We start from the raw sequence: 72,089 nt of genomic DNA on the forward strand, positions 1-72,089 counted from the left end.
CACTGCTGCCTCACAGCACCCCACATCTGCTGCTGGATCTTCCAGCTATACCAGCTCACAGCCGTGTGGCAGAACATGGTGGAGTCACCATCCCTGGAGGTGTTCAAAAACCACGTGGATGTGGCACTTGGGGACAAGGTTTAGTGCTGAACCTGGTGATGGGCTGGTGGTTGGACTTGATGATCTGTTAGGTCTTTCCCAACCTTAATGATTCCATGATCCTAAGATTCCAAAATAAAATAAAAGGAAGTGAGCAATAAAGACACAGAGGATCTCAGATGTCAGATTATTCTCTCGTTTATTTTCTGGCAGCCCTTGAAAAAAGAGACAGTAAGGACACAGAAGCAACACCAGAAAGAGGCCTGTGGTCTGGTGGGGTATTGAAATCTGCTCTGTATCACCTTGGAATAAGTTTCTTTACCTAAAAATGGGTTTAAAAGAGGCTTGAAGCTGAGGGAGGAACAGCAAATGAGCATTACTAACTTCTGGACTTCTGCAAGGTGAAAAAGTTCAGAACAGCTTCCTCCCAGCCTTACAAAGGGACATCCTAAACAAACTCGGGGACCGCCCACGGCACACGTTTGGAGTCAAACCTCCCTCGTTTCAGCCTCTGTTCCCGTCCCTCATCCCACCCCACAATCAACAACCAGCAGCGAGAGCCCCACGGAGGAGCAGAGGGACCTTCCCCTGCCAGACCCGATCCCAGCCCTCCAGGCTGCCTCTCTCTGTGCTGGCAGCATCCAGGGATTAATTAGTGCCAGAAGCAGGGGCTGACCGTCACACAAAAATGTCCTCAGGCAAATCCCTGGGGTTTGGTAAAACCGGACCAGAAGGATTTGCATTGAATCCACAGCTGCAAAGCATCAGTGTCTCTGCTTCCCAAACACGCTGGCGAAACACTTCCCTCAATCTCTTTTAAAGCCATGGCGTTAATTCCGGTTTGTGTTTTCCAAGCACACGCCCTAAACGAGCTGTGAGAAAACGTCTGGAAGGTGTTAAGCACCAGCGGGATGTGGAGGGTGCTTCCTAGTTCTCCTCCTCATCCCAGAACTTAGAGACCTGCCTGGCACGTGTCCCGTGTCCCGTGCTGTCAGTGCTGGCCCAGCCATCCATCCCCCTCAGGCCATCCAAAAAGTTGGGTGAGGAGCAGAAATGCAGCTGTGTTACAAAATGGTACCAAACAAGTGATATGACTTTAGAATCATAAAATCGTGGAATGGTTTGGGTTGGGAGAGACCTTAAAGCCCGTGCAGTGCAACCCCCTGCCATTGGCAGGAACACCTTCCACTAGCCCAGGTCGCTCCAAGCCCTGTCCTACCTGGCCTTGGACACTGCCAGGGATAGGAGGTGTAGCTTTACCGGTGTCGTTTATTCTTCAGTGGCAGCAGTTACAGCTTCACACCCAAATAAGCCCAGAGCTGCCTGTTTTTCCCTGCTCACTTTTGACTTGCCTAAAACAGTATACCTGGGTGAGAATTTGAGAGAGACACAAAGGCCAAAACCACCTCAATGTTCCCAGGTCTCTGTGGCCAGTTTGGCCACAGCCTTCGAGGAGGCCTCACTGGAAGAGCATTGTACTGATTAAAGAGAAAATGTTTAAGTATAAAGTTGGTTTGATGTTAGATTCCTCGAGGTTTTTCTGACAGGTCTCAGAAAGGCTTCACAAATGGGCTGCTGGCTCCAGGTGAAGATGGAGTAGCAGGGAAATCCCAGGTGCTGCAGAACATTCTCCTCTGCAGACATCAGACCCGGCTCCCAGCCCAGCACCAGTGACCCTGTCACAGCTGGGATTCCCCTTTCAGTGCCCCATTTGTCCCCACCTATTTCTCAGACCTGGCTGTGTTTTTGGAACCCTCGAGATCCAGGTCCATCCTCCCACACGGGTCTCTCCAAGCTCATGGCTGCCTTCCTTGGGAGTTCTGTTCCCAAACATCTCCTGACCAAACCTAACGAAACCAGGAGCCTTTTGGCTTGGCCTTTGATCCCTAATTTCAAGTTGGTGGGGCTTGGCAGTCATGGGTTAAACAGCCACATAAGGAATTCCTGTTCCTGTTGGACCCAGTCCTGTGGGGTTTGGTTAGTCTAAAGTTTAAGGAGTCGCGTGTCTTTGCCTTGCCCCAGAGCCTGCTCCTCGCATGCACAGCAGTGCCGTGTTTGTGTTGCCATGGGGAATTCCTGGGAACCCGCACAGCCCCTGCCTTCCACCCTTCGTGAGAAGGGCCCTGTGTAACCTCCCGGGTGAGTCACATCCCTACACAAACCTGTCCATCCCAGGTGCCAGCAGCCAGCGAGGGGTGAAGTTACAGCTCCAGGAAACGTCTGCTCGGCTTTGCTTCCAGTGAGCACCAGAGCAAACCCTGTTATGTCAACACAAGCGGTTGCACAACTGGCTCTGGCATTCGAGCGCACATCCACTCCCGTGCACGAGCGGCTCTCCTGGAAAAGCAGCTCTGTGTGCTCTGTCGGAACAGCTCTGCAGGTGACCGATCACGCTGAGTGCTCAGGTTTCATCCCACAGACAAAACATGCCCAGGGGGATGGGTAAGGGCATTGGCTGCAGCCCCATTCCCTGCCAAAGGGATTTTCTTCTCACCAACACAAACACACCGAGGGTGTGTGTGCTCCAGAGCTCCAGTGCTTCCCGGGTCCCTGGGATTTAGTCTGAGCATTCACTTCTGCTGGTAAAGGAAAAGGCGGGCTGAGACTTCCAGTGCCCATCCGGGCACTGGAGCCTGTCCCAAGGTCCCAAGGAAGAGAAGCTCAGGGCCAGGCTTGGTGCTGGGTGTCCCAGAGCCCACCAGAGCTGGTTTCCAGGAATTGAGCTCACCCCTAAAGCCTCACCACCAGACCTGCAGGGTGGCACTTCCATGTCCTTCAGGCATGAAGGATCTCCCGTGTGCTGCCCCTACAGTAATGTTTGAAGTCCGAAACAATTCATTCTCTAAATCCACCTTTTTCTGCCTCCTAGGGATCACACGCTGGGTTGGAAAAAAGTACTGTGCACACAAAGCAGAATAACCAGGATTAAAGGGAGGGGAAAATGAGAAACAAAGGATTACATTTCAAGGTATGGGAAAACTCTCTGTGGCTGGTGTCACACTGTGTGTCAGAAGAGCGTTCTCCCGGCATTATTATTCTCCTTCCACATTACTTTTAGTAATGTCTAAGGAACTTCCCTGCTTTATAAGGAATCCAAGATTAAAGGCAGCAAAGACCCATCCTGTGCACTGTCAGTCTTGTGAGCTGCCTCACACCATCCAGCTGCGCCACATCCCTTCACAAAAAACCTGAAAATGGCCCATAAATTATCAAAATAAAACTGTCTGAAAACAGCAGCTGCCAAATATAGTTTTATTTTTTATCATCTGGTAACACTATGATAATATAAACTGTATAAAGCATGATAAAACTCTTCCATGAAACAGAGTAGGTACATATTATAAAATAAAAAATACAAATATTACATTACTGAAAGGAAATACAACATTTAAAAGAAAATATTACAATAATATAATGGTACCAGTTCCTTTCTGTATTCCAGAATTTATGGAAAATGTTTAAATTATCCAGCACTAAGATAAGTTACTTTTATTTTCTCTCTTGATTTTAAACATGCACTAACTCAAATAGAAATAAAACCTATTGATCAATAAAGGAAATGTTATTTAACCAGAGAACTTTGCATGTAGACTTGGACCAACCTAGGCTAGTGGGAGGGAATGAGATCAACTTTAAGGTCCCTTCCACCCCCAAGCATTCCATCATTCTTTGGTGCAGTGGCTGTTAAAAGAAATGCATTGTAATTATTTCCCTTCCCAGGGATTTACTGATTTTAGCAAAGTTTTCAGAGGTGCAGCTGCATTTTCTGTGTGTTTGCAGAGTTACAGCAATACTGGTTGAGATGGCACTAAAATAATCTCTGTCTATGTACAGTCTTTCATTATTCAAAGTACTAAGAATATATTTTTAAAATAGCCCTTAAGGCTTCACATTCTCACCTGGGCACGTTCTACCAGTCCCCAGTAAACGTTGCCACTGTCCCTTTGCAGAAATGTGTTGTTTTAATCATGCTCAAATGCAAAATCACTGCCAATTTATGAAGAAACATTCTGATCAGAAGTACACAAACTGACAAATAATTTAATATATGGTTGCCAGTAGGCCAAGAGTTCAAGCAATGTAATTTTGAGGATTAAATAAGAAAAAGAAGATATCAGAGGTTTAGTTTTTTGCTGAGTGGTACAGACATTCTCAAACAGCAGTAAAGTGGATTTCAATTTCTTTTTTCTAATTCCATCATACCCTTCAAGCCATGCCCAATTTACATCAATTAAAAATCAATTACCCCCCAAAGGAAACCAGTGTTTACAATTTTATAAGAAAACAAAAAGACACTGAACCCAATGATCTCCAACTAATTCCAGAGTTTTAAAAATGAGGACCTCAGCCTACTGAAATGTTTTTAGTTCTTAAAAAAGCAGTACAAAATGCTATTGGAACGTGAACGCTCACAAGAAGACGTGTTCAGGAGTGTTGCACAGCCCTGTGAGGAGCAGGGATGCTCCACTGAGGTCCTTTTGACTCCAGTTCCAAAGGCAGGAGCAGTTTCTGGGAGGGCACAGCCTCTACGTGTGGTTGTTGTTGAGGTTGCTCTTGTTGAAGAACCTCCTGGCCTCCACACTGCTGAGGGACACGGAGCAGCGCGAGGGGTTCTGCTTCCTGTACTCGATGCTCTCCATCATCGCCTCCCTGATCACCTGCAGGGAACAACACAGCCAGCAGGAAAACTCGCATCTGAACCACTTTGAAACAGACACAAACAGCCCCTTCTGTTGTTAAAAGCTGCTGTTCCCACTTTTAGCCCTGCTCCATCACTGAACAAAGGGATCGATGAGTTTTATTACAAATAGTATTTCTTGAGTGTTTAAAACACTGATTTTAATGTGGTTAGTAAAAATATGAGGGAGGCCACCAACACCAAAGAAGTCACGCAAAAATATACAGTATTTAAACAGCCTCAGTGAAACTGAGAAGGGTAAATCCAAACATGGAGAAAATACGTATTTCAAGGATGTAGAAAGTAATTATTATACTGAGAAAGATTAAATCTTCACTTTTATTTCCTTTGTGCTGATGTAACAAGTTTTCTTCATTATATTGATTAAAACCCCCATATCTTTATCTGGGATGATCATTACACTTGTCAGATGTTGGGATCATGATGTCATGCTACGCCAACTATCAATTACAAATAATTATTACTGAGTTAGCTGATAAAGAAATTTCCTTCAGAGAAAATTTCCAGTGTCCTTTTTGTCCAATTACACAAAAAAACCCGAGTATAAAATCCTGCACATCATGTTTATATCCTCCACAGCCCCTTTTGCTCAGTTACCCTGAATGGCTTGTGATGGTAAAATGGCAAAACCAAGGCAAGAACCGAACGAGAAAATCAAACACTGAGGCAAAGCCCTGCACCTTCTGTAGGGCAGATTTAGGACTTTACTCACATCACCCACTTCCCCCTTTAACAGTCCAGCCCCTTTAACCCCCATACTTACATCCATGTTATTGAGGGTGTTGAACTCCATGAGGTCGTGGAGCCTCTTGAAAGCCTCGTTGGGATACTGGAAGTTGAAGGTAGAGAAAGGTGTATCTGGATCATCAAAAATATCAAAGTCTGCAAAATCCTTCTCTTCCTGTGTTTCTCTGGGAACGCCTGCACAGGACAAATACAAAAATTCCATCTAAACATTAGGCCTGAGGATTTATTACCTTATTTTTAACGGCTCCTTCGAATTCCCTAAGGATTGCAGATAGAGTTCAAGAGTTGTTTCAGAGACAAAACATTCTTAGTACATAACCACAAAGTGATTCCAAAGGAACAGGTGGATTCAGCATCAGGAATTGTGAGCTCACCTGGAGCTTTGTACTTCCTGAAGTCGATGTTGGCCAGCACAAAGTGGATGATGGTTGGACAGTCCTTCTCCGAGGAGGTGTCCTTTGGTTTGAACACATAGCACTCCTTCATGCCCTCCCGGTCGAACACGTTGGGGTCTATCTTGGGGAAAGGAAGCTTGTTCATTTTGGCCCATTTTTCAGCCAGCAGGATTTCCTGGAAAGAGGAGAAAGACTCAGGTGCATAAAAGCCTCCACTGCAAAGTGAGGTTTGCAGAGACAGGGATCATGTGGGGTGGTTAAAGCAACCCATAAATTTTTAAATCTCCAACATGGGAAGGACATGGAAGGAGTCCAGAGGAGGCACCAAGATGATCAGAGGGGTGGAGCAGCTCTGCTGTGAGGAAAGACTGGGAGAGTTGGGATTGTTCAGCCTGGAGAAGAGAAGCTTTGGGGTGACCTCATTGTGGCCTTGCAGTGCCTGAAGGAGCTGACAGGGAAAGATGGAGAGAGAGACAATTTACAAGGGATGGAGTGACACTGCCAGTTCCCACTGCCAGAGGGCAGGGTTAGATGGGCTGTTGGGAAGAAATCCTTCTCTGTGAGGGTGGGGAGGCCCTGGCACAGGGTGCCCAGAGCAGCTGTGGCTGCCCCTGGATCCCTGGAAGTGTCCAAGGTCAGGATGGATGGGACTTGGAGCCACCTTGGCTAGTGGAAGGTGTCCCTGCCCATGGCAGGGGTGGGATGAGGTTAATGTCCCTTCCAGCCCAAACCACCCTGTGGTTCCCAGGACTAATCAAGCCCATCTCAGCACAGATGACCCAGCAGGACAAACTGAGCACCTCACTCACCCTGCCCATGCTCCACCACCTGCCATGAGTCACAGGAAGGAATCTGATCTGCCCCAGAAACCTGGGGGTGAATTTACAGAGCTGACAGTGAGGGAAAAGCCATCCATAATTTTACTTTGCAAAGGAGTACCAGTGCTGTGGAAACCATGAGAGTTCCTGAACACTGGGCCATGCATTGTTGTACTCAGAGCCGATCCCTGCACACAGCAGCCTCTCAAAGCACACCGAGTGAAGAAATCTGGAAAACAGGCTTCTTTTCCCTCATGACAACTCAGTAAACAAGATAATTTGTAAATAATGACTCAAAAGCATGTAATGAGGGTGTGTGAGAGGGAGGAGAGGGAAGGTCAACATCTTTAATCTTGGTTTTCGATGAAATAGGACCCTTCCTTGGGCGGCTGTTTTGGATACGCAAGAGATTAAGAGATAGTGGGTGTAAAGTGATAAACCAAGGCTCGAGTCATTGAGTTCAGCTGGCTGATTTCCCCACGGGAGTAAAATATTAGAGTGCTACCATAGATACAGGCCCACTCCTGAAGTGCCATTTGCTCTTTGCAATGCACCAGTGGGACAGAACTGGTTCCTGTTCCTGTCCTCTACCTCAGGAACACACCAGTGTCTGCCTCAGCACACACCTATTTGTGCCTCAGAAACAATGGACCATTCCCTTCAACAGAGCCTTCTGGAAAACCTGAGGCACCATCTAATTTTCCCACCATTTTTTATTGTGTCAAGGGATTTTTTGCCTTTTGAAAATGACAGTTTAGAGGAAAACCTTCAGCATGCCACTTGAGTGGTAATTAACCTCTCCATGTTCCCTGAAACAACCCAGAAAATTGCAGCTGACAAAGACAGAATGCTAAGAGTAGCAGGGGTGACCATACACAGCCTTTTGCACGGACTCCACATGTGGAATGTTAAGAAAGGGAGGAAAAGGATGTTTCAGAGGCAATGGCAGTGCTTTGTCAGCAAATTTAGCTGCTGGGGCAAACATTCACGACAAAAAAAGGAGATATATTCTTATGCAAATACAATACTAAGGAAGAAACAGACTCTGGGATTCAGTAATTTAAGGAAAAACAAAAGATCTCAAGCACTAGGAAGCCTCCTCAGTGCTCTATTCTCCCCAGTAGCCCCAAAAGACCTACAGATTACAGGAATGTCTCCTTTATATTCTCCTGAAATTTGTCTTTGCAGTTGGCAGCACTGGTCTCAAGCTCATTTTGCTACTGCTGTTATATTCTAATGTTGTTTGGGGGTTTTGTCACTCCGTAACAGCTGAAGGAGAAGTATTCTCTGTTCCAACTGAAACTTGTCTGTAAAGCAACAAGGAATGACAGCTGTTTCTCAAACAGGAATGCTTTCTGAATTCTCTTAAAAATTATTTTAAAAATTCATTTGGGTTTGAAATAAATAATGCCTCTTTCTTGAGGATGGTAGAGTCATTAATGTTGGAAAAGACCTCCAAAATCACACAGATTGACCAAATCCCACCATGCCCATTAAACCACAGCACAAAGAACCTCACAATAGTCTCTGAAGCACTACTTTTTGGTAGCAGTTACCAAAATGATCCATGTAAAGGCTTTGGGATCAGCTGGAGCTGTATGGATATGCAGGATGTACAGACTGACAGCTGTGCTTTCCACACCTGCTGTGGAAAACACTTAATCCCTGTTTTCCTGTTGCTGTTTTGCTCTGGCCTGGATGGATTTGAGTCCCATTTAAACCAGTGCTGGGATTATCCTGGTGAGATGTAAATGAAAAGTTAGCCCTGCTTCCAAAAGGTTATTTATTTAGCAATCCTGAGATGATGCATTTCTGCAAGATGATGACATGAAACCATCCATTTACATCACAGCACACAAAGAAGAGCAGCTGGGCAGAGGGAGAGTACGGCAGGGAAAATGACTTAATTGTTTAATTCTGACAGAAAATAAAACTCTGCAATCAGTGCGAAAGCAAAACTTCCATAAAAACAACTGACCTCCTGCTTCAAAGGAATTTCATTATCCCTCTCTGTGCCAGTTGCCTCATAGAAGGCATGTAAACAGGAACTGAGGCACAGGGGAATATTCTGCCTTGACGTGGAAAGAAATATTCCAAAGCTGTAGATACAACAGCACCAAGGCCTTCTGGGACCATGTGGAATAGAACTGAGTCACCTTAAACTCCTGAACCCAGGAAGAGAAGGGCCTGTGTCACTTACTTTGAAAGGAGGGCTGGAATCACTTGGCCTGGCTGAGAAATCAAAGGAGATGATGAGATCCACGCCTCTCTGGGGCCTTAGGATGAGTGGGTAGGGCAGGTTAAAGGTCAGCCCACTGTCCACAATGTGGATCTTCTTGCTCTTCACATCCAGGGGCTCATAGATCCTCTCAAACTCATCAGGATCTGCAAGGAACACGGGAAAACTGAGCCAAGCAGGGACAGCTGAGTTAAGAACTGAGGTTCTGAAGGGCTTTTCAGTGTCTCCCTAGGTTCTGGAGAGAGCATGCAATTTGAACTGCACAGTGTATCCCAGTTAAACACACCATGAACTCAAGTGTAACTAAAACTCTTAAAAACTGGAGAATGAGGTGAAAAGCCAGATCTGGAAGAGCCCTCAGGAGGCCAAGTGCACAAGGCAGACCCAGAGGTCTTCAGGCAAAACCAAAGGGGACGAAAGCCCAGGTTTGATCCCAGCCCTCCCACTTTCACTCCATCATCCCAAACAATCCATGCACAAAGGAAAAAGTTTATGGGATGTTAAGAGACATCTGGGGGTGTCAGAGGATGGTCCCAGACTCTGCTCAGTGGTGCCAGTGACAGGATGAGGAGCAATGGCCATAAACTAAAACACAACAAGTTCCACCTCAACACGAGGAAGAACTTGGAGGGTACAGAGCCCTGGAACAGCTGCCCGGGGAGGGCCTGGAGCCTCCCTCTCTGGAGCCATCCCAAACCCCCTGGATGTGTCACCTGCTCTGGGCAGAGGGCTGAACTTGGTGATCCCCAGAGATCTTCCAACCCTAATATTCTGTAATCCCTTCAGTGTCCTACAACCCCTGCCCAAACCTATTCCCCCAGGTTCCCTCCCAACCCCACTCTCCCAGTCCTTCCCAGCTCTCCCAAACTTGCCCAAAAAGCCTTGATGTGGATCTGCCTTCCTGTGACGCTTGTCTGTGTCTACTTCTGCTCATTAACTTGGGACCATCAGGTCTTGTTTTCCAATCTGCACCAGACCTGACGACCTCACACTCACCACTCCACTAGGAACAAAGAGAAATAGTGACCCATATCCACAATTTAGGCACTGGACAGAATTCCCTGTCAGCCACTCACTGCTGGTGCTGTCCCAGTGTGGTCCCACCAGTTTTCTCTCTAAGCCCAACCTGATGATGTTTCTCTCTAACCCCAACATTCCCTCAGGTGCAGCTCAGGAAATACCAATCCAGTTCTCCTGGGTGTCTTCGCACTTATCCAGGTCTCTAGACACTAGAAAATGAAAGTCTCTGGACACTACTAAACTATCCTTGCTGTACTTAAAACTTTTCCCCTGACAATCTTTTCTTGTTCTAGACCTTACAAATATTTCCAGTGCGTGGTTTTGCTTTTCAACAATAATCTAATGCTCATATCTGTAGAGGGCAGTGTAATGTAAGGAATGCTGGATAGAGAAATAATTATTCCTGCTATCATTGAATTTCCTGGCATCTACTTATTGACAATGGTAGTAATCTGAAAAAAAAGAATATTTTTGAAGCAAAGAAAATCCATCAAAAATAATTCTAACTCTTGTCCCTGTCATTTCAGAAGCAGCACGTTGTGAGCACCAAACAAAATCTTAAAACAGATGATTTCACTTTTTATTTCTGTTGTTATTTATTAGAGGACCCTTTTCTAAGTAATGAGGCACTATTTTCCCACTATTTGCTTTGATTTCCAAAGGAGAGAACACTTTTAAATCATTGCCTATTGCTAAAGGGCTAAGTGTGTTTATAAACCTATTTTAGAACCAGATATATTTCATAATCATGAATTAGCATAAATCAGTGAAAATATATTGGTATTTATGAAATTCATCACAATTTAAAAAAAACTGGTCAAAAACCCACACTGACTACAGTTCCCTTTAGCACAAGTAGACCAATTTGGTTTTCCCCTTCTTGTTTAAAGATAACATGTCAAATATAATTTAACCCTTGTTCTCACTAGAACCTCTAAAGAACTGCAAAAATATTTTTGTTCAAGTTTCATCTTTTCTTATATTACAAAAATAGAATTTGAAAGATCCTTTAACCAAGGACAGCATCAGCTATAACAGTGTTTGTGATGGGAGTGTATTTCTGCCACACAAACTCCCTCCCAACACTGAGGAACGAGACTGATCCTATTGTTTACAGCCCTCATGACTCTAAAACCAAATTCATCAAAATAATCTTATTTTATTTTAAAGGAGAAAACATCTTAATGTGGTCACTAAATTTATAACAACCATATAAATGGGTTCACATGAATTTTCAGCCTTTTTGGAAAGATGCATCCCTATTACCAGCACCTTCCAGTCCATCAAACAGCAAATTGGGACAAAATGTGAGGATGTGGCCCTTGAGGACAGGGTTTAGTGGTGGTGCTGGGTTGATGGTTAGACTTGATGATCTTAAAGGTCTTTTCCAGCCTTAACAACTCTGTGGGTCTCTGTTTACCAGGCCAGCTCCATGTTCAGCCAGCCCAGCCCTCTCAGCTCCCCAGCAATGGGATACACAGACTGATATTTGTTTGGAAATCATAAAGAGGGCATGTCCTAGAGACCAAATCTGCCACAGATGGCAGCTCCAGTGGAAGGAGGGGAGATGAGAAGGGCATTTGCTACTGACGTCCATCTACTGCAACAGTTTCCATAAATACTGAAGTAAGGAAGCAGAGATTAGGGGTTATTTTCCCCCATTGTTATGCAGTTGGCATTTTCTCAAGTCATTCTGGTGTTGTAACATCAGAAAAGAAACAGAACAACTCTGAGTTCAAAATGAAATCATTCCTGATGAAATAAGAAAATGCTCGGCATTATTTCCACAAATAAGAGTCTGTGGAAAAGCAAAGCCAAGGGTTTTATTTCCAGACCAAGCAGCTGGGATCTCTGCTGCAGGCACTGCAGACCCTAAATTCAATCCTCAGTAATGACTGTAAGACTGCCTTAGGTCAGCCACAGTTCATCCTCTGCAGAGGGCTTGGGACAACTGGAGATGGAAGTATTATTGATATCCTTTTTTATTCACTTATTTCTCCTTTGGAGTGTCTGGCAATAAAGGAGAGTAAGTCTTAAAGCAATACAGACTTCTCTGTGCACTCAAGCTGACAGGTAAACTGCCAGTGCTAGGAATAAATATGCACAGCTTAAATGCATCCAGTGCCATGATAATCTAAGGATTTAAATTTTACACCAAAGTCTCCTTTCTGTCTGCACCTCTGGGATCCTCCATATATTAGGAAAATTCACAGCATTAAAATGTGTTTACACTCATCACACTACTGAATGATCACATTTTATACTAACTGCTGACATTTCAAGGGGTTTTTAACTATTCTTGACTATAATATTGCAACCACTTGCAGATGTCAGATCTGAGTTGTTACTGCAAGTTTATGAGTGTGGGCTTCAGGTAACAGCAAAAAACTGCAGTCATGTCAAACTTTTCCCATTTTAACCCAAAGAAGTTTCAGGCACTCCAAAGTAATTGTGTCAGAGGTGTAGAGTTCCGTCAAACCAGCATTTTATTTCCACTGAAATCAAATCCCAGGAAGCTGATAGTTGATTCTGAAGACTATCCACGTGCCTTAATTATGCAAAATTCTCATCAACTGTCATTTTTTCCAACCATAAATTTCCTACCCACTTTCCTGCCTCTTTTCCAAGTACTATAAATATTAAGACTACCCAGTTGTAAACACCTCTGAGATGACAGAAATATTTAGAAAGTGGAGTCCAGATGGAAATTACTCTTCAAGCCCTGCATGGGATTTGTTGCATTCACAAATACACATTAGAGCACGGCTGCTTCTTAAGCTTTTAAATGACTGTTGCTTAATGAGCAGTTGGGACAATCTCCTTCCTCTGAATAGGAAATGAGGGCTGAGGGGAATGTTGCTGTCACCAAGGGATGGTTGGTAGGGCTGTGCTGGGAGGAAGAGCATGGAAGAACACCCCCTTCAGAGTGGTGGAGTTGTTCTTGTCTTGATGGATCATAGAATCATGGAAGGGGTTGGGTTGGAAGATCACCCAGTGCCACCCCCTGCCATGGGCAGGGACACCTTCCACTAGCCCAAGTTGCTCTAAGCCCTGTCCAGCCTGGCTTTGGACACTTCCAGTGCCAGAACACCACCAAGAAATTAATTGCCTTTCACTGGGCAGATTGCAGTGAACACTGTCCATGGCAAAGGCTTCAAAACCCTAATCAAACACAATTATTCTTCACAGCTCCTGTCCCACACACCACATCCCTCATGGAATGGGGGAAGACTTTGAACTTCTTTTGCAAATTCGTATTTTTTTGAAATTCTTACCATCCTGGAATGGGAGTGGTTTGTCAGGTCCATCCACATGGGAAGAACATGGTGTCAGCAAAGTAAGAATCTATGAGCTGTGTCAGGGGAGGGTCAGGCTGGAGATCAGGGAAAGGTTCTTCCCCCAGAGGGTGCTGGGCACTGCCCAGGCTCCCCAGGGAATGGGCACGGCCCCAAGGCTGCCAGAGCTCCAGGAGTGTTTGGACAGCGCTGCCAGGGATGCACAGGGTGGGATTGTTGGGGTGTCTGTGCAGGGACAGGGGTTGGACTGGATGATCCCTGTGGGTCTCTTCCAACGTTCATGGATTCTGTGATCCTACAAATGAAGAAGTGAGTTGCCTCCAGGGGTTTTTCAAAAGACAAAGACAGCAGATGAGCTACAAAGGTTTTGCAACAGGGAAGCCTTGCAGGAGAACAAGGAAAGGTTTCATTTCCACCTTAGCATCAGTAAGAGCCAAGGAACAACCTGGACACCCTTTAGAGAAGGCCAAGAGAGTGAGAAAGTGGATGTAACAAAGGGTACCACACACAAAAGAAGTTTGATCACCTCTGCCAAACCAAGGACCACTGTCCATCCAGTGGCTGTGCCACAGCCTGTACCAGGGGACAGGGGAGGGAGCAGACAGAAGTCACCGTGTGGTGCCCTTTGATCCTCCCAGTTCCCTCACAAGCTCTGTTGCTGGACACTCCCCAGCGGTGCTGCTGTGACCCTGCTGGTGTGATGTTACCACGCTGGGAAGTCGCTGCCTCTGGCTTCATTAATAAACACACACCATGCCAGCGTTCTGGGAACTGACCTGCCACTGCTGCCGGCTCCTCCTCCTCCAGGGACTCCTGGGTGAGCAGCTCTGCCAGCGGGGACAGGGGGTAGCAGCTGTTGAGGTTCAGCCCCAGCATGAAGTTGTGCACCTTGCCAGCGCGGCCCTCGCGCGTGTTGAACAGGGCGCTGTCCCCCACCAGGGCCATCAGCATGCGCTGCACCCAGCTCTCCTGGCTGCTCTCCTGCAGCCTCTCCTGGCTCTCCTGCTTTGCCTCAGCGCTCTCAGTGCCTGCACACAAAAATGAAAGCACCCAGCAGTGATATTGAAACATAGCAAGTGTAATGCCAGAATTTCAGGGGCTACAAAATAAAGGACCTAGGAAAATAAAACACTTCTTTCAACAAGCCAGGGGCGGGATGATGGAGCTTTGTTGCCATGATTTCAGAGGAGCGCAGAGAATCCATCAGCCAGTGAAACCTTCAATCTGCACCACAATAGTGTGGATATCAGGAAAACAGACTGGGAATGTCTTAGATGACCTGAGGAAGACTTAATTAGTCTGAGGGCTTTCTCTGTAAGCTCTGCTGGGCTCAGGGACAGACCTGAGCTGGTAAGAACCATACTTGATGTAGACATTAATTCATTTGGATGTGCATTGACAGCCTTCTCCATCTTTCCTGCCTCTTAGAAACCCAGCTTTCCTCAGGAAAGCAGTTAGTTTGCATAAAGGATAATGCTATAGCATGGGAATGCTAAAATACCTGAAAAGATCTTTACAGTAAACTGTAATCTACAATTAATATCTGGCTTTAATTAACTAAAGAGTACAATCAAAGATCCAGACTTAGATGTCTGCAGTTGGAGCTCGCAGTAAAAATGACCTGAACAGGTACCACCCTGCATTCATTCACCTGTCAAAACTTGACTTTTTTTGGGCTGTTTTGGATAAGAAAATAGTTCAGGCTCCAGCTTGATGCTTTAAATCCAGCTTTAAAACTTGCCTCTTTAACCCAGGCTTTAAAGGAACTGAGTTTTATATAAGTAGCAAGAAAACAAGCATCAAAGAAGTCCAACACCTGTCCAATAGCACTCTATGGAAGCGAGAGGGATTTCCAAGTGTTTACAATCCCAGATTTGTTGGTTGTTCACTATGGCTACAAACTAGGAGAGAAATGTGTTTGGTGCTGGCTGTAGTGTTTAAACAGGAAATCCACACATAAACACAAAACGTGGTACCACCTACGATAAGGGGAGTTGAAGAAGCAATCACTGAGCTGAGTTAGTGACATAACTCCCTGTCTCACCATAGAGGATTTTCTTTTCTTCTGTAGATCCTGAAATGCATCCCCATCTTTGCTCCACTTGTTAAAAATAAAACCAGGTGTTTGCAGGTGAAAATCACTCTTGTCCCCAAAATATCATGAAGTACAGAAAGCTGACTAAGACCCCAGAAATATCCAGGTGCTTTAGGTACTTAGAGATAATTGTCAGTAGGATCTTTTCTTCCCACTCCCCAAGATTCCCTTTGTGGTTGTGCCTCTTCAGGGAACCTGGATTTGGGCATTGTTATAAACATCGTGCCAAACACAAGGAACTTCCTGTATCAGATGTCATTTGTAAAGGTGCTAGAAGACACCTGTGAATGCCTGAAACACATTAAACCATTATCAGGAAAGTATTTGATCAGGAAACTCTTGAAAACAATGGGTAGTGTTGGTTTGGGGGACTGGCAGCAATTCCAAGGTGCTTCTGAGCTCAGCAGCTTGCTGGAAACAGACTTCTGGAGAGCTCTGGCCCAGCAAACTACATTTTTGGGTGAATGTGGAATTCCAGATGTGTGAGAGCCGATGATCAGCTTGAGCAGGAGACGAAGTCAAGCCCAGAACCTCCTGGGGTCTCTTGTCCTCTGTTTTGCTGAGCCACACAAAAGCTGATGGAAAAAGGAAATGATGAAATGAAATCTGAGCATTTCCTTACCTTTTGGATGCTGTGATTCATCTTCACTGTCTGAGCTGTCGTTGCTTACAAGGTGCTTTAGCCTAATATTTTCTGTGAAAGAAACAGAAACTCCTTTAAACTGATGGGGTTTAACTGGCAGAACACTTAAGAATTTCAAAACAATGTGAGTCATAAAGTTCTTACAGTCTTTATAATAGAAAATACAGCTGAAGAGAGTGGCTCTGCTGTGGACATTAGAATGTGAGCAGCAGGTATTGGCTTTAGCCCGAAATTTTTGGGCTGGAAAAGAAAATGTAACCCTGAAGCAGTACCTCCCACTCCTCCCTGCACCACATGCCTGACACACTTTATTCACCTTCATTAAAATTTGTATGTTTTGCTTCTGTCCTCTCAACAACTCCTACAGAAATGTTACTGTGGTGCCAAGGTGCCACTGGGACAACTCCAGCTCTGCTCCAGACTGTGGTTCAAGCCACATGAATATTTTCACATCTGAACCCGCTTCGAAGAATAGTTTTTAAATGATATGTGAAATGAGTCACAGATGACAGATAACATTCTGCCTCTCACTATGTTTCAAAAGCAGACTTTTCCATGATCACATTTATTGACAGGGATCCTCCATGAGGAGGCGTTAACACTCCTGAGGGGCCTCAGAAATAGGAACCTGAAGGTCTCATTTTCATCCATAAGAGATTATCAAACAGCTGAATTCCATCCATTAGGAGGCAGAGGCAGACAGAGGTTATTATTTAAAAACTATCTCAATCTACATTTTCTCTTCTTGCTCTTCAGAAAGATCTGGCTGTCTAGGACAATTTATTTATTGGTCAGATCTTCCCCTGTGATGCTGCCTTCTGAATAGGAAACAAAAGTGTACAAAACCTTTCATCATTAACTACATTCTCAGATAAACTCGATAAAGTCCATCCAAACCAAGCCACAACTCTTTACAGTCATCTTGCCACTTGTGTGCCAGGAGTGAAACCAAAACCATTCAATTTCCAAAGGATCAGATACCAACAGGCTGTGATTAGAATGGAGCAATCTAACAACTCAGAGATGAGACTTTAGGTGCATTTTGCTAATCCCTTCAATAACACAGCCCAGTGTCAAGAGATGACACAAGTAACTATCAAATGTTTGTCAGCTTCTGCTCTCCAACAATCAGCATAACAACATAGAGAGAGGATTCTATTACCTTCCAGAAAAGAGCTGGATGTATGCATGTGACTGTCAGCAACTCTGACTGATCAGAAGCAAAAGTGCAAGAAAGAACATTCCCAATGCTCTTTCTCCACCTCAGCAGCATCCAGCAGTGCCAGCAATTAAAGGTAATTAATTCCACATTCTTAATTGACCACCAGTGGTGCCACCCTTCCACAGAGGGAGAATCTTGCTAGTAATTGCTCTGCATAGAGGAATTATTTACTAAAATTACCTAATTCTTCTTCCATGGTGGGCCCTTTATTCTGAGAATTGGAGACACCAAGGACTCTGTTAAATAATATTGAAAATGCACTGCCCCAGACACCTGAAAGAGGAAAAATACACAATGAATGGTGCTTGGCAGAAGGAAAACAAACCCCACACATCTTAAAAAGCACTATTTAAGCAGTTGGTTGCTCTCTGAATACACCTCTGAGTTTGGAGTGGGCCAAGTCATAAGCTCAGATGTCCAAATCAGAACAAAAAACCATGGAAATAAGAAACAAATAAACAGTGTGTATCCATATCTCTGAAATCTTTCAAATGAATGTCTTCCAGCAGACTGAGAGCTCCACTTCTTGTCTTACACTTTCTGTGACTGAATTTAGAAGTCCATGAACTACTGAAATTGCTTTTATTTTCAAGCCTCTTTCTGTCACATACTCACCCATCAGGAAATGCAAGGGATTTTCGTTATATTTCTTCACCACTGTGCCCATAAAAAACTTGCTTCCAAACAAATCAGGAGACATGAAAGTGCCATACTTGGCCATTCCAATCTCATATGGGCTGAATTCCACCCAGTCTGCAAAGTCAGAAACAAAACTGTGCTCAGTCAGAAATCTCACCCTGAATAGAAACAGAGGAGGAAAACACAGAAATGAATGAAACCTTTCTCCAAGCAAAGACATTTTAGAGAAATGGGAAGCCAAATAACCATCAGGAATATCAAATCAAGGTCAGTGATATCTCAGCAGGGAAAGAATCCTCATTCTCTCTTATCACCATGAACTTTAGTGAAAAGAATGAGGTTGGAAAACCAGAGGTATAAAAGGAGAGATCACAAATGAGGAACACACAATGACATCTGCTTTTCATCCCCTGCTTCAACATGATTCCCTGCCACATGTGGGTCTAAGCTCCAAGCTGCTTTTCCTTCACTGCAATTCCACCAAAAATATGGAGAGCAGTGACAGAGGTGGCACAACAATCACTGAATATCCCAAGGGTTGTAAAATATTCTAGGAGAGCCATTTGGATTCCACCCAAACCTAAAGTTTCTGGGGAAATCCAATATCAAAAGGCAAAGCTGATAGGCAGCTGATAATCAATTCAAACATTGCTAGAGATATCTTTTAAAAGTCCATTTTATTGAACAGAGAGCTCGAGAAAAATTCAGAATAAAATGTTCAAATGCATTTTCTGATCGGAGCAGAAAATTTCAGAAGTTATTTACATTCTACTGATGTAGGCCTTTGAAAATGGATCTTAGCTGACTTGGAAACACTTTGATACCAGTGGAGCCGCTTCCATCAGAGAATTCAGTTCAAAAAGGGAGCAAATAATAAGAAAAACATAACTTCTCTTTTAAGCATTTCACTCATTCATCTATTTCACCTTCCCTATCTTTAGCAGGGATTGATTTGACTCTAAACAAATCAGAAGTAATTCTGAAAAAGAAAGGCAAAAGAGAGCGCTTTGAAAAATCCCCACATGTCATGGAATGCCATCCACCCTCAGGATATTCCTGCTGACCTGTGGAGCAGGTGAACTCTTGTCCTGAAAAGGAAAGATTTAATCACAACTGCTGGGAGTTTCATTTCACAGGGTAATGCTTATCTGAGCTAAGTCAAATACAACATCCTATTTTCCAAATAAATCACCCACAAATCTTCACATTCACTGGAACAGAAGGAAATTTCTTTGAAGACCCAGTCCAGGAATTGCATATCTCCTTTTGGCTGTATAAACATGAATTGGCAGATATGTATTTAGAACCAGGGTGACAGCAAAGCTGAACTGAGAATTAGAATTAATTTGTGTTAGTCCACTTCCAGCTTGCATTTGCACTGAAGGAGATTTCTCAAATCACAAAGCCTGCTCAGGAAAACAAAATTCCTACCTTAAAATCAACGTAAATTAGGAAATGTAAATATTTCTGTTCAAAATTTACTATCTCTCTCACATCAGGAATAGCTAAAAGGAGGAAGAGAGCTTAAAATAAGAAGCAATCAGGATCTAGCACCCTCTATAATGACAGAGATGTCAGCCTCAAAAGGCAAACCCAAGATCCACTGGCACAGGGAATACCTCTTTTTAGAGCAGAGTAAAGCCTTCAGGTGCTTCTGATCTTGCTTAGAGAAAGACATTATTAACTAAAGATCCTTTTGGTTTTAAAATAGTAACCCCAATAAAATTTACTGAAAAACAGAAGTTCATCTAAAATCCAAAATACTCCTATTTTCAAACAAAAAGTTATCAGTTTCCTAAGTAGCAAAGTTAAAGACACATTTTCCCATGAAATATTTAGCCTAATTCACAACCTCATTTTCATTTCCAACCAAAGCTTTGACAGCAACTTCTCCAAATAACTATTTCAGGAAATACAATGACATAAACCTGGAGAAACCACCTTGGCACTTCCCTTTTCAGTTCTGTATATAACTATATATAGATGCACACATCCTTATCTTTGTGTGGCATCTTCCACAACTGGACCCACTCTCAACTGAAGTTCCCAGAGAGGACTAAAACCTATGGAATAAATACAAGAAGAACAGATTTTTGTATTACCAACAGCACTTTACACTGGGCAAGAAGTAAAAAAGAGGCATTATACCTAATTTGTTTGTCTAATTTTAATCACACAATCATTAAAGTTGGTAACGACCTCTAAGATCATCAAGACTAATTGCTGATTTCACCCTTCTCTGAAAGAGAAGGTGACTGAGAACATTTTCCTTTCCCTGTTTGATACACTAATTTAAACATCTTTTCCCTGGTGGAGTCACCAGGTTCCTCTTTGGCTTGGCACTCCTATCTGAGTATGTGATCACCTATCCCTGAGTAACTTCTTCTTATCACTCTGTCAGATTCCCAGAAGTCAGATGCAATTAGTCTCAGGTGCATTAAAAAAAAGGGGATTTTAGTCAGCCACACACCTCTCTCCTTGCCACAAGTGACTCAACACAGATTGGGAACACACCTGCAAACATCAGCTCTGAGACATCTGGTTTGACATGCAGACAGGTGAACAGTGGCAGAGCACACTGGGCATTATTGATCTTCTCTTTCATGTTGCTCAGAGTGGTGTCCATCCTCTGCAAGGAAAGAAAGACTTCCTGTAAAGGCTTGCTGGTATATATATATATATATATATATGATACATAAAAAATAAACATCACGTGTTTTTATTTTGTATAAAGATCTGGGAGACTCCTGCTGTCTCTGAAATTTGAGAAAAAATGTAGGCAGACTCAGTTACTTCTATGAAAAACAGAAGAATTTGTAAAAGGAAGTAATCTGCCTGGATGCCTTTTTTCTGCACAATTAAGGAAGGAAGGAGTGGGAGGCAGGAAGAGGAAATATGCTTATGTTCCACAAGCCAAAGGGGCATGGCCAAAAAGCAATCAGCTCTGCTGGACGAAGCCAGTGCTTTCCTTTTCTTACTCTGAAAGATGAAAGCAAGGAAATATCTCGTAGGAAGAATTAGGTAACGTTTTTCAACCTGGGCTGTTTCTGAAGAGTCAGCCACAAGGTAACTGAGAACACCAAATGCACTATGAGGAGGCTTTTCTATTTGCTAACCACCTGCATCTCTCCTGGAAAACATTCTGGAGCCTGTAATCAAAGAAAGGCTGAAGTCATTATGATGCAATAGCACTGACATGTGTTATCTGTAAATAACCACCAGCCTGAGTGCCATTTTTCACTGATGTGTCAGGTTCTGATTTAAACTAAACATCTGTGCATTTGTTTCATCCCTTGGTAAACAGGGACTTCTAACCAACCTCACATAATCATTAACAGCCCTTCAGCATCAGAATTCTGCACATCTGCCACTAAAAGCTGTGCTGCCTCTTTTTCAGTGTTATAATTGTTTAAAATAAAACCCACTATCAGTGTACACTCATGAGAGATAGAAGTGTATAAAACACATCTGCAAATCTATTAACACATTTCAATCTTGCCACAAGACCAAATCCAGCTACTGCTCACCTGACTCATTTGAACTCTGAAGTCTGTGTGCCTGACTCAGCCAATCAGGAATTTTCAATAATAGAATACAACAGTGTGAAGCTCTCCTGTTGTCCCTTTTCTCAAAAAACCAGGGGGATCTTTCAAGTACTTTTTTAAGCAAATGCTGTTTTTCTTATAGCAAAATGTGCACCCTTCGTTAAATGTCGCTAAGGTCATTCCAGAAAAAGGATAGTGGTGGGAATGATGGAAGAGTTTGACAGCTGTAACAGCATCAGAAGCCGAGCACTCACATCGTGGATGAGTGTTTCCCCTATGAGCATCCCGAAGATGTCTGTGAAGGTGACGGGCTGCCCCGAGCTCTTCTTGTTCCACAGAGCCTCGATGTAGCGCTTGACCTTCTGTGGGGTGAGCAGCAGCAGGGGGTTGTGGCTCACGGAGTTCATCAGCTCCTCGTTGATCTCCTTTGGGCCCTTGGCTGGGAAATCCGGGTGGGAATACAGAGTTGACATGTACCTGCAATGGCAAACAGCCTCTGTGAGCATCAAACCTGCTGCAGAGTCAGCTGCCTGAAAGCTACAAATAGCTCATAAATGATTTGATACAATTACTGATTAAATCAGGTTAATTAACTCTCCATTCATACAGGAAATTGTCATTTCCTTTTTCTCAGAGCACAGAAAGCTGAGCAATTTGTTCTAAATATAAGCATAGGATCAAACACTCAACAGGCATTTCCATAATGTGTATGAAGTAAATGATTATAGAGTCCTCATTTTTCCAGACAGAACATCCTAAGCTGAAAGGAGCTCTTCCAGTTGGCATAGCTCAGTTTGGCAGACTGGAGGTCTCAGGACAACACATGCAGTTCTCTCCCTGTAAGATGCACCTCTCTGCCCTCCAGTTCATTATCACTACTGAAAAATTCCTAAAATATCTCAGTATATCACAGAATCCCAGAATGGTTTGGGTGGGAAGGGACCTCAAAGCCCATCCAGTGCCACCCCTGCCATGGGCAGGGACACCTTCCACTAGCCCAGGCTGCTCCAAGCCCCATCCAACCTGGCCTTGGACACTGCCAGGGATCCAGGGGCAGACACAGCTTCTCTGGGCACCCTGTGCCAGGGCCTCCCCACCTTCACAGGAAAGGATTCCTTCCCAATATCCCATCTAAACGTACTCTCTGGCAGTGGAAAGCCATTCTCCCTTGTCCTGTCACTCCATCCCTTGGAAATTGTCTCTCTCCATCTTTCCTGCAGCTCCTTCAGGCACTGCAAGGCCACAATGAGGTCACCCCAAAGCTTCTCCAGGCTGAACAATCCCAACTCTCCCAGCCTTTCCTCCCAGCAGAGCTGCTCCATCCCTCTGATCATCCTGGTGCCTCCTCTGGCCTCTCCAGCAGCTCCAGGTCCTTCCTGTGCTGGGCCCCAGGGCTGGGGCAGCTCTGCAGGTGGGCTCTCACCTGAGCACAGGGGCACAGGGGCAGAATCCCCATCCCCTTCCTGCTGCCCATGCTGGGGGCTCAGCCCAGGGCCTGAGGGATGGATATCTGGGATGGATATGGCCCCATTTTCCAGGAGATGATGCTTCCATAATAAATTGAAGCACAACAACTACAACCTGTGCAGAGAGTTAATTGACTGTGAGGATGTGGAGAGGCATATAATGAGTTTGTTACTGAGAAACAAGTTAGTTTTACTGCAAACAAAGCTCAGACGCACAGGGTCATGCCCAGCCATTTCTGTGACAGCACAACCAACCCTGTCCCACGTGGGCTGCCAGGACTTGATCCACGGGCTCCAGGTCAGCTCCTGGATGCAGGGAAAGGGGAATGCAGCTGGAGAAGTCAGCACAAGGTTGAAGCAAGATGGCAGAAAAGCACTGCTCCAAGGTTAGGCATGCAGCTGAGTGGACAAGCAAAAACCTGCCTCTCCAGGAAAGGAATTCTCCACCCTTCAGGAAAAAAAGAAAAGAGAATTATTCCCAAGTGATAGACTGCATGGAAAAGAAAGAAAAGAAAGGGAGTGCCTAGGTGTCAATTTGTTTATTCAACAAGCAAGGGAAGACTGAAGGGTGACATCAGAGAGCAAAAGCAAATTTGTTCAAACACAACTGTCTCCAATCTGTTTCTGACTGCAGCAGTTGAGATAATCTCGCTATTTTAACTCAGATTTTATAGGTTCACATTAGACCAACTACGTATTCACCCTTGGGTTATCCCCAAAAGAGACCTCACAGCCAGCAGACTGACATCTGTCCTGAGCAGGGTTGGCAAACCCTTCCCCAGAAACACAGGGAATGTTTTAATACCACGCTGCACTATTCCATTGCTCTTCATCCACCTTCTGCTTTTCACAACTGTGACCAAAGTGCATCCATCTCTCAATGGACAGTGATAAATCTGCCCCCACCACCAGTGATAGAAAACTCAGGTTCCAACCTTTTGTAGTCCAATCTAAAGGAGAAACTGACTCTAGTTCACAGACACTTCTGGCATTTCAAAACCTCCTGGCATTCTGAAAGCTTGCCTCTAGTCTGGGAGGGGGGAAAAAAGCTTCACACAATGAAAAATAATTGACAAAAAAACCCATCCAAGGAATAGAACTGATCATTACCTCCTTCAGGAGTCAACTTTGGAGTTAGAGTATTTGCATGGAATTAAAATTCAGGTGCTTCCTTAGAGCTAAATCAGATGATAAAACTCATCCCAGGCAGACTCCCTGCTCGTTTATATTCCAACAAGTCTTTTCCTCTCACAGAAATAAGACATTTGTTTAATCTCATCACTGAGTCTGAAAGGATCCTGGAGGTTTCTGCTCCAGCCTCCTGCTCAGTGCAGAGCCAGCCTAAGTCAGATGAGGCTGTGCTCAGTCAAGTTCAGCTTTCACATGAGCACTGCCTGAGTCAGACTGAGAAGGTGACACTGCTCCCAGCCTACTCAAGTGAGGATGGCTCAACACATTCCAGTGCTTGGCCACTCTCACTGCAACATAGTTTCCCTAAGAGTTAATCCAATTACTCCATGTCCTTTCTCTGGGCATCTCCAAAAAGAGTCTCTTTTCTTCACAGCAATTTACCAGGAACTGAAGACAACACTAAGATCTCCCCCATCAATACCTGTGCCTGCTCCTCAAGGCTAAATGAAGTATTTTAAAATTTTAGTATTTTCTAAATTAAACAGTGCCAGTGAGACTGAGACAGGGTAATCCACAGTGGGATGCTCTGCAGAGTGGCAGCCAGGCCCTAGACGTTCCCAGTAAATCCACCAGGATTTTACACTGGGTGTAAAACAGAGCAAAAGATCTTTCAGTGATTTTGAGGTGCTCTAAAAGCCCTCCCAAAGCATACAACATATTTTGGGTTGATATTTTGGGTCATCAGCTTCAAATCACAAGGGATTTTTTTGGTTTTTCACATCTCATCAGGAAAATAAAACAACACATGTTGGGCATTGATATAGAAATGCGGGTGCATATGTGTGGCACCTCTTTCCATCCATTCTTGCTCTCAAAGCTCCTGAAGAGCTGGAACCTGAGCTGTCCTTGCCCTTTGGGGCATTCAAAACACCTCCCCCAGCAGAGTTGGACGTGTAAAATGTGCTGTGAATTATAACCATAGAAATAAATCAGCTCTCGTGCCAATTCCTTCAGAACTTGCTGCAGAACAGCTGAGGATAACCAAGAGGAAAGCCTTACCAGGTGGATCCGGAGAGCCCAGCAATGTACGTGGCACAGTCCAGGACTCCTGACTCAAAAAGTGCTTTCATGACTCCAGCAAAGCCCACCATGGCCCGGAACCCCCCTCCCGAGCCCAGCACGGCGATCACTGGCACCTGCAGGGATGAGAGCAACACCACCACCACATCAGTGACACGGGACACACCAGGAGCATCCAGTCCAACCCCTGGACACCCCAAGAAGAATTAGAATTTATTTGAAGAAGTCAGCACTTGTAGCAAGATTTCTAAACAAAAGCATACTCAGAATTTCTTTAGAACTGTCTGTCCTTCTTATCCACGATCCGAAATAGAGGAGATATTAAATTTAGTTATTACATGAACTGTTCAGTTACAAGACCACAAAGATTTTTAAAGCAACATAAACACCAGGTTTAATCCAATTCATATCATTGTGACAGAGCCAATGGCAGTAAAAGTTACTAATGAGAAACAGAACAGAAACAAATAATATTTTGATTGGGAGTTTAAAAACAAGTTTTATAACAAAAACATCCAGTATTACTACACAGCATGAAGACAGTCTCAATTTTACCACCACTTTGCAAAAACTACCAGAGAGGTAGCGGGAATGTATGTGGATCTGGACAACTACTCAGCCACCAAGAGAGGAGTGACCAGAACCAGGGATGGTTATTGTGGAACCAGGAAAACTGTGTCCACAGGGGTTTATTTTACGCTCCTCTCCTTCTTACTGCCCAGCCCTGACATCCAGGCTGTTCCCCTCAACTGCACAGCTTCCCCAGGTATCTAAAAAGAAGACAAAATAAAATAAAAATTTACTTGCTCCCGCCATCACATGTTTTGGCCTAAGCAAAGGGCCCATCTGGTTCCCAGTTTCCAAAACCCAGGAGGATTTTCCACTGTTCAGCGGTGGCAAAGGAACCACCTCTTGGTTGTTACTGAGCATAAAAAGAATCACACAGCTGTGCCAAAAGCCCCTATCTGATCAAACTGCTAATCTGCCAAAAATCTCCCTGAAAGGCAATTTCAGGTGCCTATAGATGGAATTAGTGATAAAAGGATCCATGTGACTACAGAGTCCTGTTCTCTCTGCAGACTCCATGCTCCAAGCCATGAAACTCCCCTGAGGACTGACCGTCACAAGGAAATGCCCATGAACAATGACCAAGGCACTCAAGACATTTCTTGAGGCTTCCACTCCCCAAAACTGCTTATTCTTCATGCAGTGAGATTATTTTGTTACCTCCTTCATAAGTGTTCAGCTTTAGTAATAGAAACCACAGGTATTCCCTGGCCTCACATTCATCGTGCAGCTTCAGAGATATGGATCTATCCTAAAAATGACACAGCCCAGGGAAGGGTTTGGGATGTGTTTTGTTAAGCCAACGCCCCAGTAACGGAGCAGCTGCTTTGAAGGAAGAGCCATGTCAGTAATCACTACTTTAATAATGTGAGGAAACTCTGGAAGCTCATCAGGAGCACTGCTCACTCAGCCTGAGCAGACACATCCCAACAGAGTGGAGATGTCACCTGCAGGTGCAAGCCTGGAGAAAGTATGTGAGAACACTTCCAGAGCACCTCTGCTCCACTCATCAGTGCACAGGCACCAGGGAAAATGGGAGTGTTCCTCCAGAGGCAGAGGAATCCGCTATGGAGACAGGCTGGGAATGTCCAGGAGAGTCACCAACATCCTGACTGCAATGCTTCCTGGATCCACAGGCACTCTGGGCATCCCAGATTCCTGCACTGGGAAGGGTGGATACAACGAGGGGAAGGTGGATTATGGAATCACAAAATCATTCAGGTTGGAAAAGACCTCCAAGATCACCAGGTCCAACCATCAGCCCAGCACTACCACCATGTTCACCACTAAACTTTGTCCCCAAGTGCCACATCCACACATTTTTTTAATTCCTCCAGGGATGATTCCACCACTGCCCTGGGCAGCCCCTTCCAAAACTTTACAGCTTTTTCAGCGAAGAAATTTTCCTTAATATCCAACCTGAGCCTCCCCTGGCCCAGCCTGAGGCCGTTCCCTCTCCTCCTGTCCCTGTTCCCTGCGAGCAGAGCCCGACCCCCCCGGCTGCCCCCTCCTGTCAGGGAGTTGTGCAGAGCCACAAGGTCCCCCCTGAGCCTCCTTTGCTCCAGGCTGAGCCTCCCCAGCACCCGTGCATTGCACAGTAAATAAATAAATCTTTAAAATGATGACAAAAAACAACGGAAGAGAAGCACCTCCTGCACATTTCCACTCATTTATTTCAATACAAGCTGAGCTGCAGCATAAATCAAGTGAGGCAGATTCAGAGTCCTCTCCTGCTCTGCAGAGGAAGCAGGCAGGTTTGTTAAAACAGCTTTTTAGCTCCAATTCAGTTTCCAACAAGTTTAAAGGTACAAAACAGTAAAAACTGAAATGAAATACACCCATCCTGCAAGTTGCCCTCTAGGATAAATAGGGCAGAGGCAGGGAGGGGGGAAGGAGCTGCAGCCAGAGCACCCAGAGCCAAGAACCAGGAAACCATGTCCTGATGAAGAACAAAGAAAAGAGGATACCAAATGCTGCACACTCCTCTACTGAACCCTAAATCCTTTGTACAGAACCACCAGCACATGAGATCACTCAAACCAAAAGGTTCTTAATCACATCTTCCAGTAATCAGGCAAGAAAAAACTGAACCATACTAAATCTTGTTTTGGGAACAAGTGGCGCAGATGTTTTTATCCAAATGCCCTGGAAACACGGTGCACAAAATCTGAATATCTGTGTCAGAAAAAAAATGCCATAGGGCACACAAATGATTATTAAAAAATTGTTCTGCAAATCCAGTTTGTAGAGAACTACATGCTTTCTTTAGAAGATCATGGTATTTTTAGAAAATTGCTTGAAGCGGCAAAAATTATAAAAATAAACTGAGCAACAATGAAAGTATGAGAAATCTCTGTGTTTCCAGAATGTGCCTAAGGATTAAGTTAGCAAATTTGGAACTACTCACTTCTCCATCCAGACATGTATAATGAATTCAGAGGCATTAAGTGTCTCCCAGCATCCCTGCAAAGCACAAGCTACTCAAGAGATAAAGCAACTTGGGTGAACTTTGAGTAAGTGACTTGTCCAAGATTAAACAAGGCCCACAGACAACTGACTACTCAATGTCTCCCAACTTCATGTTGAGACTCCAAACATCCAATAAATCCTCCTGCTATCTTCCATCTCTAGCAATAAAAGTAAAACTGCAGTTTAATTTGAACAAAATAGGTTTTTTCATTGCTAGAAACAGATAAAAATTCTGACAAGTCAGCTTAGAAATACACACTTGGCATAAGAAAAACGGGAGGATAGCTACAGCTATGTCTGGGAAGATGCAATTGAACTGATAAAATTTCAGTATTGGAGACAGTGAGGGATACCAAGGGAAGATGATGACACAAAGAATAAGAGATCTTACCTATCCTTTGCCATAATTCATGCACAGATACCACCTGCATGGAACTGAGACCTGAGGCACTGAGTATCACTCCAGTTCCAACTGGAGCTTGGCAGAATATCCACATCCTTTCTGAGGAAGATCCTATTCTGCTCTAAGTCACGCCAATGTCCCACTGACAGATTACCTACTCTGATAGGATCTGCATGTGTTAAGATTAAAATAACTGAACTGAAAATTAGGAAACCTTGAAAATGTTCCTTCACAATACACACAATTTATCTCACTCCAATTAAACTATGTACAATACTTGTTAAATTCTTTCATGTTCCTCAGAAAGTTCACATAAGAACATTTCATGCAGCAAGACAGAGTTCAAAAGTACACAACAATGAAATATTTACCACCTGCCCAAAACTTCATGGAAATTCAAAAGATACTCTTCAGTGTTGGTTGCAAAAGAGTGTCACATTCTGCTTATACTAAAAATGCAAAAAAAGGAATCAATGCCAATGAAGGAATAAACCCAGATTAATTCGTGGACTCTGTTTATTGCTTGACACCCCCACAGGCACAACGTGTTCCTGTCACAATTCAGGGAGCAGCACAGGAGAGGGAATGGGCAAGGAAGGAAGAGGATGAAAAAGCTACAACAAAATAAGTAGATCTGGACCAAATGGATTCTTAATTAACTCTAAATAATGCATCACTAAGAGCTCAGTAGGATCTGGCTCCTCTCCTCAGTGTGGTATGAGGCCCTGGCATGGGGTGCCCAGAGAAGCTGTGGCTGCCTCTGGATCCCTGGGAGTGTCCAAGGCCAGGCTGGAGCAGCCTGGGATAGTGGAAGGTGTCCCTGTCCACGGCAGGGGGTGGCACTGGATGATCCTTACAGTCCCTTCCCACCCAAACCATTCCCTGATTCTGTGATATGACCCAAGCCAGCATCAGCCCACTGAGATCTGTTGGCTTCCCTTCCTCTTGGCTTGGTTCAAAGCACCAGCAAGTCAAGGAAAGCTGTACTTTCCCATGTTTCAAAGAAATAAAACTTCATAACCCTAATCCAGTAAAACTGGCTCAAGGAAAAGAAGGAAGGAAAGAAATAAACTAATTTCCAAGCTGACTCTAAATTTAAACCAGCTCATTTCCTGCCTACTCTTTCAGAGATGAAGGTCACAGAGCATGGGATGGGTAGTGGGCATGCAGTGGCACATTCTGTGCTGGTTGAGTGCCCAGAGCCACTGCAGGATTCAGCAGATATTTCACACACCCTGAAGCACTTTTCAGATGGCAATCTCCCCTCAGAGCCAACACCTTCACAACGTCTGGGATTCAAACAGGAAAAGTTGGAGCAGTTTGTTTAGAGGGCCAATGAATCACAGAACCCCAGAATGATTTGGTTGGAAAGGACATTAAAGCCCATCCAGTACCACGACAATGCCACCCCAGGGACACCTTCCACTAGCCCAGGCTGCTCCAAGCCCTGTCCAACCTGGCCTTGGACACTTCCAGGGATCCAGGGGCAGCCACAGCTTCTCTAGACACCCCGTGCCAGGGCTTCACCCCCTCACAGGCAAGAATTTCTTCCTAATATCTGATCTAAATCTCTCCTTTTATAGTTTAAAACTGTTCCCCCTGGTCATAAACTTTAATCTCTAACTTTAGAGCCAAGAAAAATTACTCTCCAGGCTAAACATTGTATGTTCATAGAGGAAAAGAATTTTTATTATCTACAATCTTTCTACATCGAACTCTTCCACCTCGCACACCTCATTCCTTCCTCTCACAGGCAAATGAAGAATTCCAAAGGGGATGCTAATCCTGATGGGAACTCTCCAAACTTACATCACGGGAAGTGGTCAGGTTCTGGCTGTTCTCCTCCCCTAGAAACGATTTGATGCTGTGCATGATGTTGTCTCTGCGCTGCTGCCGGAACCTCTTCTCCTCATCGCACAGGGCCATGCTGAACCGCAGGTCCGTCGAGGAGCTGTTTGGAAAAGGGACAGGCTGGTACAAAAGGCTCAGTTCCAAACAGCATCACAAACATCACTGTGGGAAATGAGCAGATATGAGCAGAAATTCCTCATTCACTTACATAAGATGAAATGAAATTGTATTTCTCATGTGACGCCATTCATCAGCTCTGGAGTGATGGAGGACAAGTACAACACGTCTTTGAGACATCCATTTTATATAGAACTCATTAAAAGGAAATAATTAAATACAGCAAGCGAGTTCTCCACTCACATACAATTATAAATCTTACAGCACAGATCATACTGGCATACCACAGAAAAATCTAAGCCCTCTTCTCTGTATTTTCCCCCACATTGTGGGATAAAACATGTACACAAGCCTGTGTAAGGATCTCGGTGCTGTACATAAATGAAGGTACAACTTCAGCTGCCACTTCTCATGGACAGCAGAGAGGAGTGGACAAATCCACCCTGGTACCCACTGAAAAGCACACAATGGTGAAATGGATCCATTTAGGCTCAGAGAATGATTCCCCAGGTTTTTAAAAAAACCTAGTATGTAATAAAATAATAGAATTAAGAAAGGGGGGGAAAAAGACTCCCTAGAAGCAATGTTCCATGAAGATATCCACAATCTGCATGGCTATCAGGGAATAGCAGCAGAACTTGATAAGATCCTTTACATTTCAAAGCCTAAGGAGAAGACACAGCCAAGCATGTTCTGTTTATTTAATGTCAGAGATATGAAATACTTGTAATGTACAAAGCCTGGCTGGTTCAGGGTGGTCTCAACCACCCACAAATGCATTTTCCTAGTACAACAGGAGGAGCAGAAATTATCCCCGGGGAATGTTTGTCAGTCTCTGGAGTTATCAGGAAAGAGTTTAACTTTTACAGTGGTTCGTGGTGCTGTTTATAGTTACAGACAAAAAAATGACTCCTTAAATGCCTTGCTCTCAGGAAATCATTTTTAGATTTAAAATATATTTTTCTGATTATGCCTCAAAGTGATTTTTGGTCTTTCACCATGATAGGTGAAGAATGAGGGAGAAAGGCAGCTAGAGAGGGGAAAAAAAGGGACAAATAAAGGTAGATATCTGCTTAGCTTTTACATGGAGAACTCCTGGCCCTAATCTTCACCTTTGCCTTCAGCACTGTGTGGTATTTACATTTAAATACATTTTAGGGGCTCTGTAACAGCAGTCATAGATGCTGAAAATTAATGTGAGAGGCCAAGTTCCCAGAGAAGGTGAAACAGTGAGGATGAAGCTGCACCTGAGCGAGGTCTGTGGGACAAAGGGACAAAGGGACAAAGGGACAAAGCCCTCGAGAAGAAAAGCCCTTCACATAAATCAGGCTGAGAGATTGACACAGGATGGCCTCACTCCTGCAAACATTTGGAAGGGTCACACATCTTAGTCCCAGTAAGGGTGTTTAGTCAATGACAGAATTACAACATGAAAATAAACCTCAGTTGTAAAAGTTCCTCATTTTTACAGTAGCTGGTATTTCTACACTACAACAAGGAATTTTTGCACTCTACCTCACATGTTTTTAAGAAAATCCCAACAGGGTGGGACTCTTGGGGTGTCCTGTGCAGGCCAGGAGTTGGACTTTGATGATCCTTGTGGGTCCCTCCAATTCAGGATATTCTGTGATTCCACGAAAATTTTAATGAACAATTTAAAAAAAAAAAAATTCCTTTGCTGCTGGTATATTTTCACCCTTTTTTTAAAAATATGAGATACTCACCATACCTCCAGAGACAATTCCAAAGTCATTTCTGTGACCTAAAGAAGGAATATTTAAATATGGTTACAGCACTTAGAGAGGGAAAACCCACAAACACACCTGGAACATCAACTACTACTGTCAGAATTTTTCCTTTTTTTTCCCCCTTCTTCACTTTTTTTAAAAAGGAGGATATTTTTGGCACATGTGAATGAGATTCTTCTCTATGGATTTTTTTTTTAAAGCGCACAGTGTGATTCCAAAATACACCACTAGCACTGAATAGAGTGGAAAATGATGGTAAGTGCTGACTTTCATTCCTCAGATCCCACTGTCTTGCCTTTCTTGAACTGCTAATCCCTTTCTGACAGTGCTACTCATCTCTGTCCTGAGGGGATCTGATTCTCTTCACTCACTTGTGGCTGGCAGGAGAACCAGGGGATCACATCCATCTGCCACCTGTGTGAGGGAATCACTGCTCTGTGTTCCACAGGAGCCACCAAGTGTCTTTCCACAGCTAGACATGCCTTAGCTAGCAGTCAGGAAGGGTGGTTGCTTACAACTTGCTGAAAGATGCAATGAATGTCACTGCACAATGGCTTCACTTCCCAACCACACTGAACTCCCTGGCCACAAGCTATGGGTTGGCCTTTCACAGAGCACTGAAAGGGCTGCCTGCAGGCAAGAAGTTAGAAAATTATGATTAAAGCACCAGTTCCCCGTCAGGCACAATCCAAGAGTACAAGGGTGAGGAACTAAGACAGAATGGAGAGGTATTTTCTGCTCCCCAGATTCTCTCCTGTGCAATGGCCAGGCTGTGCAGCCCTGGAGGAGTGTGACAGACTCAGCGTGTCCTCCACCTAAAACCAGATTCTCCGCCTCACCTGGGGCATGTGAGCACCAGGCATGGAGCTACAACACCCCAGAATGACCCTCAGACAGCAGTGAAGGACATGGGATGCAAAGCTGCCTCTGACTCAAACATCCAGGCCCAATTCCTGAAACAGGAATTGCAAATGAGGCAGAGCATGAGCAAGCTGAGGGGAAAAAGAAGAGGCAGAGAAACAACAAAGGGAGGACATGAACAAACACAGTGAAGTTACCCAGGAAGCACTTCAAAGGCAGGGAAGCAATTACATTATTCCCCACCTGGTATTACTAATTTAGAAAGCACTCCTGAAACCATGCAGTGATCCAATGCTTACAAAAATGCATGCACATGAAATAAACCCTTGGAGGGAAGCATTCCAACAGGGAGATATCATGGCTTTTCTACACCTTACCCAGACTGCCACAGACATCTCAGCAATACATGCTATGTACACATTGTCTACATCACGTTCAACCTGACTTCATCTCCCCTTAACTATTTGCTTATAAATTTCAGAGTGTATTTGCCTTTTTTGCACTGCTTTTTCCCTATGACTCCCTACTAAGCTTTGCTAAATGCTGATGAGAAGTTAAAGCAAGGCAAGGCCTTGTACTAATGGAATGAGCTTTGTGAACTGTGTTTGCAAACTGTATTCATCAGTTCTTTCTCACTGCCCCACCTCATGCCTGGCAGAACCAGGATCTGTACTCAACCCATGCTCCAGAAGTCCAAGAGTTACTGAGACACTTAGTGAAATAAAAATGCAGAAACTTCAAACAATGCAGTAATTTTAAAAAAGAAAAATAATGGAGGGTATCAAAATTCCAACTGCCCTAAGGCTGTGCCAAATTAAATGTTAAAACTAACATCTGAAACTCTCTGGTTTCCAATAAATAGGCCTTTAACCAGTTATTTGCTGTAACTACGCTTTTAAAGTTGCACCACATGGAAAACAGCAGAGTGGTGACAAATCAAGATCTCTCATCATACAATAAACTACAGCCCAAACCAGCGATGCAGATGCTATTTATACATTTTAATACATGCAGAACAAGCTCAATTCCACACAGATTTAGGCAGGAGTTACTGTGCAGGCAGACAAGCCCTGCTCAAATGACTCCATCTTGTTTGCAGATGCGTTAAAAGGGAATAATCCAATTACTGCATCATTGCATGTTAACCAGGGCTGTGTTACAACAAGCCACTTACAGAAAGTGAAACATGTAATAATAAAAGAATTCCTTCAGCTTTCTGGAAGCCACAGGCAGCAGCAGGAGGGGCAATGCAGCAAACTCTGAGTAACCTCACACTCAGGCCATAAAAGTAAACTGCATCAAGTAAGGAAGAAACTGCTTTTGGCAGAGAAAGTTCCAAACTAGACTTCTAGAGAGGATTCTTTCAGCAGGGACACCAAGGCATTCAGTGGCACTGTTTTGCTTAATTCTCCTCTCAGCAGGGCTGTAAGAAGATAAATAATTAAGGTTTAACAGTGTCTTTAGGCTCCGTGTTTATCCACGGGCAACAGTGAATGCTCAGAAAACTTCTGACCAGGGCAAAGTCATGAATGTCCAACTTACGTCATTGAAAGTTAACTGGACCTCCTTCTTCTCTCCCAGTTTCAGAGAAGAGATGGGAAACGTGGATGTGCCAAGAGTCTCGTCCATAACATAGTTGGCATCCATGAGAGTAACCTGGAAGAGATCGCTGGGTATTCAATTCTACTGCAAGAAATCCCTTTTTCATTCCATCAAACCTATTCCTGAAGTAAAAAAAAAATATATATATATATGGAAAAAGAATGGGCCTGACCCAACCCAGTCAATGCCCAGTGCCAACAGACATTTCTTTTAAACCAGGATAAGCTCATGGACAGTGGAGGTGTCACTTCAAGGAACTGAATTGCAGGAGTACACCAGGATAATTCATGAAGGGATGTTCATCCCAGCACCTTTCTGGCAGCAAATCTCACCATCTTTCTAATACCTTCAAATTCTACATATAAAGCACAGTACCTTTACATTTCCAGTAAGTAAAATTTCCCTGTGGAGAAACTTGTATAGTTTTAACTGTGATAGGCCAAAAAAAACATCCAGCAACTTTTCAGAGAAGATGGAATCCACACACCCCAGCCTTGACTCTACAGACCAAGATTTGCAGTGATTTGGCAAAGAGTGCAGCATTCCACTTTACACAAAGCTTCTCTCTGTATCCAGCCAGACCTTCAAGTCTCTTCTCAAATCTTTCATGCTGGAGCAGACCTTTCCAAAATGTGATAATACCCAAAGACGGATGTGGATATGGCAGAACACCATCCCGTGCTTTTGCTCTAATCCATGTGGATCTAGGTCTAGCAGACTTTTTTTTCCCCAGTGGCTGCCTTCCAAGTCCTCAAGTAAGATATTCAGAAAGAATTTCAAATTATCATTTACACATCTCCAGACTCATTTGACTTAGTTTTTTTTTCCATTTTATGGCATTATATCTTCTAAAATATCACATGTTCATGGCTTGGACTGTATCTTTTGTATAAAACAAAAGGAGTCAAGATACAATCACTTGAATAATTAGTTGCTACATCTGGGATCAGCCTCTTCTCAGCTATAAAGAATCTTCTTCATCCTGTGCCACAAGCAACACTTTGAAATTATGAATTCTCTTTATTTTAGGAAAGAGCTCATTATTTTAATGGTACATTGCTCTGTTTCCTTGCAGAACTTTATGCCCATTCCTGCAATCTCTGAGTGCTGTCTCTTAAAACCAAAAGCAAAAACTTCATAGTGGGATTTTGAAGAGCTGCTCACACTTCAGAGGGAACTGCACTTGGGATAGAATTAAAGATGAAGATTGAAACAATCCAAGGAGTCACAAGGATTGTGGCATATGAGCTTCGGAATTCACAGAGGGTTTGGGTGAGGAGGTGATTTTACAGATTTCTACACTGTACTCCATTGCAGAATCTTGTCTACATTACCAGGTCCACAATTAACCCTTATTAAATGTTATCATCTATCCTTGGCAGACAATTTTCATGAAATTTTATTGCACTAGCTCAGAACCAGCAACGGCCTTTAGTTACTGTAAAGACACATTTCCAATTTCTACCTATAATCCATCCTGCTGTATTTGCGATTTTAGTAATTTTATCCTTTCAAAACCCTTAAACCAAATTTTGTCCTCAACAAATTCAAACATTCCTAGGGAAGTTGCCTAAGTGTAAGGGAGGGCTCGGAGCAGGGCCCAGGCTCTGATCCAGGGGGCCCAGCAATGGCACCAGAGGAACAGGCAGGAACTGATGCCCAGGAAATCATTGTGAATTCCCTAGTATCTTTTGTCTCCAGTGCAGGATGCAGGTGATAGTTCTTCATGATCCACCAAGCTGACCATGGGTGTAATGCCCAAACTGTAGAGCCTTCCCCAGGAACACAGGGAGCTTGTAGGAAGCACAATTTCCTTTCAGACCCAAGGTCTGATGGTCACAAGGAAAGCTCAAGGAAAACCTTCACAGGCTGCAGCCTCTGTCCCAGTTGGCCAATTTAGACTGAAGTCTGTAAGACTGGGTCAGAAGAGAACAGATGTCAGGGCCATCCTCTATGAAGAACAGAGCTAACAAATGCCTAGAGCTAACTTTAAATCCTTGCCATGCCCACTTAGACCTAACATTCAGGTCTTGTGCACAGCCTGGAGAAGTTTAACACACTGAGACTGAACAGTGGCTTGGCCAACAAGGCTGCACATGGAATGGTCCCCAGAAGAGCTCCAGGGTGGGCTCCAGGCAAGAAGGACACAGCAGAACCAGCCTTCTGCTTTGTCTCCCTGGGCAGACACTTGACTTAAGCCCCACCTATTCCCTGTCCGTAAGAGCTGAATCGGGGTAGGAAGAAGGGAGTAAATACTCCATGGCTGATGTGAGGAATAACAAACTACTGTCCCTCAGGAGCTGTCCAAGAGATGACTCACAGGCATATCTTGTAATGCCTCTCCAGGCTACTCCTTGAATAATTCAATTTATCCAACACCTCTTGCTTAGCACCATGGCTAAACTCAGATTTAACGTTTTAAACAAAGGGGTAATCTTGAGACATCAGATGCCACATGTGTGTAAGCCACTGTTATTTTACCCTTCATCTTCCCAGCTCAACCATGGGATTTACCTCCAGAACATTCTCCAGGTTGGGGTCCAGAATGAACTCGAAGGTCTCGTTCCACGTGGGGTTGACATCATTGTTGAAATGCTTGGTTCTCTTCCTGCAGTCGGGGGCAGTGGGGATGAACAGCTCCACGTAGGGATCTGGAGTGTCAACTGTGCAGCAGAACACAGGTCAGGGAAGGGGAAACACCAGCCTGGGCTGGAGTAATAGATACAATTGTGTGAAACCATAGATCCCCTCACGGTCAAGGATAGAAGGATAAGCAACTCTGTAAGTTACATAAATGTAATGACAGGAATGATACAATGATATCAACAATTCCCCCAAGAGAAACATTAGGTTTCTAGGAGGAGAGGGGAAAAGCCTTGAGCAAACAGAATGGTACAGGGACTGAGTCAAGTTTATTGAGAATATGCAAAAGTCTGGCAGGCAGTGGTTAAGTGTTTGTAAAAGCTTTTACTTCTTCCTCTCTTTCTAGCCTTTAATGGCTTTGGCTCGAGTCACAGCAGCAAGTATCCCACAAAACAATGAAAACAAGCAGTCTGCTGTGGGTTTTGGATCCTCTTTCACATTTGCTGGTTTGGGCATGATGGAGGAAATCAGTCACAGCACTGCAGTGCTGCACACAGCAGAAGGAGTACTCAGCTCTGAAACACTGCCACTACCACAGCTCTGGGGAGTCAGCACAGGATCAGGACCTTATTTACACAGTATGTTTGAACAACAAGTGCGCAGAACCCCAACAGGAAACAGAGATACGGCAACTGCAGCTGATAGGAATTACCAGTGGGGGAAAAGGAAACACTGGCAAATCCCATTGGATGTGTCTAAAAATAGCCATTCCTGAGAGCACAAAATGCAGCCTAAAAATCCACTTTCTAACAAGTTAAAGCATGCAGGGGTTTTCTTTGTGTCAGATTCGGCCAGGGCTCCAATGCTTCCCAGGAGAGCAGGGGAAGTTATTTCTGTGGTTGTGGTGGATCACCAAAAGCCTCCTACTGTGCTGTGGTAAAACACCCACATCTTTCCAGCACAGAATCAAGGAATCACAGAATATCTTGAGCTGGAAAGCATCCACAAGGATCATCAATCCAAGCCCTGTCCCTGCACAGACACCCCAACAATCCCACCCTGTGCATCCCTGGCAGCGGTGTCCAAACGCTCCTGGAGCTCTGGCAGCCTCGGGGCTGTGCCCATTCCCTGGGGAGCCTGGGCAGTGCCCAGCACCCTCTGGGGGAAGAACCTTTCCCTGATCTCCAGCCTGACCCTCCCCTGGCCCAGCTCCAGCCATTCCCTGGGTCCTCCTCCCTGTCACAGAGAGTTGAGATCAGAGCTGTCCCTCAGGAGGAAGCTGAATCCTCTCTTCCAAGTTTGTCCTCTGGTTTAGTGAAATGTTACCAAGCAAACCAATGCCCACCACAAACAGGAACCTATTTCTTACAGGCTTCTTTTTGAAAGAGACTAAATCCTATTACTAGGAAAAGCAAGTTTGAACATTCCTCCTTGTACACACTTTAAGTCCAAAGATACCTTTTTTCAGCAAAGCCAAATTTTAAAAACTCTTGGAGTTCAGTAAAACTTTATCCATGAGATTCCTGAGGCCCAGAGAGATTTCTCCCTCCTGCTGGAAGAAGAAGGAAAAGAGGAAAACAAAGGAGTTGGATAATTTAAAATCAAATCAATTGTCTTTTGGGGAAAAAAAAACAACCTGATCAACCAAACAAAAAAAGGGCTTTTGGAAATCACTCTGGAGGTTCTGAATGTGTCCCCAGGCACATCCTATTCAATTTTATTCTAATACAACTTCTCAGGAGTTTTCCACTGTGCTCCATACCTGTGGGGCTCAGCTAATTGCTACATTGAGGTGGTCTCAGTGCTCCCTGAGTAATGAACAAGCAGCTATTTAAAGCTGGGGATCAGTGTGGAAAGCCTTTAAATAGCAACCTTTATTATCTCCTGAGGAATTATGTCTGATCTTGTCTCTTCTTTATGGGCAGGGGAACTGGGGGATCAAGCCCCAAGTCTTTCCTCACCAGGGAGATGTTCCAACTTGCCAACTTTTCCATTAGTTCCTTTCAACTACTACACAAAGCTCTGCCACAAAAAAAGAATCAAGAATCAAAAGAAACAAGGCTCTTTGAAACCAAAAATCCATGAAGTGACAAGGTCTCATTTGCTAAGTCTTGATAGCCAGCATGACTTTGGCAATTAACACCCAGGCTTGCTCTGCCAAGAGACTAAATTTGCCTACAAAAACCTGGATTTTAGCCAAAATCCTGATGGCTGAGCAGAGTTCTGGGCAAAACATCAATGGCTCCCTCTCCATTCAGTTTTTCATGTGATTATGTGATCAGCCCAAACTCTGTTACAAAAATCGACTTGTTCTTACCAACACAATCAGCAAATGGTTTCATATCCATATTTAAAACCCCAAAGCATGTGGAAACCCCAGACCTGCAGATCCATTACTAACTTCCTATCAGGCAAACCCTGGTAAGTGTTGAAACAGAAACTAAACCTAAGGCATGGATCAACTAAACTTGGAAAAATCAGTCTTGGCAGTTCAGTCTTGCCAAGTCACCCCACTCCGTGCCTTCATCAGCTTTTTAACCCAAGGCAGAGATTTAATCACCTGCCCTTTCATGTTTGAAACTTTATTTGGAGCTATTTTCAGTTAAGAAAATGAAAACCTATTATTTTTTAACTTCCTTCTTCAGATGAGGAGAAAATGCACTGGAAGACTGCTTGCTCTGATTAAGATATTGCTATAAGCTATAGTAAATACTTTTTTAAGCTATACCATATTAATTAAAACCTCACTCCTTGGATGGAAACCAAAAACTACCAGCAACCTGGCAAGTAACACAGAAGTATTCACTTAATGTATTTCAAAACATTCAAGTTATCAAATGCAGATGAAACAGCCAGTGTGCACCCTTGCCATGGATGTTTTCATTGCTGCCCAGGCTTCTGCTAATTGATTTGCCATGTAATGTTAAAAAAACTGAGCTGAAAATGTAAGTAAAAATAGCTTGATCACCACTGTTATCACAGAATCATGGAATGGTTTGGGTGGGAAGGGACCATAAGGCTCATCTCACCCCACCCCTGCTATGGGCAGGGACATCTTCCACTAGCCCACGTTGCTCCAAGTCCCATCCAACCTGGCCTTGGACACTGCCAGGGATCCAGGGGCAGCCAACAGCTTCTCTGGGCACCCTGTGGCAGGGCCTCCCCACCCTCCCAGGGAACAATTCCTTCCCAATATCCCACCTAACCCTGCTGTCTGGCAGTGGGAAGCCATTCCCCATTGTCCTGTCCCTCCAGGCCCTTGTGCCAAGTCACTCTCCAGCTCTCCTGGAGCCCCTTTAAGCACTGGAAGGCTGCCATCTATATTTTGATTTTAAAAGGAAGAATTGTTATGGTGTATGGGTCAAAAGCTGATGTTTAATCACGACAAGAGACTTATCCATGTCTGAGAATTATCTCTGTCTGAGCCTGATGACCCTAAAAGTCTTTTCCAGCCTTAAGGATTCTCTGTAGAGGCAGCACTGTCAGGGAATTGCTCTTTTGTTGCAGCAGCTGCCTGAGATACCGAGCACAGCCTCCTGAGCAGCAGCACCTGGGGGAATTTGCATTTGTTCCCAGGACACTTCTGAGGAAAGCAGAGTTTCTGCACAGCTCAGCCCTGCTCGGGCCGTTCCTTATGCAAGCGCTGCCGCTCCATCCCCATTTCTCAGGAACAAGGCAGGCTGAGCTAACAATTAAGCCAAGTATCTCAAACCCTACCTGCACACTAAAAAAACACAATTAAGGCTTTCAGCACTGATGCTAACGAGGGTCCTGCAATTAGCAGCTTAGAGCTCAATGAGGTCTCGGGGTAATTAACAAAATGTTGGTGATAATTCAGATTTACAGCCCCCTCCAAGCTCCAGGGGCTGAAGACACACATCCAATACAAGAGCAGAGTCAGCATCTCCACTACTGTTTTTAAACTGCTGCCTTAGGAATGGCTGAGAGGTAGAAAGTAAGGATTCACTGACTTTTCCTCATTTGATTTATCTCCTGGTTAAGTCATGGCTAAAGATTCTCCCCTTAAATTACATTATGAATCACCAAGTGAAACACACAGTGGACAGTAATAAGGGTCAAACATTTTCACAGTGAAAAATGAGTAATGCTTTAAGCAATCTGGCTATTAAGGAAACCTGTAAAATTTTCTGCAGTGACTGGAAACTATTTGATCTCATGTTGTTAGTCTGGTGAGATGGATGTCATCAGGCCTCCATATGAATATGATTAATATTACAGATATATGATTTATATTTCAGTCATTCCAATTTCAATTACTTCAACAGCATAATTACCAAAAAGAAACTATAGAAAGCCTGTTCAAATATAATACTGCTATATATATATATCTCAAAATAAAAAGTGGTAATAACCCTTAATTTATCCACCACTAAGTGCAATCCCATTGATAAAAACCTACTACGTCCCCAATGACCATCTTTGTGTATTTCCCACCATTTTTTTGGTTTGCTGCACTATAGTACAACTTGTTTAGCACGTGCAGCTGAGCAGCCTGGCTGAGGTCAAGCCAATAATGGGAATTGCTGGATGACCTCTCTTTTGTCCAAGGAGAAGGAAGCTAAACAACAATAGGATTTCTATTCAAATTGTGAATTTTGTCGGGCCTCACAGTGGCACGGAACTATGAGTTGGTGTCTCTGCCATTGACAAGAGAAAAAGTAATAGATTTTAAATTCATAGGTTTTCCCAGTTTCATGTGATTTTTCAGTTTTTAAAAAGGGAATTCTTAAAAACTGTACTTATCAATAAGTGTCCCTCCAGCCATGGAACAGATACTTGAGATGCTCCACACAAATCCACAGTCTAGCAGTAATACAGATACCAGGAGATCTGTCAGAAGGCCACAGCAACCTAAAAACCCCGGGAATACTCACTGCTGCTTGTGTTTAAGGCACCACAGGGAATGCCAGGGCTGGTGGCTTTGGAGATTTTGCAAAGGGGTGATGCAGTGCCAGATTTCATGAGCGGAAGGTGACTCCAAGGGAAGTAAGGCAACTCTGAAGCAGCAGCTATGCTTTGAGAAATACTGGGATTAGGTAACACCTTCATTAAAAATTATTCGTGCCTTTTATGACAGCGCTTTTCATCTCTGGTGTTACTTCAATGGAGGGAAGAACCAGCTCTCAGCACAGGCACTGCACTATCACCCAGTTTACTGGTGCAGGACACCACTGCTTCCACTGATCCAGCCTTGAAAGGGTAAAAAAAACTCAAACAAGTCTGCTTTTGGTCAAACCACATTTGTAGAAGCGCCAAGAGCAAAGAAACATTGTCTTCTCTAGGTTATCTGTACAGGCCTCTTTGCAGATACACCCTGAAAAGTGACTGAAGCATTAAGCAAAATAACATTTTTCTAGTAGTGTGCCAGAGTCTAAGGGGTTTAGGGTTTTTTAATTAATTTAAATGCCTAGTTCTCACTGTTAAACCAGTGAAACCTGTCACTCCATGTGTTGGTTTTGCAGGGCCTGGTTTTTGGCAGCAGGGGGGCCACAGAGGTGGCTGCTGTGAGAAGCTGCTGGAAACTTTCCCCATGTCCGACAGAGCCAATCCCTGATGGCTCTGAAGATGGACAAGCTGCTGGCCAAGGCTGGGCCAATTGCAGAGGCTGGTAACACCTCTGTGATAACAGATTGAAGAAGAAAATCAAAACGAAGTGTGCATGGACAGTTTTTTCCTGTCCAGAGAAGAGGAGCAGCTGAGAACACCTGAGGGGAACAACACGGAGGCACCGGAGTCAGTGGAGAAGGAGGGGCACGAGGTGCCCTGGGCACCGGAGCCGAGATTCCTCTGCAGGCTTTGGTGAAGACCATGGTGAAGCAGCTGTGCCCCTGCAGCCAATGGGGATCCACGGGGGATGCAGAGATCCACCCACAGCCCCTGGGGATCCACGGGGGATGCAGAGATCCACCCACAGCCTGTGGGGATGCACGGGGGATGCAGAGATCCACCCACAGCCCCTGGGGATCCACGGGGGATGCAGAGATCCACCCACAGCCCACGGGATCCACGGGGAATGCATTACATTTTTCTCTCCTCTGCCCAGCTGTGGCAGGGGAGGGTCAGTGAGTGACTCTCATGGGTGCCCGGTGTTTAGCCGGTGTCAAACCATGACCCTCCACCACCAAAGACACGAGCAAGACAGAAGGAGGCCTGGCTCAACTCTGACTGCGGGTCCATGGAAATGCCAGACCTGGACAGGGTAGTTTGGTCTGCAGTAAGTACAGGCATATCATCACATTCCTGCTGAATTACTCCAAACCCACAATATGACTTTTAGTCCACGTTTATGTTATCTGATGGAGTACAGATTATTCTCAGTCTGGCATAAACTCTGCTAATACAAATTTACACTGGCAGCGTTTTCTGAATCTACAGAGCAAGTTTACACTGGGTCTGTGTTTGGTATCAGGAAGCTTTAGAGGTTTTGGGCTCTCCCAGCAGCCCCAGAGCTTAATTTCCCATATTGCTGAAGTGGAGCCTCAGAGCCTGTGAGGGAGAAGAGTCTCTTCCCTTGACTTTTTAATTCAGACAATTGTCAGGAATGCTTTAAAAGCTCAGCATTGAGCACACATTCCTTGGATTTCAACTGCCCTGTAACACTCTTGGCTGGATGCTTTGATAAAGCCTGTCACTAAAAACCATCTTCCACAAAAGTGTTCCTTCCTGTGGTGACAAACATGAGAAAGGCTGATCATTTTCTCCCTCCCTTTCAGAACACGTGCAGTCAGAAATACATAAAGGAACACTCCTGAGTTGTAAGAGCTTTTCTTTGGTACAGATGGATCTGTGGGACAGCTGGAATCCTACAAAGTGCAAGGTAGTACCCAGATGATGAATCACAGAATGGGTAAGGCTGGAAAAGATCTCCCAAGATCATCGCGCTCAACCACCAGCCCAGCACCACCACTGTGTTCACCACTAAACCTTGTCCCCAGGTGCCACATGCACATAGTTCTTGAACACCTCCAGGGATGGGGATTCCAACACCTCCCTGGGCAGCCCCTTCCAAGGCCTGACCACCCTTTCCAGGAAGACATTCTTCCTGATGTCCAACCTGAGCCTCCCCTGGCCCAGCCTGAGGCCGTTCCCTCTCCTCCTGTCCCTGTTCCCTGTGAGCAGAGCCCGACCCCCCCTGGCTGCCCCCTCCTGTCAGGGAGTTGTGGAAAACCAGAAGGTCCCCCCTGAGCCTCCTTTGCTCCAGGCTGAGCCCCTTTCCCAGCTCTCTCAGCCACTCCTGAGGCTCCAGATCCTTCCCCAGCTCCATTCCCTTCCCTGGCTCCAGCCTCTTAGTATCTTTCTTGTCATGAAGGGCCTCAAACTGACCCCAGTTCACATTCTTCAGCTCATGCTTTTAAAAAAACATTTTCAAAACTAATTAAAAGTCTCCTTCAGGCAGCAACTTGCAGAACTCCTTACCCAAGGAGCTGTGGATGAGAAGACCTACGTGGATTCAAAGAAAAGCAGTGAATTTTCTGCAAGAGAAACTCAGTGACAGCTGATTACCCCAAAGGCACATCCAGCTCAGGGAATCTCACTGAAGGCAGCCAAGGAGAGGAGAGGATCAGTGGGAAGTGTCACATTCTTACCCTGTTCATATTTTTCCTTTACATCTCACTATGACTGATGTTCTTCCCAATTCTCCCTTGGATCAGGCATTAGCCCAACCCTAACACTCCTGGGAAAGGGGATGAGAAGGAAAAGAATTGAAAGCAAGAAAAAGTTAGATTATGACAGGGGACAAATGGCATAAACAGAGGGAGCCTCCTCCTAAATGGAGGGAGTGAAAGGCTCAAACCAGAGGAACAGTGGTGTCCACAGGTCCTGGAGGGGAGCCCCACCAGGAAGCTCTGCCTGGAGACAGGACAGCACATGGAACAGGAGCAGCTCCCAGCCACCACAACGCTCTGGGGCTGGTGACAGCCTGGCAGGGCCTGGAGCAGGGACAGGGGGGTTCTCCAGCCACACAAGATGGATCCTGAGCCAGCACTGCTCCATGTCACCACCACGGCATAACAGAGTCATGGGAGAGCTTCCTCTAGGACGGGAATGAGTTTTCGCCAACCTCTCACAGGAACAGGAACAGGTCTCCCCTCAGTAACTCCATGGCAAGCACTCACTGAGAGAATTTCTCATCAAAACGATATTTTTGCAGCTGGGAAGAGCAGCATTTTCTCCATCAGTTTCACTGTGGAACACACGAGCCTGTTTCTGTTTCCAACATGACTTCCACCTCCCAGCACTGGCCATCCCCACCAAAGGGAAAGGATACTGGGTGTGCCAAGGAAATGGAAATCTAGCATTTGGTTGCCCCAGTGTTAGACTGAGATCTGCAGCAGACATCTTGAGCAGTTGCTAGCAGCACTTTTCATTTAAGATTTTTTATTTTATCCATCTTTCATGGATCCGTATTTCAGCCACATGAAGTCCTACACATGCAGCTTGTAGGATGTGGAGGATTGGCCAACTCTGACCTACTTTTCCCAGGCTGTTAGGCTGGAAAAGGGGAGCAGTTTGGCTTGTTTTCCCCTTGCAAAAATCAGGACCTGCTCCAGGGCCTTGCAGGAAGAGCCTTATCTGATGGCACTCCGACAGGAAAGTGCACTGTAGCTGATTCAGGGTGCAGGACTGGCCCTGCTGTGGTCCAGAGAAGAGCTGGATGAGTCCTGAATGAGCTGCTCATAAGCATGAGCTGCTCAATAACACAAACCATAATACAACCAGGCAAATCTCCAGTTCCTCCCTTTCAGCTAGGCCAGGTTTAAAACCCTGCTCACACCTGCCTGGACTGCCTTGACTCGCGTTTAACCAAGCCACCTGCAACCCCAGGAGCTCTGGCTCACAGGGAACAGCCTCAGGGCACAGGGCTGTGAGGGACAAACAGTGCACGCTGGACATCCCTTCCTCATTCCCAGATCCCAGAGCCAGGGCCAGACAGGTAAAGGTGTGCTCCCATCCCAGTTTCCTTTGGAGATACAGGAAACGATGAGGAAGGGCATCTCCTGGACTTGGGGGCATGCCCACAGCTGCCTGCAGTGGGCTGACCATGCCAAGAGCTACTCGGGAGCTGCTTCTCAGCTCTGTTTGGGCAAGTTTTGCAACCAGAGCTGAGCTCTGGTGACTGCACTGCTCCCAGCACTTGTTTATCTGAGCAGCTTAACTGCAGTGGAAATGCATCCTTGATTCCAACGGGGTGGACAGCAACTGGGATAGAAGCTGAGTACCAGTGCTGCGAGCTATCAAACTTTAAACACTTTTAAGAAGGGAATTTTTTCCTAAAAATACCCGGAATGACACTGTTCATTACCACAGCATCAAAAGAAGATGAAGCAAGGAAAAGCTGCAAATCCCAAACAGGATTATGCAAGATGAGTGATCGTTAAGAGCAGAGTCACACAACTGGTTTCCTTTGTATATGCCACCATTTGTTGTGAAAGCCAGAACGCTTCTATCTTTAAAGATAGAAGACAAATTTTACAATGCTTCCTCTGACCCAGTTTTCCACCAAGATCCCTGAAAATCCAGAAGGGGAGAGATGCTATGGAAAGGAGACCCAGTTTGCAAGCATTTCTCTTTCACAATGCTGCAGTTTGGGACTCTGGTCTTTTTTCCTACAAGTTTTTGTACTGTCATGGAAGTAAGGAAAGGCTCTACAGTTCAGGTGGCATCTGAGTAGACTCAAAACTACACATCTACTATACAAGAACTCACTGGGGCAGAGGCAAGGTCTTTTTCAAGAGGTCCAGAGAAGTGATTTTACAAGGTCTGCAATCAGCAGCAAGCTAAGCAATTAAGATAATGAAATCCTCACCAAAGCCATGCAGATTTTTTGATATTTCACCTTGTAATAGCTTTATATGGCAGGTTTTGGGCAGCAGGGGCACAGAATCCTAGAATGGCTTGGATTGAAAGGGACTCATACCACTCCCTGCCATGGGCAGGGACAACCTCCACTAGCCCAGGCTGCTCCAAGCCCCGTCGAACCTGGCCTTGGACACTGCCAGGGATCCAGGGGCAGCCACAGCTTCTCTGGGCACCCTTTGCCAGGGCCTCACCACCCTCACAGGGAACAATTTCTTACTAATAAATTTTTTTGTCTTCTTTTTGATCAAACTGTGTTTCTGCCAGTTCAGCAGGGTCCAGTGGCTGACTCCAATCCCATTTACAGCTGGTACAGGGATGCAGCAGGAAAGAAGGAAAGGTGTACAGCAGGAGGTGGGTTTACCTTTATTTCTGACTATGTTACTCTGCTACAATTAACTGGCAATAAATGACAGTCATTTCCTCAAACTGAACCTGTTTGCCTGTGTGGGTAAGAGGTGAGAGATGTCCCTGTCCTCATGCTGACCCTTTCATCATGTTCTCGCCCTGTCCTGTTGACAGAGGGAGTAACAGAGGGGCCAGCCAAGGTCAGCCAGCACACCTCTGCTGCAGAGCAGCAGCCTCTAAACCAGGATTTAAACCTTTGTAAAGCTACAGATGCATCACCTGGATGTTGACAGGATGGTACCCAGGGCATGGGAATCACCTGGACAGGGACACTAAAACTGAAATGAGTGACACCAGTAAAGGAAGGACTTCCACAGAGGCAACAGTAAATGGGCAGACACCTGAAATAAGGGACTTGAATGAATGCTGGGAAGGAAAGGGTCTGCCCTCAAACTTCTTTTGCCCCCTCCCCACCATCCTGGGTGGTGAGTTCTTACAGGAAATCTCATTTATCACCCCCACACACAGATCCACAGAATGACAAAATGGCCTGAGGATGACACAACCACTTACACTGCCCATTCATGAAGAGCTCAAGAAATCTTGGAAAACTTTCTAGAAATACTGGTTATCTTCCCAGCCTGGGCTTGAGGAGACAGAGGTGTGGATGGCCATGACAGAGGAGTCAGGGCCTCCATGCCACCCATGGAGTGGGGCACCACACACACCGGGGCACCACACACACCAGACCTGCCAGCTAAAACTCCTTGAGCAGAGGTAGACTTCAGAGCCTCAGGACGAAAAATATCACACAAAGCACTTCAGCGTATTTCATAGACTTAGATTTGCTCAGATCTCTCAGAGCCGTTCCAGAAAGTCTTGGAAAGGCTGATATGGAAAAAAGAACAGCAAAACATACAAAACCCCTCATGTTCCCCCAGGCCTCCATCACCACACAACGTAAAATTAACTCTCTTATTTCCAGAGCATCTCTGGTTCATAACCCGGAGCAACAACAGCAGAAAAAATTTGGGGCAATCCCCCAGAAGAGTCAACAGCTTGAGAGCATCCATAAGGGGAGAGCAACACTCAGGCACCCACCCCAACCAGGGCTCACATGTGGTCTGTCACAGCCACCTTCCTGTCCTTGAGATAAAAAACCCGATGGGAAAGTTCAGCAATTCCCTCAACAAGTTTCATTTTGGGCAGTAGGCAGATCAAATCAAATAAAACAAAGATATATATACATATAGGTTGGCACAATCAACTGTAAAGGCCCTTCCCCACTCACAGCTTTAAGCACCTCCTCATAGTAATTAACACAATCACTCATTTGATCAGGTAGCTGCCACGCTCCAGTAACAGGGAATAAAAACACTTTTAGTTTTCCCAAAATAAAAAAAAGAAGCAAAGATCTGTTTTTCTCACTTTGGGGGATTTGCCAGGACCCCAAGGACCAGCCTTGGGTCCTTGGAAGCTCACCCAGAGATGCCCCAGACTGGGGGTGCCTCAGGCTACTGAGCTCTGGCAGCTGCCTCAGAGAAGAGGCCAAGCAGGTTTCAGTGGCCCCAGAGCATCACTCTGGCAGGTTTGATCAAAATAAAATGTTCTTCCTCAGCAGCTTCTTGATTTTGATGACTTGCTAAGATAAGAGGGTTTTTTCTAGAAAAAAAATTCAATTATATTGACGGATAGTATTTGAAGTTTATACTTCATAGGACAGTACTTTATACAGGACAGTATTTGCTCTGGTGCACAAAGTTGCCATGATCTCCTGGCTTTCATCACCCTTTAGTCTCCCTTTAATATCATATCATGGGGCCCCCACTTCAACTTCCCTTTTTTCCCTTTGCATGTTGCCCCCACTGTCTCATGACAGACGCCTGTGTCCAAGAACCTGTGTAGAACCTGTGTCTTTCCATTTAACTCATCTTCTTACACACACACAAACTCACAGGCTCCTTGTTCCTCTCTTTCAGCACTTTTCCTGAGGTCTTCTTATCTAAAGACCACCATAGAAATGAAATTATATATATATATATATATATATATATATGTGTGTATATACACACACACCCCCACACCCCAATGCATCTTCTCTGTGTGCTCCTACCCCTCACCCCACAGGGGATGACAGATAGCTTCCCTTTTTCCCCTTTGCCAGGGCTCCCATCTCCTCCCTTGTACTTGTGGCTGTTGAATATCCCCCTTTCAAGTATCCCTCCCACAATTTTAGCATCAACAGTAGACTTCAGTTATGAAAACCCCCTGAAGCAAAGCTGTGGGTCAGAGGAGCTGCTGTAGTTTGACCCAAAAGTAAGTTTCCAGGAGTTGGGAAACACTTGTATGTCCAATCAGCTTGATGGGAGAGCAGGAGCCAGGAGTCACACTCATCCTTCCTGCCCTAGCCTGCAAGCCTTTGGGAGCACTGGGAAAAGGGAGACATGGCCTGGCAGCAAAGCAGTCAGATCTAAGGAGGCAGGAATATTCTTTTTGCAGATTCAGCCAATATTCTCTCCCTCTTCCCCCCTTAAGAGAAGAGCAGAGCTGTTCTTCCTAGTGGTTTCCTGTTCAGCTGCAAAGTCCAGAGGCTCAGCAGACTCCCAGAAAGAGGAAGAAGTGCTGGCATCATCCATCTCCCTACCACAAGATCTGCTGACCCATTTGGGTGGGTTTTTTTAAATGGCCTTACATTTTTTCTGCTTTCTGCACTGACTCAGCAGAGCTCTGGGCTCTTTCTTTCCCCCACCAAACCACAGCCCTGTGAGGAGGCAGCAATTTCCAGTTTCACTGCACTCACACAGCACTTCTGACTGAGCCAAAAAGCTAATTGTAGGTGTTGCTGGCTTGGAGGCAAATCGCTTACAACTCACTCAGCCTTTCTGTATCAATGGAAAGAAGGAGCGGCAGATCTGCTCTCTGAGTGAGAGTGAGCAGCGACATGGGGACTCTGCCCTGGCTTTAACAAGGCAGACAGAAACCCACCACCAGCCCACTAACAACCATTTAATGCACAGTGTGTCACCACATCCCCCTGCCCACAGCAACAGGCTCATGGAAGAAAGGCAGAATAGAAAGAGAAATACTCACGCATGTCACCAATGGCTCCTTTGGTGACATTTGTGGCTTTCCTTACTGTCACAGTGAATATGTGTGAGTACTGGTGTTCCACCTGGAAGTCAGAGAGTGAGAAGTGATTAAGCTCCAGAACCAAAAAAAGAAACCCCATCTATCAAAATAAGGTTTCACTGTGTCCAAAAACAGAGAGAGAGAAATCACCCATTCAAAATGTAAGGGAAACTCATACTGGATAGAGCATCCTAAAGCTGAACTGCACCCTGGAGCTTTACCAAGAGGTACCTGCACTGGGGCTGCTGGATTTTCCTGCAGCCACACCTACTAATCTCAACCAACAACACTCCCCCTCCCTCACCACAGAACCTGCTCCGAGGCATTTAGTCAGGCAGGAACCACGGGGTACGGCAAGGGAAAAATAAAACCAGGCCATTTTACAGCTTGTTGTGATAATTACCTTCCCTTGCTAAAAAGAATGGCAGGAATTACTTCAAAGTCTGTGTTCTGGAATAGATAAATGCACACTGCACACGCAAGGGGTAGAGTTAGTGCTGTACCTTCTAGTACATATCAATATTCAGTGTGAAAGCACCCTCAAGAGACAATGTAAGGAAGGTGCAAAGCAAGCTGTTAAAACAGTCACCAGCACATTTCATGCAATTTCTGAAGGTTCCCATTTCCTGCAAAGCCCAAACACAGCAGGAGCTGCCTGCCTAGGAGCAGGTGTGTCCCCAGCAAGCCAGGGAAGTAGGAAAAGATGTGAAATTAAGAAACAAAAAGTAAAAGCCTTAATAAAAAAAGGTCACCAACTCAGCTCTACTGTTGCTTTATCTACATAGCCCAAAGTTTGACCAACCTGCTGGATACCACTGAGAATCACCAGCACAGACTGCAGGACAGCCAACAGTGGCTTTACAGGGACACAGAGACTGGGAGGAAATGTGAGCTATTAAAGCCAGGATCAGGTCTCACACAATTGCATATTTCCTATTTTTTCCTAACCACCCACCAACCTTGTGAAGTACATTAAAATAAACACAGCCTATCAGTCCAAAACAACCAGGGAGAAGGCCACCATCAGGAAATTCACTGAAATTTACTGAAAATCATAGACAATAACCCTGCTACAGGACATGCTCATTCAGGCTCTGCCTGGTGCCTTCTTGCTAATTTTCATCTGGACACCTCTTTTTTTTTTAGAACTGGTTGTTTCAGGCAACCCTTATTTTGTGTCTACAGCTCACACCCAGAGACCTGAGCCAAACTGGATCCCTTTCATACAAATATAGAAAAAAGTTAATATCTTATAGGTTACATATCATTTTCTCAAAAAAAAGAAAGCCAAAACTAATCTCCTAAAAACAGCAAAAGTGACTTGTGAGTACTTAAGTGGCACTTGAGTCAGGACTCATTAAAAAGCACCTCCAGTGATACCAACACAGCTCCTGCAGAAGCCTGAGGTGTGCAAAGGCACGGCCACATCCCCATGGCAAAGGCTCCAGGAGAAAATGCCCACAGTGATACAGGGATGACTTCACTGCAGCCACTGCCTGACCCAGACACCGAGTTCAGCAGCTTTATCTGGCTGTAATCACCCCCACGCTCTGCCAGCTGCTGGAGGCTCCGGCCAGGACTGTCTGCCTGGCTCTGGAATTTTCCCCTGGCAGCCACAGGAGTTATGTGGATCCAAGACCAAGTGAGCAGGCAGGGGAAACTGTGGCAGTACCAACCGTGGTGCACTGAAACCGTCAAGGCACAGCAAGTGGTTCAGCAACCACAGGAAGAGGGAAATTCAGACTCTTCCCAATAGTCTCAGCGGGATGTTGCTCACCTTGAAAGCATCAGACCCAGCAGAGAGGGTTCAGCTGTGGGAACCCAAAGTTCCTAAGGAGCAACACCTATTTAACAGCCTTCCATGGGCTGACATGAAGACATCCCAATGACTGAGTGACATCCATCACCTTCTGCACTGCAGCTTCAAGATGGATGAACAGGAAGGAGGATATGACTTCTCCCTGAATACATTTCTGCTTCTGCCACAGGGCAAAAAAATCTCTAGAGTTTTCCTCACAGTAGGGTAAACAGGGATTTTTGTGGGTATCTGGGAAGGGCTGGGAACACAACCATGTGAGGTCACCCCAGCTCTGTCATTTACCCTGCCCCAAGTACTTTTACAAGCTGTGCCTCTCCAGAAACCACCGGCTCTCGCTGCCCCCTATTTTCAGTTTGCTGTCTGAAAATGCTCAAAGCTGCTTTATTATCTCCCTATTATATTATCTCCCAGGTATGTCAGATTGATGAAGTTGGTTTCACAACTGGCCTGTTTCCTCATACAGACTGAAGCATTTCCTTTGTCATATCCAACCTTGTAATTAAAAGAAACAGCCCAAACTACAAACACACAATCCGCCTCCTTTTTCTCAGCTGTCAAGAAAGAGCTTGTCCTCACTGGAGACCACAAATCAGAGATCACTGAGCACTTAGCAGGGAAGAGGAGTTGCAATTAAGTGACAAGGATGGGACATGGGCGTGCTGGGTTTAGTTCTCAGCTGGTAGGTGAAATTCATGTGCACTTCTGGTGTCCCACAGCTCTGGCTGGAAAAGGGGGATACTACACGATACTCCCTGGCAACAAGCACTCTGTAATTTGCTTGCATCTCCCATACGTCTAAACTCACATGCCCAAATTCATATGCCTACCATCAAAGCAAGGCCAAGCCATCACTTACCAGTTTCTTCTCTTCCCAGCAGCACAGGGACCATCACTATTTCTATTACAAGCTGATAACTGTTTTACTAATGCCATCACAAAAACTGCTTTTTATTGACTCAAGCAGCAACCCCCGTCATTCCAGCTGTTGTACTGCCAGGAAAATTAAGTCTGGTTTAAGACTGGGATCCTCTGAAAGGCATGTGAGAACACAGAGGCCTGGCAAAACAGAAAAGCTGTATCTTCTTTCCCTGCGCCTCACCCAAAACAACACACGGAGGATTGCAGTTACACACAGTTATTAATATCTGGCCATAGCCACACACTTGGAGGAAATTTGCCACTACTGAAATAAACAATCTCCCTCTTAGGGGAAAAAAAAAAACCAAAAAGACCACAAATACACACAGGAAGCTCTAAAGTCTAGATCTCTTCTTACACCAAAATAAATGTTTTTTCATGCAGATTAAGTGCAAGCGGAAATTAGGGCAATTTCCACTTAGGGGCCAGTTTCTAAGGAGATCAAAAGGCCTAAATGTCCATATTTCAGAAAATTTTTTTTTTATTAGATTTTCAAAGGGAGTTCTGAAGAAGCCCCTTGAAAACACCACGATAAATGCATTGCCTCTGAATGCCTTTACAAATCCAGCCCTTGCTAGTTTAGGTGACTAAGCTGCATTTTCTCATGTGACTTATGTTCACCTTAAGTCTTGATAAAAATCTGTACAAACTCCTCAAGTACTTCTGAAAAACAGATGATAGTAAATAAATCACTTAAACCTTGCAACACTGAGAGAAGCAACATCTACATTCCTTTAAAAATCTAGGACAGGTTACAAATTTCAAAAGCTCACAATTAACTCCAGGGCAAGGTATCCTTGCCCATGGCAGTGGGGTGGGATGGGCTTTAAGGTCCCATCCAACTCAATCCATTCTGGGATTCCATGGATTTAAAAAACTAAAACACACTGTCCAAAGTGACCTCGCTTTACATGTGTTTCATTTCACTTCCTCTTTCTCCAGAAATTTAGAGAGGAAAGGAAAAAAGAAGTTTTCACTGTGCCCTGTCTGAATGTGGGTTTTCTGAGTTATGGAAACTCAGGTGGACAGTGTTCACTATTCAATCCACAAGGTTTTCCATGACTGCACAGCCATGGCTCAGCATCTCCTCTTTTCACACCTGACCTCAGCTCTCCATCTCTTACAACTCCTGCTCCTGCCTCCTTTGTTCCTCTCTCACCTTTGAGTGCCTTCCTTCCCCCCAGTAACATTTCCCTAATTATCTGCTTTGCTCTCTTTTAGATGTCCCTGCGTTTGTGAGCAGACAAACACCACCCCCTTCCCACCAGGGGCTGGGACAAGCCCCAAGATCTCCCGTAACACAGGCGGGTTTTCCCTGCCGCCCTTCCGGACGTGCCCAGAAAGGCAGGGATTTGCATGTGTCCAATACCACATGTGTAATATTCCAGAATGCTGAGTCACAGAGTGGAGCTCCACCAGGACACTGGCATTCTGTGTGCCAGGCAATCAGGAGGCTCTGGCACAGGTAGACTGCACAAGTATTAAATGGGTTTACTTCCTTCATGTTAAGGACACTTGAGCTAACAATGGGGCTAGACAAATGAAAATATTTGCCTGTTAACTTAAGTAATTAATTTTCATGGAGTCCATGCTCTTCTTTCACAAGGTATTACGATTAAGACAAACTTTTATGCACACACACAAATTTTATCTTGAAGTCATTTTTCCCATTCTTATAATATTTATCCCCCATATCAAAGTAAATGAAGATGTATTACACACTTGAATTCTTTGCATTTTTGGTATAGTCAGTTCTGTCTGCACCTGCAGCAGCTTTCTGAACATTTTAATTTATACCTCAGAGTCTTTCATAAAATGAGAAGAAAAGAAATCATCAGCAAACACGCAACAGTTAGCACAAGGACTTCTGGAAAATGCAGAATCCTTCTGAGTAATTTAATGCTAACTATAATTTAAATGCAAGATTTTGCATTGATGTGAGCCTGCTGCCCTTGAGTGTTTGAAATTTCAGTAAAATTTTCCAAGGGATTTCAGTTTTCAAATTAAAAAACTTCAAAGATTTCCATTCACTTTCCAAGCAATTAAAGGATCAGCTCTTGCATGAACAGTGTTGATTCTGGAATTAGCAACACTCCCACAGCAACAGTTCAGCATTCCCAGAGAGCTGTAACTACATTTACTACACACACTTTTCATTCATTATATTATATATGTAGGACAGCTCCATTTTGTTGATTATTGGTATCAAAAAGTCTTTTTACATCAGTGAATCGATAAAATACAACCGAGTGCCTCAGAGACCTCTCCCATAAAGGTACAGATCATTCCAAGCAATCCATCCAGGAGAGGGCACTGATGCTGAAAGGAATTAAGACAGTGTTGTTTTTACACAGACATCACCCTGAGGTTTGCCCTCCCTCCCAGCAGTTCACAGGACCGGCGAGGGAGTAAAAGCCAGTTTGACATCTGCTGGCTGCACATTGATGTGGAGGATGAGTGTGCATGGGGCACAAACCACAGGGCTGATAAGAGATCACTTCTAGGAAGCTCAGGGAGTATTTTTAGCCACGTAAAAGTAAAACACTGACAAGTGTGTGGCAGCTATTTCTGGGGACACCTCACTGGTGCTACAGTCAACATGGTGCTGTTACAAGAAGCCCCTGATAGGAACACGCCCAGCGTGGCTCCAGATTTCAGCTTGGGCAGGAATTGCTGTTCCAGTGTTTGCTTTGGAAACTCACTTCCAGCACAGCTACGTGTGAACATCCCAGTGGTCAGTGGCTGCGCAGCCACGGGCTTGCCCCATGAAGGGCAGTTCTACTCCCACTTCCCTTGTCCCTACTTCTACACCTCCACAGGCTGAGCTCACCTCGGGCCAGTTCTAACAGCACAGAACAGATTTTCTAACCCTTCCATGGAATCCCAGAATGGTTTGGGTGGGAAAGGACCTTAAAGCTCATCTCACCCCACCCCCCGCCATGGGCAGGGACACCTTCCACTAGCCCAGGCTGCTCCAAGCCCCGTCCAACCTGGCCTTGGACACTTCCAGGGATCCAGGGGCAGCCACAGCTTCTCTGGGCACCCTGTGGCAGGGCCTCCCCACCCTCACAGGGAAGGACTTCTCCCTAAGAAATTTTTGTCTTTGCTCATTCAGGAACGTCCATTGGCTCACTGCCATCCCAAGGGTGTCACAGCTGGGACAAGGATGAAGCAGGAACACTGGAATAAAGCAGGAGGAAGGGAAGCAGGGGAACAGTGTGCTGCTGAGTGGCACAGATCATCTCACTCAGAGTTTGCACGATATATTTTGAGGATTCTCTTTGAACCAACATTACTGATATACACCAGTTTAAGATCTAAATATCCCAACTTGTCAACTTATCCCTCCATTCATACTAATGAAAAGGAAAAGAGTACAAAACCCCCCGCCCCAAAACTGCACTGTAAGGAAGAAAGCTAGACACACCAACCATTTCTTGAAGGAAATAGTAATAACTCCAGTGGTATGTGCTTATTGAGAGTAACTTCCAGCAGGGAAGTCATTATACAAGACAGTAGATATCAGAGAAGACAGTGTAGATAGATATAAGATTCAGCGCTACTTACCACAATGTGTTGGTAAGGATCTATGATAGACATTTTTGCCTTTGTTTTTATTCAAGACAACTGCCAAGTATCTATTTCAATCCCACACAGGAGATGCTTCCCCTTTTTTCAGAGCAGAGTTCCCCTTTTTTCAGAGCAGAAAGGTCCTTTATCTAATAAAGAAAAAGATATAATTAAAATTAATCTGTTCCTTTTAAACTGTATTTTACAGAGCAAATCAGTTCCTACTCTTTAGGAAGGTTTCCACAATTTGTTTGTTTACCAAGAACTTAATTTCACATAAGCTATGGAGATACAGGTATTTACCTGTCCGAGCTGGAGAAATTTCTCGTGCCTATTTCCTCTGCCTCAGGGTAAGAGCAGGAATCAAGTCTCTTAAATTCCAGTCATCCCAGTGTTTCTAGCAGCTCTACAGATAAACAAGAAAGGAATACATTTATTCCTTAAATACATTGTAGTATTTATGCTTCCACCCATTACAACCCTAGTTAGGATTGTGAGCTTTGCAGAAGCAGCAATATTGCCCTCTGTAAATCCGAGAAGGGAATTCCAGCTGGAGCGTCTGTAACCTCCCAGCCACCTCGGCTGTCTGGAGATGCTCCAGAGGCTTCGAGGGGCAAACTGCAAACCAGCTGGCAGGACTTCAACAGGCTCTCCATAGGCCACTGCTTTCTGAGCACTCTGTGAAGATCAGGGGCCACCAGAGAACTTCAGAACTATTTTCAAGGCCAACTTCAGAACTATTTTCAAGCATCAAAGTAACAGAGGTTATTCCTTTCTGCATCTCTAAAAATCCCTGGGAACTGCTGGACAGGATCAGTTCTCAGATCCAGCTGGACCACAGTCAGACCTGAACCACCAGCAGAAATTTCAAAGAAACAAAGCACCATGTGGGGTTTGCTCTCGAGGGAATGATTCCTAATCCTCAATTCTGAAATGGCAGGATAAGCCCTAAACGATGATTTATGTCACTCCCAAATCTTTGCTCTTGACCAACTGCATGAAGGCATTATAATACAACTTTAGTTTCTTTATGATTACTAGAACATTACAATATCCTTTCTTAAATCATTGAATTATTAAGGCTGGATAAGCCCTCCAAGATCATCAAGTCCAACCATTAATCCAGCACTGCCAGGTCCATCATTAAACCATGTCCCAAAGCACCACATCCCACATGTTTCCTGAACACTTCCAGGGACAGTGATTCCATCACTTCCCAGTCATGCCTGACCACCCCTTCCTATCAGCCCTAACAACAGTTTGAGGCTAGGGATCACCCTGGCTTTATTTATTCATTTTTATCTGAGGAAGTGTGAATAAGAAAGACTTCAGCATTGGAGAATCGTGGTAAACGTGCCCAGCCATATCAGTTCTGGAGGAACTGCTGCCAGCCTGGAAGGCAATCCAGAAAAGGGAACAACAGGAGCTACCCAATCACAGTAATGGAGAGGAAATTTGCAAAACCTTAAATACACATTTCCCCTAAGTGCACAGCCAACTACCACGCTCGTTTTGAGAGGATACACAAAACCAAGCCAAGGATACTGCTCTGTCTGGGGAAATAAGAGAACAGGTTAGACCCAGGACGAAAAACCTGGTTCGAGTTAATGTCCTGCATCCTAAAGGCAGTGTTCCAGTTCCCCAGATGATCCCTCAACTGGCTCAGACATGAGATCATGCTCTCTCCCTACAACCCCCCGCCTCATTTGTTTCAACATCTGCAGGAAGCGCGTTCGTGGTGCTGCAGACAACAGTCTCTTTGGCTACGAGGCCAGGATGAGTCCCCAAGCGCCATCTGCCCTCCATGCTGGATGAGGCAAGGATCATGCAGGCGGACAAAAATGCGACCACGTCATCAGCAACTGCATCCCAACACCCGCGCAGAGCACGGGCCACAGGCAGGGCTCTCAGCGGGGACAGCAGGGCCAGGGAGCACAGAGACCTCCGTGCCACACATGAAGCCTGGGATCCCAGGCTCCCACAGGGCTCCAACGAGCAGCATGGCACATCCCAGCCCTGCCCATGCCATGTGACTCCAAATAGGAGCTCCTGGCTTGCTGTGTTAATCAGTCTCTCAGGATGTGATAAACACAGGCAGGTACCCCAGCACAGGCCCTGGTGCCATTTCAGGGGCCCAGGTACCCATGCTCTTCCCAGAGCCAGCAGGACATCTCAAGAGAAAGCAGACATTTAAGTGACTTGAATACTTACAACCCTTACAGTGGATTTAATTCAAATGAGTTAATTACACCACACCCTCTGGAAACTCACACTACATTATCCATGGAGTTTGGGTAAAGCACACGAAGACATTTCTAGATCTAAAAATCGCAGTGTGGCAGCAGAGCAGGAAATACAGCACTAGCAGGAAATCCCAATTACACTCATCAAGAGCTGTGAAGAAAGTCTTGAAGAATGTTCACTGCAAACATCTGCAGCAAATAAAGCTGTAATCCCAAAATTATCTTGCTTAACACTTCACCTACACACTGTCCATCCCACAAAGCCTAATGGAAAAGTCTTAATGGAATCACAGAATGTCCTGAGTGGGAAGGGCCCCTCAAGGACCATCCAGTCCAACCCCTGGCCCTGCACAGACACCCCAACAATCCCACCCTATGCATCCCTGGGAGAGGTGTTCAAACGCTCCTGGAGCTCTGGCAGCCTTGGGGCCGTGCCCATTCCCTGGAGAGCCTGGGCAGTGCTCAGCACCCTCTGGGGGAAGAATCTTTTCCTAGTATCAAGGAAAACCTTCCTCTGGCACAGCTCCAGCCATTCCCTGGGTCCTGTCCCTGGTCACAGAGAGCAGAGATTGGAGCTGCCCCTTGGGAGCAGCTGCAGCCCCCGGTGAGCTCTGCCCTCAGCCTCCTCCTCCCCAGGCTGACTATAACTAATTCAGGGCTGTATCGCAAGCACACACAAAGTCCTGCACTTGAGCTGGAGCTGGTGAGCCCAGCCCTTGGCAGATGTAGGGGAAACAGTGCCTCTAAACACATCTTCAAGGACACTCTGATAGTACCAACAGAGATTGTTTTGTTTCCCTGATATCTGGTGGTATCACACCATCTGTGACTGCGCTGTTGCCGGGGCTGACAGCATTCCTTCCTAAAGGAAAAGCACCTCACAGACAGCACCACCAACATTAAGCTGGCCAGACTGTTTAACTGTACATTATAGGAAATCAAAAAAGAGATGAAGTTAATTGGAGAACAGAGGGTTGTGTGGAGACCTCCCAGCAGCCTTTCAGGATGTGAAGGGATCGACAAGGAAGCCAGAGGGGACTCTGCATCAGGAATTGTAGTGACAGGAGTAGGGGGAATGGCTTCAAACTGACTGAGGGGAAATTTAGGTGCGACATAAAGAAGAAATTCTTCCCTGTGCACAGGGTGCCTAAAGAAGCTGTGGCTGCCCCATCCGTGGAAGTGTCCAAAGCCAAGTTGGATGGGGCTTGGAGCAACCTGGGCTAGTGGAAGGTGTCCCTGCCATGGCTAGGGTTGGGACTGGATGGGCATTAATTTCCCTTCCAACCCAAATCATTCCATGACCCTCTGATTCTCACTGTTTTATTTGCCAATGTCCAAGTTTACAAACTACACAGCAAACAGACCGCACTTTAGCTTGGCCCTGTCATGGAGAGACAGCCTTTCCCTTTCTCCAAGCGCCATAAATCTCAGCCTGGTCATGGAGAGCCAGCCTTTCCTTAAATGCCTAAATCTCACCTTCACCCAAAAGTGAACTCTGCTTCTGTCAGGACAAGGGTGTTCCATGGCTAGGCACAGTTTCAGATGCCATCAGTACCAAGCTGTCAGTGGATAGCTGGATCCCTCCTTGAGTCAAGAGACTTCTGTGACCTCAGCTCCTTCTCACTTGAGGTGACAGACTGAAGTGGAGAAGGGATTATTGTCTTGGAAGACTGACTGTAACAACTCAGAAAAAGAAGCTATACACACACACACACACACAGATTATTACTGGAACATTTTCATTCTCAGTAAACTTTCAAACTCAGTAAACAGGTAATTCAATCATACAGGATATATCAAAGATAAGAATAATGAGATTTTTTCCCATGCTGAGCACAAGCTTACTCCAGAGTTAGTCTCACTGAGTGGAAAAGCTCTGAAAATGAACAAACACAGCACAATACAAATATCATCACCAGAATACGTCCTCATGAGTGTAAGAAAAATCATTAGAGGGAGGTTGTTTATATCAAGCTGTCCAATTCTTCTTCAAAAATCAAAGACACGAAAAATTTTAAAAATAATAAGTGTGACTCACCAGCACAGTCATTAACTTTCAATCTACTAGGAAAAGAGTAAACGGTAGAAAATAAGCTAAGTAATGACTCAGGCTTTTTGTATGAATGTCACCCTCCATTTCTATCAAATCAGATTACAGCATTTTATTTGGTTAGATTGATCCTGTGATTGTATAACAGAAATAACAAATATGCTGTTTCTACATGACTTTGCCCAGCATCCTGGAAAATCACTGTAATGTTATTTCTTAATTTAGGGCTTCCCACACAAGGAGGAAGGATTACCTCTGACTCTATGTAGAGCACCCATCACTCCACTTCCACCACAAATGGAAAAGTAGATGCTCTGCTGATGTACCAAGTGGACCCATGGGCCAAGGCCAACAGGATAAGGGTCAACAAGGACAAGTGCTGGGTCCTGCCCTTGGGTCACCCCAGCCCCATGCAGCTCCAGGCTGAGGGGAAGAGTGGCTGGAAAGCTGGAAGAGGCCCTGGGGGTACTGGGGACAGAACCTAAAAATGAGCCCAGGTATGCCCAGGCGGACCAGAGGCCAATGGTCCCTGGGCTGTCCCAGCCCTGCTCCGGCCACAGCCCCAGGGCAGTGCCTGTCCCCTGTGCTGACACTGCTGAGGGACCTCGAGTGCTGTGTCCAGTTCTGGGCCCTCATGGCCAGAGAGACCTTGAAGGGCTGAAGCGTGTTCAGGGAAGGGAACAGGACTGGGGAAGGGGCTGGAGCCCCAGGAGTGGCTGAGGGAGCTGGGAAAGGGGCTCAGGCTGGAGCAAAGGAGGCTCAGGGGGACCTTGTGGCTCTGCACAAGTCCCTGACAGGAGGGGGCAGCCGGGGGGGGTTGGACTCTGCTCGCAGGGAACAGGGACAGGAGGAGAGGGAACGGCCTCAGGCTGTGAGATTGGACATCAGGAGAAATTTCTTCATGGAAAGGGTTGTCAGACATTGGAAAGGGCTGCCGACAGTGGAGTCCCCATCGCTGGAGGTGTCCAGGGAAGTGCTCTGATCTGGCTGACAAGGTGGGGATCGGTCACAGGCCTTTTCCAACCCCAATGACTCTGTAGTTTTATGACTGCTCTCCCCATGCCTTGCTAAGGAAGCATGGGTGGGTGGAAGGATTCCGAGCAGAACAGCAAAAAGCTCAACCTTTGTGCCACATTTTTGGAGGGACACTGGGGTGAAGCTCATCAAGGAAGTTGACACAACATAGCTAGATAGGAGATTTTAAGATTTGGAAACCACATTTGACTTCCTGCTATAGGGGAGGTAGAAAAGCTAGTGAATCTTTTTCTAAAGATGACCTGTTGGCCTGTAAGGAATTACTGAAAGTATAGGTGACACAGCAACAGTGGAAGGAGGGCTGGAAACACTCTAGCAGGGCTGAAACTCTGGAAAAGTCCCAACAATCACCACCAGTTCAAAGTATCACCTTCTCTAGTGCTGAAGGCTACTTTAGAGGCCAAAAGTGAGGAAGACAGAAGTCGCAGAATTATCAGGCCACTGATACACTCCATATTACAGGAGGCAAGGCCAGGGGAGTCAGGGGCATCAGACATGGTCCTTTAATAAACTTGAATTAGGCTGGATTCAATCCAAGAGAAAAAACCATCCTCCCTATCTTACATTCCGCAAGGAATGGCCTCCCCAACAGGAATATTCAAGAGGCTGGAAGCATCTCTGCCTGAATACCCACACCTGTGTCACATGGGCTATGGAAGTCCCCTGGACAGAAAACCCAGCCAAGTGCTGTAGTTTCCCCATGGACACCATCTTTAGGTCTGGGGAAGAGGCAACTGATTCAGGGCACAATGGTTTATGTTACAATTATCCTGCTTACGCAAAGGAATCTTAACAAGAACCACTCGCTGCAACAGCCTGTGGGATTATGAGAAAAACCCATGTCGCCATACGTGAACTCACTGTATGGCGAACTCACAGAAGGATTTCAAAGTGGAACTGAGTAAATTCCAAGTAAGGAGTTCATCTATTCCAGAAATAAAATTGAGTTAATACCTTTAAATAAGTGTTCTCCAATGTCATATTTTACTTCAACTTAAATCGCACTGGAAATAAAAAACAGCCTTGAGAGGGAAAAAAACAAGCTCAGCTGAGAGATGCCAAGAATACTCTTTAAAAATGGCAACAATCACTATCCTTTCCTACAGAAATCAAAGCCACAAGGCAGAGTGTTTAGATAGCAGAGTCTCAAAACTGGTGAAAAAACCTCAGGCAGCTGACCAGTAATCCCCACTGTGTGGGTCAGGCTTATGTGGGAACCAGCTCACTTGTTTTCCAGCAAGAAGGCCAAGAGACAAAGAATGTGAAAAATCTGATGGAAGTTCCATGAAAAAAAATTATTAGCATATAGACCTAAAACAATTACAATGTACTACTCAAGTCCACCTATAATTTGTGTCATTGCACCATCTCTGCAGGTAATTTACTACAAGCACAGCGCAATTAGGAAAAGCAGATGGAAAAATGCCCAGCATTTCTGTACATTAGGAATTAGGAAACTAGTTATTCCACAGTTAAACTTTTCATCATATAATCCTGGAATGAAGTGGGTTGGAAGGGACCTTAAAGCCTATCCAGTGCCATCCCCTGCCATGGGCAGGGACACCTTCCACTACCCCAAGTTGCTCCAAGCCCCATCCAGCCTGGCCTTGGACACTTCCAGAGATGTTTGACAATTATTTGTTTAAAGGTATTTTCACTTTTGGAAGCCCAGCTTAAGGCTCGCACTTGAATTTTGAGATACTGGGTGCCCCAAGAACCTAGAGCCAGGCTCTCTGAAATGGAAAAACTCACTGCCAGTGGCAGCTACCAAAGTCTTGCCAGGAATGCAAACACTTATGCAAGAACTCCTAAAATTAAATGATAGACATCTCAACTGCAACACCTGACCGGGCAGAGCTTTTTGTTGACTATGTTCCTTTAAAGCTCATGTGAAGGGGGGAAGGAAGGAAAAAACCTCCCCTGCATTTCTTTCTTACCTGGAGCATTGGCAAAACTTTCCACTTGCTCTGCTGCACTGTGGTCAAGAGTTGCTGCCTGCCAAAAGCTCAGGATTCCCCTTCCAGAAGCCTCACTGGTACTGTGGAAAGAACTGTTGCTGCATGATTTAGAGGTCTAGAATCAGCCTCCAAAAATCTCATTCCAAATCCATCCCTGTCCCTTGGGGACAGCACTGACCTTAGCCAACTTCTAAGTATTTCTGGGCCAACGTCTTTTAAAGATTTTATTGAAATCACGAGGGTTTGGTTCTTACATATCTTTAACTTATCCACACCTTCATTCCCCTTCTTTTGCTTCCCTGCTGTAAAGTAGGAATGGTTTAAAAACAAAAACTCTAGGGAAAACATTACAATTACCTTCTATTTAAGTATTTATGGGGTTTGGGGGGAAGAAACCAACATGCAAAGGTGCCTGATGCACTCAGGCTTCAACTGCAGCTGACAGTCCTTCTTGCACTACAGTTATGCAGTGGTTTCACACAAAAAACCAACAAAACCAGCTAAAAACGGAAAGAGCTGGTAAAATTAACAGCAGACTTCTGGTCAGGTAACGCATGTAAAACAAATTTAGCCGAACATAAGGTCAATATTTCCTTTCAATATCTGTTTCACTCTTTTTCAGTTCAATTGGTATCAGCTTTGGGGATTTCCTGGCATTTTGGCACAGGCTGTAGCCCCGGCCAGCACACCCAGGCTGCTGGCACTGCCAGGCTGGAGGAAGGGCTGCACACACAAGGTGTGTTTTGTCATCTCCCACTCGTCATGTCTGCACAATGTGACTCAGCTTTCTGGTTTTGGGCTCCTCACTCCAAACACGAGCTCTGGTCACCGTCTGCAGCGAAGGGGACAATTGTGCAGCACTTCCTTTGGTCTCTACGGCACTTAAAGCATGACAAAGTTGGAGTGACTCAAGGAAATCTGTCTGGACTTTCTAGTAAAAGTAGTCATGAACAAACTTCTGATGCTGGCATTTTTCAGCCTCTTTAAATGCTGCAAGTAAAATTTATATGGAAATATTTTATGGCTATTGACAAGCTGGAGTCTGAGTAAGTAACATAAATATATGTTTTACACACAAAGACAAACATAGACATGCCCAACACATATATTGTATTTTTGAGAGGAGAGATTAAGTACTTCCATAACAGTGGTCTTTGTCTTGTATCCAACCCTTGGCTGCTGAGCAAAGCCAGACCTGGAGCAAACCCCACCTACCTCCACACAGCCAAGCCTCTGGCCAAGCAGACCTTCAGCCCCGGATCTGAGCTGTTACACAGAATCCCAGACCGGTTTGCGCTGGAATGGGCCTTAAAGACCATCTCACTCCACCCACAGGGATGCCACTCACTATCCCAGGTTGCTCCAAGCCCTGTCCACACTGGTCTTGGACATTTCTGGGGTTGGGGCAGCCACAACTTCTCAGGAGCAAGCAGCTCCTGAGCTTCCAGCTTGTGTTTGAAGGCAACCTCATTTTGGCAAAGATTTGCTCAGGGGATTTGACTTTCTTCACAAGCCTTGGCTGGGCTCTGCTCCACCCTCCTGTCCTGCTGGAAAGGGTAAGCAGTGGCACCTTCCTGCCCGGAGACCACACTGGGAGCAGTGCCTCACTGCCTCTTCCTGGGCTTCCTCTTTCTGTGCCGTGGCTCTCACAACTTCCCCAAGCTCTCTGTTCCCTGGGCGGCTCTGCCAGCCCTGCCCAGCCAACAAGGCTGTGCTCCTGCTCTTTTCCAAGGGCTTCAATTTTCTGCCCCAGCATTTCAGATGGATTCAGAATGCCAACAGTGAAAACGCTGAGCTGTGGCATGAGCTCCAGTGCCACCCCTGCTGATTTAGGAAAAAAGCTTTGAATCAGGTGCCACTTCATTTTTAGGCAACTGTTATTCACACAGCCAAGCCCTGAGAGGATGAAGGGAAGTTCTGAAGCCACTACAAACTGATGCCCAATATTCCCAACTAAGGCTTTGGAGATAGATTAAAACTGGAAATAACATCTTTATACAACTCTTGGAAAATTTTCTCTATCATAAGCAAAAAACAAATAATTTTCTCTTTACTGTAATGTGATTCTGCCAGTACCAGAAGGTTAATTCCATCAGTGGTTACATAAAGCAGAAAAAAACCACAGAACTAACACAACCCATAAAAACACAGCAACTTAAACATGGCCTTCAGGAGTGTGACACAATAATTCTCAGTCACTAAGGAGCCACAAACGATGACTTCAAAAGTAAAAGGGAGGAAGAAACCCCAAATTTACATATCCCCTTGTTAAAAGAGCTTTGCAAAATCAGGGACACAAGGGGGACTTTCATGCTTCTCTCTGAGGCACAGAGGATTGGTTCAGGAAACTTAAATGAACTATGACTACTCTCTTACCAAACTACCTAAGCTTCTAATTTAACTATTTCTTAAGACACCGAGGGCTTACTACCTCCTTTGCCAACTCAAACGCTCTCTCAGCATATTAAACACCCATGGACGTGTTGGCTCTGTGGTAAAAGGGAAATGACTGACACGTTACAGGGCAGAGATTATAAAGCACAGGTGTTTGAGCACTTTCCAAGAAGACTTTTTGTAAAGAAAATGTCAATTTGTCAAAGCACTAAGCTGTCAGAAGAAAACGACATCAGTTTAAATAAAACTCTTTGGGGGAAGAGTTTAACCCCATTTATACCCAAAACAGCAGTTAATGTAAACAGCCACTAAGTGGCCAGTAAAGGTCACTCTCAGCTGTGGGAGAACAACTTTCCCTGCACACAGCATTCCTTTCAGATGGTGATTTTGATTCAGATTTGACTTAATGCCTCGGAAGAAGCCATTTAATTTCACAGAATCATAGAAGGTTTGGATTTGAAGTGACCTTAAAGCCCATCCAGTGCAACCCTGTGCCATGGGCAGGGACGCCTTCCACTGTCCCAGGGCGCTCCAAGCCCCATCCAACCTGGCCTTGGACACTTCCAGGGATCCAGGGGCAGCCACAGCTTCTCTGGGCACCCTGTGGCAGGGCCTCCCCATCCTCATAGGAAAGGATTTCTTCCTAACAGCCAATCTAATTTTCTCTATATCAAAAACGCCCTTATAAAAATTTAACCTGTGTTCTCCAGGCCACAGGGGAGTTGAACAGCTCACTGAATAGCACATTGAGTTAACGAATTTGGGATTCTTGGAAAAAGGAATTTAAGTATCAAAAGCAAAGTAACACTTGGAAGCATGTCCCAGCTGAATGTAATCACTCATCAAGAAAGCCTGTGTGGACATGTGCTATTCCAAGTGGAAAATGCCAGAGAAATTCAAGATGTTGGCAGGCTTTGCCATTAGCAAAGAGCTGGTTCTCATTACCATCAGCACAGGCTTCACAGCGGCTCCCTAAGGGAACCTCACAGTGCCTGGGAAAAGCAGGGAGTCTGAGAGTATTGTCCCTGAAACAAACAAAACCCCCTAAAAATACACCAGATTTAGGGAAACCAGCACCTGCTTCCCAGCACCCTCCTCTTAGCAAGCTCCTGTTCCCATTTGTGGCAGGTTTTTCACCAGCACTGTCCTTAAGTCATAGCTGTAGGGCTTTGGTTACACGGGGAGAACTAGTTTCTCTTCACAATACAACAGTCCCCAAACACCAGGTTTGTGACATTTACAGAGTCCTGCCCTTATCAGGAGATAAAGGGGTGTTACACTCAGTTCTGTGGTTAGAAACTCTTTATCCATTTTCTGTGGATTAAGGAGGAAAAGGATTCAAACAGAACAGCAGCACATGAACAGTTGGTTCTGTATTTTATAGAAATTATCTAGGACAAGAGATGGCCACTGTTGCAATGTTCACTTAACACACACCCATATTTATGAAATTAAAGAACAGACGCACCTCAAAAGTCTTTTAAAATTCTCCATTATAGGCCAGTTTTGAAAAACGGAGCACAAGGCAATCAACCAGAAAGCTTCTACTTAGTTACATTCCACTGGTTTACAACCACCTTCTCCCCAAAATGTAGTTTTATGCTGTTTTCTCCCAGGACTGCCAGATGAGGCAGCAGCTGCTGGCTTTGCATAGAGATCCAGTTTTGCATCTGGGGTCCAAAGGCACAGTTTTTGGAATGGAGCATGCAAAGTGATCGAGCATGCCCCAGCCAGAGCTGCTCCCTGTTCAGTGCAATCACCCACAGGTGCTGTTTGCTTTCCCCTGAGATGGGACAGAATGAAACCTCTGCTTGGGGGCATTTGTTTTTAGCATCCATTTGACAGTGCAGTAAGTTAAATGCATGAGTAACACAGTTTTAGAAATCAAACCCTATTTATAATCTCTACCCTTGAGAAATAGACATGGTAGTGGGGAGGGGGAAAAAAAAAGCATCACCAAATCAAAAGTAACCTCGCACTGAACCTGTAAGGCCAAATCTTTCTATTTAATAGTATGGCCAAGGCCATACTGGAGCAGATGGGATGAGACAGCCTGGACATGTGCATCCAATTCTTACTCCATCAGCTCCATCTATTCCAACATTCCACTTACCAGTCTTGTCCTTCATGCATGTTTAATAAAATGCAATTCCTTGGGGGCTGGGACTGCCACTTACCACAAGAAATACATACTTGTACAGATCTTACTGTAAGATCTCTGTGTGTGCACAAGCAAGGGCCTTTATAATCCCAGTAAATATAAAAGGATCATTTATTACAGAACTGCACATTCCTAAACATCTTGGCAAAGGATATGAGCACTGATATTACTAGTAGGAAAAGAAATTAAGAGTCTTACTGATTTATGCTGAAATCATTCTAAGGAAAATACGAGATGAATATAAAAGATGAGTCAGTTCAACAGCTTTACTATCAGGTAACCATAAAAACACACAGGTGACTGATACATCTCAAATAGTTCAGAACTTGTGTATGTGGAAGCTTTTGACCCTGTATTTTCTGTCTCCTTCCTAAATTTTCCCTAAATATTTAGGGAAGCTGGAAAGATGGAAAAACAAAGATTTTTGTTTGCAGGCTAAACTGTACTTTGAAAAATACACTTTCAGCATCCTAAGCTGAAGCAATGTTTTTATCAGGAGAAAAAGCAGCTCTGTATCCTTCTCTCCAAGTTACCCGTGCTACCACTCATCTGGAAGGAGATTAACCATCACAATTAAAGAGGGCTTGGACAGCAGCCCAGCTCAGAGACCACAGGCAGGATCCACTCATTCCAGCTCCAACACCATCCCCAGGGACTCTGCCCCTCGCACAGAGCAAAGGGCACTCCCAGCACATCATCCCTGTGCTCTGGGGGATCTCTCTTTAGAATCACATGGATTTTATCATGGAAGCACCTGTTTTTCCTCCAGGGATCACTTTAAGAGTCTGGGACACTCCCACACTGACTCCTACTCCAGCTGTTTGTCAGTCTAGATCCTAAAAACGTCCTTCCCTACACGTGCTGAGAATCTTGGAATTCCCAGCACGCAGCAAAAGCATGAACTGAGATGGAAGTGTCATCCCCACAACCCACTCTCTGGGAAAGGAAAATGTTCTGGGAGAAAAGCTGCAGTGTCTGTGTCCCCCTAGCACAGCTGCCAGCTAAGACAGGACCAGCACAGGCTGAGGAAAAACCACTGCTGACAGCCCATAATGAACCCATGAGAAAATGAATCAAATCTGTACATCTATCAATATATGGCTGATGTTTTCCCCTCACCAACACTGTGGGTTTATTTTTTACAGGAACTGTGTCATACTATATAACACCACAGAATCCCAGAAGGGACCTTAAAGCCCATCCAGTCCCACCCCTGCCATGGGCAGGGACAACTTCCACTATCCCACTTTGCTCCAAGCCCCGTCCAACCTGACCTTGGACACCTCCACAATGTGTTCAAGCTGGAGAACTAATTGATATTCCTAAAAAAAGTCCAAGATTCTCACTTGCAGTTATTGCCACAATATTTTTCACTTTTAAAAATTAGAGAAAAGATTAAATGTTCACTACTTTCCTTTACTTCTCCCATAATCTGTTTAAAAAAATAATAATAATATTGGAAGCTTCTCGATGCTTTGTTTGGTCCTGCTTTGGGAACCACTCTCCCTTGTCCTAGAGCCCACCTCCCATCCCTGCCTCATGAGCTGAGTAACTCTGCTCCAGACGTTGACACACAGGCTACTGGAAATTGGTACAGTCAGGAAATTTGGGTCATCTCTCTGAGGTAAACAGTAAATGAAAACCCTCAGGAAAGTCTGAATACCAAGGTGGTGAGGGGCTGCTTTTTTTCTTATTTTTAAAAAAGGAAGAATTCTTTTGAAAGTATTCTGTTACTACATCACGTTATTATAACCTAGGGCAGTGATGAGGTAATTTCCATTACCAAGGCAGGTTCTGGGATTTGTTTTTCAGACTACTGAGAAAGACACAGTTATATCACAGTGCCACAGCAAACACAGACAAGAGTTCATCACCTTGCAGCAAGATCCTGCTGCCTGTTCCCATGAAATCAAAGAGAAATCCTTCCACAAATTATGTGGAGCTTCTGATTAGAAAAAGACAAATGAAATAAAACCAGACTGGTTGCAAACTCAGTTTAAAAGTGTGTCTCCTGAGTGGCCCCCAGGCCTTAACTGGAAGTGGAATCCCTAGCTGAACCAGAGCTGTAGGGAAGGACCTGCTTTTATTGCTTAAATGATGTCCAGACTGTAAGGCACCAATATTTTTGACAGGTACTTGCTCATCAATGTCAACTAAACAATTAGTTAAGAATTCAGTTTTGCTCCCCCAAGACCACTCCCCCTCCTCGGAACTGCCCTGAAGGATAGGGACACTGCTCCACAGCAGTGTTATGTGTCACGTAAAAAGTAAATTGGAATTTAATCTCTCAACTCCACACATTCACCACAGACCATACGACACTCGGAGCTTGTACCTCTTGAGCTAGAAATTTGCCATGGAAAACTAAGTATTTTCTCATATTTTGTAGTCAGTTCTCATATACTTGAACTTCTGGGTACAAGGGGGAGACACCTTCTCTGGATGCTGCTTGCTTCTATCCCTAGTATTTTCCAGCCCAAGCCATTCAATTAACTTCATGTGATTCGAATTCACAGTTCCCAAGTCTCCAGTTCCACTGCCAACGCTGTCCTGTTCCAGCCTACATGGAAGTTGCTGAAGTTGCCACATGCCTGGATGTTGCACATCAATTCAAACACCCTGACAGAGCCATTCCCGTTATTCCTGCAGCAATGTGCATCTGGAAGGCCATTGCTGCATTGCACTTGGGTTCAGCCCTCAGCATTGTCAGGAAGAACTGAGGTTATCCAAAGTGTCAGTAAAGTTTGCTCAATGGCTTTGCAGGAATACCTCTGAGGGAAATACTCAGTGCTCACCCCATGCTCATTATTTTTCCCCTTTGTAGGATGAAAATTCACGAACTGAAGGGAAAAACTAAGGCAAAACCTGAAATATTTCTCATACTAGCTGGTTTAGGCCAACTGGCAAAAGCAACCTATTCAAAGTGTCATGAAAATTATACCCATGATAACAGTGTTCAGTGGAACATATTCAAGTTAAAATGAAATCAAGTGTGCAACCCTAGTGACACAGCAGCATTGGATAACTTTTCTTTTCCTCCCCTTTTTTTTTTTTTGGTTTTTCCTGTAATTTTTTGAAGAAAAACAAATCATAAACAGCACTTGGTGCCAAGAGTCAAACTGGTGTTTTCCCAGTGCAGATTGACTGGCCATGCAGGAGGAGATGCATTGATGGGATTTGAGCATAAATCAATATTTGCATTTCTCTTTTGTTATGGATCCCCACCATAGGGGAACAAGAGAGTGCAGAA

General features: G+C 44.9%; 1 protein-coding gene across 1 annotated transcript; it reads right to left on the reverse strand.

Annotated features, from left to right (window-relative positions):
- Positions 1–4,583: 4,583 nt before the first annotated feature.
- On the reverse strand, positions 4,584–57,380 carry PLA2G4A (phospholipase A2 group IVA). The gene is made up of 18 exons (XM_082287341.1): positions 57,302–57,380; positions 56,996–57,147; positions 50,653–50,734; positions 37,267–37,415; positions 34,693–34,806; positions 32,266–32,303; positions 30,383–30,524; positions 25,114–25,250; positions 21,712–21,934; positions 20,427–20,541; positions 17,889–18,026; positions 17,454–17,546; positions 16,031–16,102; positions 14,090–14,341; positions 8,959–9,143; positions 5,920–6,115; positions 5,562–5,719; positions 4,584–4,757 (listed from the first exon to the last, which is right to left on the reverse strand). Exons 2-18 carry the CDS (start codon positions 57,026–57,028, stop codon positions 4,626–4,628), a joined length of 2,259 nt encoding a protein of 752 aa, XP_082143467.1. The 5' UTR covers positions 57,029–57,147; positions 57,302–57,380; the 3' UTR covers positions 4,584–4,625.
- Between the last annotated feature and the right edge of the window lie 14,709 nt (positions 57,381–72,089).

Source organism: Coloeus monedula (assembly GCF_965178545.1).
Source record: "Coloeus monedula genome assembly, chromosome: 9".
Lineage (NCBI taxonomy): Eukaryota > Metazoa > Chordata > Aves > Passeriformes > Corvidae > Coloeus > Coloeus monedula.

Bases quoted from the DNA above. Each gene is read 5' to 3' on its own strand.
- PLA2G4A (XM_082287341.1), bottom strand. From the start codon at position 57,028: ATGTCTATCATAGATCCTTACCAACACATTGTG. The intron at 20,542-21,711 runs GTGAGTGCTCGG...CTTTCCTTGCAG, and splicing joins GGGAAACACTCATCCACGAT to AGGATGGACACCACTCTGAG. The intron at 14,342-16,030 runs GTAAGGAAATGC...TTTTGTGTGCAG, and splicing joins TGAATCACAGCATCCAAAAG to GCACTGAGAGCGCTGAGGCA.